Genomic DNA, 62,751 nt, shown 5'->3' on the forward strand with positions numbered 1-62,751 from the left:
GGAATCAGATTATTTTCACAAATTACCATATTAGTCAGGAAATAGGTTCTATTAGTCAGAAATTATATTGTTTCTGTCAGAAATTAGACTATATTAAATTAATTATCTGCATTTACATCATTAAATTACAGAGCATTTAATCATCAGTATACCTATTATAGCAGCATATTCATCATCTCTTTCTTCATTGATGTTGTCTTCTATAATTACATTATCTGCTGCATACATCATTAGTATTAGTATATTTGAATTTTACTCTAAAATTATCAAAAAAAAATAGATTCAAATTTAAATTAATTTTCTACGACAACTTATATAGACAATTCGAATTAAAATAGCTTTGCATGCAAATTACAAGTATAAATTAAATACGATCGAAAAATAAATTAGCCTTGATTGCAAGTTATTAGTCGAACTTAAATGCGATCGGAATATAATTAGCATTGATTTTAAATTATAAGTCGAAATTAACTACAATTTGAAATTAAATTATGCTTCATTCAAAATTAACAACGATCTGAAATTTAATAAGCATTGATTGCAAATTATAGGTCTAAATTAACTCGAATTTAAATACGATCTGATATTAAATCGAAATTTAATACGATCTGAAATTCAATTTGCCTTGCATGTAAATTATAAATCGAAATTCATATTACAAATTCACTACTACATTTAATCAAAAATGATTTGAAATTAAATACAATATGAAATTATGAATTGTATTGTACCTTTTTCAGCAGTAATTGTGCTAGAAATTGATTCTATGGGTGAATCAGATTCTCCTTCAGTCATCATTGTGTTGTTTGATTTCTCCTTTTTTTGATTTGAATTGTTTGAAATTTGAAGATTTGAATGCTCTGAAATTTGAGGAAATGAAGTCGTTGAAATTCGACGAAATGAAGGTGTTCGAAATTTTGAGTAAATGACGGCGCTCGAAATTTTAGGAAAATGATGAAAACGAAAAAATTCAGACATTTAATAAAATGGCGCGCGGGCTTTGGTCGGGTTTATCAGGCCCGCGCCTTTTTGATTTAGAGCCCGGTCTCACGCGAGTCCAGTCTCACACAAAACGCTTTGATTCTGATAACTTATACTTTAGGGTACATTATACATGTATAATGGTACATAATGATACATTATAATATACCACTAGAGAGGTCAGCTTTTTTTAGAAGTTAAAACTTATAGGATGGTAAAAAATACCACTACACTCGTAATAGTTCCCAAAAAGTACTATTCAGACAACTTATACTTTAGTAGTACATTATATATGCATAATGGTATATAATGATACATTATAATGTACTAATAGAGAGTTAACTTTTTCTAGAAGCAAAAATTGAATAAGCGAAAATTACTTCCTTATCCTCCTATTTACATAACTCGCCCATAGGCTCTATGCGCCCAGACTCATTGGTAATAGTTAGTAGACTAATCAAACAATTGACTGATTTTCCTTTAAACAAACGTTTTTTGTTTTTTTTTTGTGTTTTGGTTCCTTGATTCCAATTCACGCCATTTAAGTACTTTATCTAAGCTTTTTCAAAAAGAAAAAAAAAGTACTTTATCTAAGCCATCTGGCACACTTTTAAAAGAGGATGCCCCAGTTAATCTCTAGGATAAACAAAATTTGTTTATTACATGGCATTTTGGTAAATAAATCAACAACTTTATCCAGTCATCATTACTGTAGGACCCGCTTTTATGGAAAAAGTTGTTGATTTATTTACAAAATTGCCATGTGATAAACAAATTTTGTGAATCTCAGAGATTAACTTGTATTTACCCCTTTTAAAACTTTTTAGCAATCATTATTACTCTTGTTGGCGTTATAAATGAATTAACTACTTATTAATTTTTTTTTTGGGTAAGAAATCAAACTCTCAGTCTCTCCCACTTGGGGCCTATTCTGTTCCGTTGAAATTCAGTTCAGTTCAGTTCAGTTCAGCTCAGTTCAGTTCAGTTCAGTTCATCTCATTTCAGTTCAGCTCAGCTCTTAATTTATGTCTAAGGATATTGCTAATAATATAAAGCCAAATTTCATTCTTTTAAGCTCTTATTACAACGACAACAACAACAAAAACAATAATAATAATAATAATAATAATAATAATAATAATAATAATAATAATAATAATAATAATAATAATAATATTAACAACAACAACAACAACAACAACAACAACAACAACAACAACAACAACAACAACAACAACAACAACAACAACAACAACAACAACAACAACAACAACAACAACAACAACAACAACAACAACAACAACAACAACAACAACAACAACAACAACAACAACAACAACAACAACAACAACAACAACAACAACAACAACAACAACAACAACAACAACAACAACAACAACAACAACAACAACAACAACAACAACAACAACAACAACAACAACAACAACAACAACAACAACAACAACAATAATAATAATAATAATAATAATATTAACAACAACAACAACAATAATAATAATAATAATAATAATAATAATAATAATAACAATAATAATTGAAATAATAATACTAATAATAATAATCAATAAATAATAATAATAATCATCAATAAATAATAATAATAATAATAATAATAATAATAATAATAATAATAATAATAATAATAATCATCAATAATTAATAATAATAATAATAATAATAATAATAATAATAATAATAATAATAATAATAATAATAACAACAATAATAATATTGATACAATTCATTGTTCAAATGGTTCTATTTTTTTGATACACATTTCTCTTTATTTGGGGTTAGAGCATCTTTAATTCTTTATTTGTAAGATTTGTTATTAATTAAAGGAAAAGAGAGTGGGTTAGGGTGTTGGGCCGTAGCAAATTTTAGCTTTTCTTGTTGGTTCTTTTTTTTTTTTTTTTTTTTTTTTTATATATATATTATTTTTTTAAAAATTTGTTTAAATGGGTTAGATACATGTAAGTGTTTTGTATTCTTTTGTCCTAATACTATTTTATTTTTAAATTAAATAGTATATGTGTTTAAAATGTTTAGAGGTTTCAAGTTTTTAATATATTTTTCATACATTTTATAATATATTTTCCATACATTTTATAATTATAATTATATAGTATATTTTTCGTAAATATTTTAATATGTACATTTGTATATACACATATGTATAGTAATAAATAATCAAAGATCACTAATCCGTAGTTAAAAATCACTAATTAATAAGTTCAGTTCAGCTGAGTTCAGTCAATCGGAACAGACCCAAAATTTTGGTCTTTTGAATTGAATTTGTGTGAGATTATAGATCTGGAAACTTGCTACATAATAGATGATGAAGCGAAGAACACAAGTTTCCATATTAGATCTTCTCATCACCATAAATGGAAGAGGAGGTTGTTCTTTGCGATTCTGCTGTGTCTTTGCATTGGGAGCTTTGTTTTGCTTGAAATTTATCGATCCACCATCAATTTGCTCATGCCCTTTCCGAATTTCTTTGCCCAAAAGCCTAAGATTGCTTTCCTGTTTATTGCTCGCAATCGCCTTCCTCTTGATTTCGTCTGGGATTCCTTTTTTCGGGTAAGTTTCTTATTTCGCTGAAAGCATTGTTAATTAGTTTTGAACACAAGGTATTACTTTGAAAGCGAGGATAGCTCAGGTAGTTAGTGCTTCCCTCCGGTTTCAGGGGATTCCGTGATTGATTCTCAGTTAGTGTTTCCCTCCCGTTTCAGGGAATTCTGGGATCAATTCTCATTACCTGCCCTCGCTTGTGGAAAGGAAAAATAAAAAATAATAAAAAAAAAAAACTAAAAATTTGGGAATGTAATTTTGTGGTTACCTGTTTGCAGGGTGACAAGGATAAAAGCTTTTCAGTCTTTGTTCATTCAAGACCCGGGTTCCTGTTCAATAAGGCAACAACAAAGTCCCTGTATTTTCTAAACCGTCAAGTTAATGATAGTATACAGGTACCTTATATCTTTGTGAATCTTGAGCTGATATGTTGCAAACCTGTGAAAAAAACATGTTATTTGAATGAGTGAGAATACTGAGAAATTTAGGAGGGTACGTAATCAATTTTACAGCTTTAATGTTTATTGTTGCTTTCTTCTTTTATTAATTAGTGATTATCGACAATAATAAAATGTTGCGGCTAAACTTGATTGAAGTGACAGTCAACCTAAGGAAACTACGCAGCTCCCTTTAATTCTTTGGAATGGGCCAGTTAATCATGACTCTAATTTTTTCTAAGTCCATTGCCACGTCTTCTGAAGAAATTACGTGGCTCAAATAAGCCACTTTCCTTTTGCCAAGCTCACATTGCTTTCAATTAGCAAAGAGCTTGTGTTCCTCCAATTTTTCAAGCACTAATTTCATGTATTCCTTATGGGCTTCTTCATCTTCTCTATACACCAAAATATCATTGAAAAAGACCGATATGGATTTTTTGAAAAATGGTCAAAACACATTGTTCATCACAAATTGGAATGTGGCGGGAGCAACCTGAAGGGTTTGACTAAAAATTTATAGTGGCCTTTCACGGGTTCTAAATGCCATCTTATGGGTATCCTTAGTTTCACCAAAATTTGGTGATCTTCGGCTTTCAAATCTTCACGAAAAAATAGCAACTCCGAATAACTCATCTAGCAGCTCATCAATGACGAGTACTTATCGGGGAAAGTTCTCTTGTCAAGGGCTTGATAGTCCACACATAATCGCCATGACCCATCCTTCTTCTCTAGTAAAAGCGGACTTGTAAATGGTTTGATTATTCTGGTGTCTAGCATATCTCAATAAGCTTTTCAATTGTGTCCTGTTGGATATGCGGGAATCGAGTTTCCATTCTTGAGTGTTATAGCATGCTCGTGCCTCATATGGGCTGCAAACCAGATGGGGTGCTGGAATCGGGCAGCGTTCTCTTAAAAAACTCGCCTTCCTCCATTAGTCCATTCTACAAAGCTCCACTAGTACATCCCCATTTTTTTGTTCAGAGACCATATCATAACTTTGAGGGACTTCCAGTTATACTGGGAATTCCGGCGACCTGAAATTTATAGTGACTCACCTAACTTCTTGAGCCATTGGACCCTAGTCTTTTTTAATCTCCAATCCGCACACTCCTCTTCCTTTTGCCATCTCCTCGTTGCCTAATGAATTTCTGATGGCGAGTTTTAATTCCTCCACCCTTCCGACGGAAATGAAGTTATGCTTTGTATCCGAATCCACCATAACAACCACCCCGACCAAATTAATGGTACCGCTATTTCTGGTTATGGGGATTAAAGTCTCCACGCGGGTGGCAGAGTAGAGCTCTTCCTTCGTTGGATCTGCCTGCTCTTCCTCCTTTTGATCCACCTGCTTCTTGCACCTATTCCCAGTTCTCCAACGTTCATCACATCTAAAACACAAACCTTTTGTCTTCTTTTCCTGCAATTCTTTTTTATGGATGCCTTTTTTCTCCCCTTGGCCCTAACCCTTAGAGAATTAGATGATCTGGCTGGCCCATGTTAACCGACCCTTGGCAGGGTTCATTGAAAATCCTTATGCCACTTTTATAACTGGTGGTGTTAGGTTGCCCACAGATGAGCCCATACTCCCAGCAGTCCCTTTAGCAAGCACTATGATAGACCTAACCTTTCCTGGCCCACAACTACCTCTTCTCCAACCTGTCTCCTTTGTTAACCAACTCAATAGTTTGTTCAAGAGTATACAGATCAAGTAATCCGACCTCTGTCTTGATTTTCTCCTCATCGACCCAACAATATGCTTTCCAGCATGTCTTCGAGAGGAGAGGCCAACTCTAAGAACTTCCTCTTGCATTCGGCCACTGTCCAACTTGGATGGCTGCTAGCCTGTGGCCGGATGGTGTAGCACACAACACCTGTCTGTTATTTAAATTTCTATTTCACATAAGAGTGAAGTGGGAAACATTAATTTCGAAATTAAGGATACTTAAATTTATATGATTGGAGCCTGGAAATATGCTATTGGTGACAGTCCTTCCAGCTGTACAAGTTACAGCTCAGACAGTCACAGCAAGCAGCTTACAGCAGCAGCAGCATTAGCTGATTTCATCAAATCAGTATTTGAAGAATCTGATGCAGAATATGAGAAGCTTTAACATATGATATACGTATGATTATATCATGTCAACATCTACCAGTTTTGTTGACAGGTAAGATTCGTTTGTTCATCTTTTGAATTGCGATTAGTTTAATTTACCATTTTAACTAAAATTGTTCATGTCAATATTACCAAGTTATTCATCTAGAAATTAGATAAGTGGAATCTCTCTTTTTCGTCATGGAACTTTGTTGCAAAGTAGACTAAAACTATGAAAATTCTTGATAAGATCGAATTTTCGAAAACACTATAGAGCTTTGTTCACCATCTAGTATAGTCCAATCTAACAAATGTAATAACAAGGCAGATACTACGCATGGACTTTTGCTTTCCCTCACTTAACCCCTTTCCATTCTTTTCTCAAATTTCCATTGCTATTATTTAGTTTATCAAGGATTTGACCCACAAGCTGTCTTACTAGTTAAAGATTATCCTGAAACGTAATCCTTGTGATCCTCAGTCCGAATCATATGTAGTTCAGGCAGTAGTTCCTCAGGAAATACATTATAAAATCGTTAAGCACAGATTTCCAAGTCTTGAAAGGATCAATTGAAGGCCAAATCTAACAATACGCTTAGGTGATTTAATCTACTACGTATTATTTTCCACACTCTATTGCTTCTGGAACTCTTTGCCAGAAATCTCCACCCAGCTGCCACCAAGCTCCTCTACCACATGTGGTGGCTCTGGTCTCTCGAAGTGAATCTTATTAATCTATTTCTATTTCTGGAAATTCTCGCTGAGATTGGAACGAACTCATAGAGAGTACTAGGGTGCCGCACCTTGTCACCCAACTTAGAGTAGTGAAGGAAACTCATCGGGGGTGAGCTAAAATGCAGCCTCACTTAATCACCACTTATGGAACAGCTATTGTTACTCCCTTTCAAATATCCCAGTGCATCACTTTTAAGTCCGATGATGGCAATCATTAACCTCTCCTCCACATTTAACTAGATAAGATTGAAAAAATCCTCTAATTGAAGAATCCAATCCTTTGAATTCTTCACTGCGAAATCCTAACAATCTTGAAGAAACCATATGGCCTTGGATAGATTCTTTTGTCAAAATTAGGATTTTAGAAAAACGGTTTCACCAATCTCTGCGGGAAAAATTGACGACCTAAGATTTTGAGAAAAAAGACTTAAACTTGCTACTGTTCTTAGAGTTTTAAATAGGAGCGCATAATACAATACAAAAATAAAATAAAAGTATCAATAGGTTAAGAGCACTATTACCAAGATGATGTATTTGATTTAGAAAAAAAAAAAAAAACAAATGCGGAAAACAGTAACTTTGATTTATTCTCAAAAGGAATTACATCCAACAAAAACCAAATTAAAGAATCAATGAGTTCAAGTTGTTCAACTGATTCAATTGGCCACAACTTTATAGAATTTAATCACCAAATATTACGAGAACACACAAATTTCTGAAGCACAAACTGACATATATTTTTAAATTTACTTCACACCTAAATGTATCTGTCTAGCCCATATGACTATTTACAAGGACTAAAACTCAGATCTACTAAGATGACAAGTCTCTAACTCTTAACATCTTAAGGAAATCAACTTAGCTTGCTTAAGATTGACTAATCAGGTCTCATGCCATCTAAAGAAATCAGAAAAACTATATTCCTAATTGCTTATGACATGAATTCTATTACAATGGATAATCTTGTAAACCAATTCCAAACATAGTAGTTCTAAAATATGAAGAGTCCAAACGAGATTATTACTTAACTAATTGGGCCAGCTACCGTGCTTTACTTCCAAACTACATATTTGTTACTTTCATACAACTCACAACCTTTGTATTAAAGCCAACATAAACGCCATGCAAGGCCTCTGTCGAGCTTTAAGACTAATTCAATATTCTTACGAAAAAGACCAAGTACATCGTCGAATGCTTCTGCATTGGGTTTATGAAAAGAAAACTATTAAATTTTGTTTTGTTTGATGGTATTGATAGTTTTGCTGACACAAAGGATGGATGTTACAATCCAAAGATGCAACCTGTTATTCCTGTTACAAATTGGCGTAAAGGCTCTCAGGTGTGATTTTTATGAACTTAGTGGTTTGAATATGCTTGTAGTATTTACTTCGGTAAAGTAATGTTTATTTTATTTTATTTTTATTTTTTGTGTTATTTTTTTTATTTTTTTGTGTTCTTTATTCATTTTTTTTGGGCGGTGGGGAATAGTGGGTTATATTGAACAGGAAACATGCAGAAATTATCGTAAAAGACGAAACTGTTTTTCCTGTATAGCAGCACTGCAAGTAGATACTTCTGCCTGCATATTTGAAAAAACTTTTCAGATTTTGTTTATGAATATGGGATATATTATCATGTACATCCATCAAATATGGGATATATATATATATATATATATATATATATATATATATATATATATATAAGTGGAAACTAAAAATCCAACCTTTGCGCGGTTTGACAAAAAAAATCCAACCTTTAATTAATCTCACAAAAATCCACCTTTATACACGACCTTCTCCCACAGATCCATTACCTATTGATGACCGATTTTTGTAAGCTATGTGCCACGTGCCAGTCATTAATTGGTCAATTATTTTTTTAATCATTAAAAAACAAAAAAAAATTAAAAGAAAAAAAAAAAATCAGAAAAGCCAAAATCCCCATCCCCACCTCCTTCCCTGACCACCCCATCCCCACCGCACCTAACCACCACATCCCCTTCCCCACCGCCCCTAACCTTGAAACCTGACCACCTTAAACCACCACACCAACCCCCCTTACCCGAAACTGACCACCGCAGCCACCCATGCCCTTAAATCCTACCACCCTTTACTCGAAACTGACCACCCATACCCTTAAATCCTACCACCACTCGACCACGGACTACCCCCAAACACGACCACCCCCAAACACGACCACCCACGTCACCCCTAAACACGACCACCCACGACACCCATACCCTTAAACAAGAAGAAATAAGGGGTGAGTTTAGAGGTGGTCGGGTTTTAGGTTGGCTGTGGTGGTCGGGGTTTTAGGGTGGTTGGTATAAGGGCCGGGGTTTTGTGGGTCGAGTTTCGTGGGTGGCTGGGGTGGTCGGGTTTTAGGTTGGCTGGGGTGGTTGGGGTTTTGGGGTGGTTGGTGTTATGGCCGGGTTTTGTGGGCCGGGGTTGGCTGGGGTGGTCGGGGTTTTTGGGTGGTCGGGTTTTAGGTTGGCTGGGGTGGTCGGGTTTTTGGTGGGTTGTTGGGGTGGCGGAATTGTTGGATTGGTGGATTGTTGGAGAGAGGAGAGAGAAAGAGGAGGAGTGAGAAGGGAAATTAATATAATTAAAAAAAGAAAAAAACTTTTTAACCTGTTTAATAGGTTAAAGGTCAAATAGATCTGTGAGAGAAGGTGGGGTATAAAGGTTGGATTTTTATGAGATTAATGGAAGGTTGGATTTTTATTGTCAGACCATGCAATGGTTAGATTTTTAGTTTCCATTTTTCCATATATATATGGTACTTCAAGGTTATTTTCTTAATTCTAGTTTCCTTTTGTCACCTCCAACATTTAAGGTATAAGAGTGTTATAATAATAGCCTATGATGCTTGGACTTTTAAGAGTGCCATGCTTGGTGTAGATCCAAGAGTTAATAAAAAGATAATTCTTAACTCAGACTTGTGAGAATAGTTAGTAATTGTCAAAAAATTACAGAAACCATTAACACGGAGGAGAACTTTAAGTATTCTTGCTAAAATACTAGTCATTGTCCGTTATACCAGAATCTTTTAGTCAAACTATATGTGTTTTGATGATGTAAACTAACTTAAGCCAAAGAAAAAAAAACATGTGTTAGACCATTACTAACATGAAAATACCATCTTTTCCTTATAAGACAGTGGTGTATGATGCAAAAATGCCATATTTTCCAAGAGCAATTCTAGTTAGTAAAATAAATCACACCTAGGATATAAATGTAAGGCTCCACCCACATAACGAAGTGATACTAGAATCTCTAGGTTTCTTTGGAAAAAGTTTTGTGAGGCATTATGAAGATGGAAAAATAAGTTGAGATCAGTAGATCAAGCTATGAATGGGCATTATCACAAATTCAAATGTATTCACGCTGTATATTCCATTGAAAGTTGTATAAATACCTGACACCATTCTTATATTTAATGACATTGTTTAAAAGAGGCATTAGAGTATTGGTTTATGTAGAGTGATTACTAGGCTGAAACATATGATGCATTGCAATTTTGAAATTATTAACTCTGCTTAATTAGGTGACTTATATGGAGGGAAGTGATTTTAAGGAGCAAAAGTGAATTTTTTTAAGAAGTGGCAATTAAGCCAATGAAGTTGTGAATAATGAATGAAGTTATCTTCTTTACTCGTTGAAAGTTAAGGCTCATTATTGATTGATTTCATATTCTTAAACATTCAAACTTTGACTAGTATATGGAACTTTTTATGTAGACATAGCCATGTAAAACACTAAAACCTTGCATAGAATAGAAACAACACTAATTTTAGACAGTAACCTAACAAACTGTGTGCGAGCTTCCTAAATTACCAAGTCCACTCTAAGCTTTTAATTTGAAAATTAATTGGGCTAAACTAAGCATTTCGTAACATAGTGGATCCAAAAGACTAAAACAAAGTTATTTAGAATCGCACTATAATAGTATGGAAAAACCACTTGGGGTTTCAACATAAATAATATTTTATACGTAGCAATTCCATCAAGTGTCTTTGATCCATGCAATATATTACACAAATTCAAGCCCAACAAATGAGTCCATTCCAAATCCCATTGTGTAGGTAAATTAAATGGGTTAAAGGTGGCACAACATCAGCCATCATTCTAAGGAAAGCTTGTTAAGATTTTGTGGTTCTCTTAGGCCCTAGATTTGAACTTTGGTTCTCATCAATTTTAGGTTGTTTTGTTCCCCATTTTCATTGTGGTTTTTTAAAGGGAAATGATTTGGTATTTTGGTATATTCCAACTTATGGCTTGTGGTTCTTACAAACTTTTCCTCTTGATGCAGAGAAAGTCGTCACCAACCCTTTGTAAGAGCAATCCTAGCTTCCTCGCTTCTTTTCTCTTCTCTTCTTGTTACATTGTGTTTTTTTGTTATCTTTGTGTTTATTCTCCATCCCTCTCGGTCTCTCACCCCGCGTAGCTTTGGGTGGGTGAGTTTGTGTGTCTGCATGGTGGGTTACAGGTGTATGTTTGTGTGTACTTTTCTTTGTTTTGTAAATAGGAAGGTAAATAAATTAATGTTATACTGATGTGTTTTTGTGGGACATGAAGTTTATCTTTCAAATTTTGGTTTGATCAATCCACGGTTCAAAATAAACAACAGTCCTACTTGTTTTGTAGCCGATTTTAGTTTATCAAATTGAAGTTTTCGGTCTTTAAGGGATAACTTTAAAACTTGATGTCAACTAGTTCAATTGGTGTTGAAGTGTCTGCATATGCTTTAGCATTTAGGGTTTGATGTAAGTTGACTAATAGGTTTTTTAAATACTGTTCATGCTTTGGGTAAATCGACCCAAAGGGTTTTGGGTTTTATCTTACTCAGCCATCTATCCAAGACCACTAAAAAAATTAATTTATGATGTTCTTCTTAAACTCTTGAACTATTTCTTAGTATAAGAACTTTTATTAAATGTAATAACTTTTTTTCTCTTTTGCATTTTATTCGTAACAGTTTGACTTTTGCTGCTATTAACGTGTTTTTGTTTAACCATATTTAGTGATTAAAATGTAACGTAAAATATAGTTAAGTGAGATCTTGTTAATTTTGTGTTATTGTATAATTCATCGGAAAGTTTAACAAGAATAATCCAACCTTCGCCTCATTGTCCCAAAATAATCCAACTTTTCGATTAACCCTGAATAATCCTAAGTTTACTATATATTTTCTTCCAACAATCCCAGCACGTCACTTTACCCTTTATAACCGGTTACTATCCACGTGGCAATTCCAGATTCATCAAAATTTTATTTTTAATTTAAAAAAAAAAACTTCTATCTTCTTCCCCTTCCGGTTTGTTTCTGTCTCCTCTCCCTTCCTCCATTATCACCCACCAACACCACTCAACACACCATCCACAGGACCACCACAAACACCACCACCTATAATCACTCATTATAACATCCACGACCAACCCACAACACCTACAACACAACTGAAAACAACACCCACAACATCAATGGCGTACGGCCACCCCTAATTCAGCCCAAAATTTAATTGAAAGGGAGAACCGAGAAGGAAATGGTGGGAGTTGGGGTTTTGGGTTCTAGATAGGTAGAATTGGGGTTTCGGGTATGGGTGGGGGTGGGTTGGTGAATTCTGGTATGGGTAGTTTCGGCTATGTGGGATTAGTGGTTTTGAGTCTAGGTAGGATTGGGAGAAGGATTTCAAGTCTGGGTATGCGTTTGGGTTGGGTAAGTGGTGGTGGAGGCGGTGGCGGCTAAGTTGCGGGCTAATTGCCACGAATGCTCTTGAAAATTATCCAAATTGCAACCCTTCCCTAGCATGTAAAGTGTAATTACCATTATTCGAGAATGCCCAAACACCTCATCAGCTTGAACTCGATCAATGAGAGGAAGTGCAAGGATACACCTCACATCTCTTTTGCAAATGCTGTTCAATAAGGTCCACATCCCACTCATTCTTCTCGGCAATCATCAAATCTCTCACATAATGCAGCTCCTCGTGGTCGAAGCAAACCCGCTCTCATCATCTGCTAACCACGGATCGGACCAATTGTCAATAGAATCCCCATTTCCAACCCTCCACAACATCCCCTATTTGATAAGAGCTTTCGACCCCCATATTCCTTTCCCAGAGAAGCTGCAGTTATAGCCCAAGGAAGACTCTAAGAACGTTGATCTAGCAAAGTACTTGGCTTTCATAACTCGACTCATTAGATAGCTAGGCTCCCTAATAATACTCCACGCCTGTCGATCAAGAAGGGCGTCATTAAAGACTATTAAGTCCTTAAATCCCATTTTCCCTAAGCATTTCAACGTGCACATGGACTCCCAACTCTTCCGGTGGATCTTACGTTTCGTCCCTTTTTGTCCCTACCAAAACTTTGCCATTGCCGAGTGGATTTGATGAATAATTCCGGATGGGATTTTGTAGACTCCAATGAGGTAGGTTTTTTTTTTTTTTTTTTTTTTTGGAAAATAAAATTTTATTACCAAAGAGAGAAAGTTACAACTTACAAAAGCTAAGTTATAACTACCACCAGAACACCAAAACACCAAAAGACCTGAAAACAACAGGCCAACCCCACAACCAGTTCTAGATCCAAGCCTAGCCACCTTCTAGGAAGGACCTAGAACAACTGGACTCAGATTTCCGGCCACCTTCTAGGAAGGGTTCCGGAAACCAAGACCAGACAACAAACAACCAGAAAAACAACAAAACCAAACACCCGAAAAACATCAAAAACTACAGCCAGAAGCAGACAAGCCTGCAAACCGACTAAAGAAACCAAAAGAACAAAGATAACAACAAAACGAGTACCAAAGCAACACTAAAAATAAACTACAGCAACAAAGACAGCACCAAAACAGCCGTGCAACAACAAAAACAGCAGGCAGCAAAGCACAGCAAGCAGCAGCAACAAACACCACTCATAGTCTACAGCAGCACACAGCAGCAAAGGCAAAAGAATAGCAGCGCAGCAGAAGCAAAAAGCCAGAACAGCAGTCGGCACTGCAGACCATCAGCAACAGCAAGCAGCAGGCACAGCAACAGCAACACAGCAACACCAACAGCAGACTACAGCAGACAGCAGGCACAGCACAGCAGCATAAACCAGCAGACAGCAACAGCATACAGCAGTGCAGCAGCAACCAAACCCCAACAAAACCAGCAACCAGACTGCAGCAACAAAAGCAGTAACACACCAGCAGTGCAGCAGCACATAAAGCAGGCAGCAGTAACACAGCAGAGTACAGCAACACAAAACCAGCAGACAGCAGCTAGAAACAGCCTGCAAAAGAAAGAAACCGAAACAAAAAGAAACGACGGGAGACCCAGTATCAGAACCCAATCCAAAGAAACCAGAACATAAACACAAAGAGCCCGAGACAAGCCCTAAACAAACAAATATTTGCTTCCCGCCGGGATTCTACAAACTGAGTGAAAGACAATATCCCGAACAAGGGCATCAACTGATTTGCAACAACCAGTAAAGAGAACTGCATTCCGTTGAATCCAAATACCATAAACCGTTTCAGTAAATGCCACCTGGATCACTTTATTCTTCAATCTGGAACTTCTGCGGATTTTCTTCATCCAATCAATCTCATCACTAAACTGCTGAACAGGCTTGGAAACACGTAAGATCCCCAAAACCTTACTCCAAACCTTCCTAGAGAAATCACAATCAAAGAAAAGATGCTGAACACTTTCATTGCCATTCAGACAAAGGAAACACTTTGGATCACAAGAGATGTGCCATTGAAGCAACCTATCCTTAGTGACAAGCCTATTCCATAAAGCTAGCCACAATATGAAAACACTCTTGGGGGTTGCTAAGTTATGGCAAGTAACTCTCTTCCAAGGAACTTTAGGCACTTGAGGCCTAATAGCAGCATAAAGCTTCTTGATTTTCATCTTGTTGCCCTGAACAAAACCAGCCCATCCCCCTTGATCATTCACAACATCTCTACAACTCAAAATCTTCTTCAAGAACCAGGAGCATCTAGCAGGGGTAGGAGTGGTCCAACAATCTTTGTGCTTGAAATAGTAGATATGAACCCACTTAACCCAAAGATTATCAGCCTTGTGAGAAATATCCCAAAGTAACTTAGTCCAATGAGGTAGGTTGGTATGGCTTGGATCACCGCTTTGAGCAAAATTTCTTTCCCGGCCCTCAAAAGAAGTTTTTCCTTCCAACCTTGTAATTTCTTCCAAACACGATCTAGGAGAGCACCAAAAACCGCCTTTTTAGATCTACCAAGGGTAGTAGGATTCCCTAGGTGTTTTGGGTGTTTTTGTCCCTCGGGAGAGTTACGTCACGAAGACTGATCCGACTCGAGCTGTACCTGCAAAATAACGGAGACTCCGGGTGGTTGGAGCTCCGCCTCCGACGATCAAGTTAGTAACTTGAAAAGGAATAAAGAGTACGGAAATTTAGGTAGGTATCTGCTCTGATTTCAAGCTCAGGTGTTTTTCTGATGTAAAAGAATGCAGGTGTAATAAATGGTAAAACGTGTCCTCAAAATGAGGGACATCTCCCTATTTACAGGGTCTTTGGGAATTGTGCCCCTGATTAGGTCACTGAACCCTAATCATTGGCGGGCTGCGCCGTTTTCGGGATTTGGGCCTAAAGGCCACCTTTTTCCCTTTATTTCTGGAATGACACGTGTCAAGCAGGGATTGATCCATTTTGGACCAGTCTGAGGCTGACACGTGTCACCCTCTGATTGGACCACGTGGCAGGGTAAAATTACCCTAAACATTTGCCCCTCACAGATGTGACGTGGCACGCCACATGGCATCTGTGACACATGTCACGCTTCGGTTGGCGGTAATTTTACCGTTACAGAGTAACCGTTCTCCTTCCGGGTAAATTACGGAAATGCCCCCAAATTTACCCTCTATATATAGCCGTTTTACCCTCATAATTTTGTACGTTTACAAAAATTTCCTAGAGAGAAAAACTGAGAGAGCAGAAGTCATCCGTTTGAGTCAGACGCGAGCAAGAAAGTTTGTTCTTCAGCAACCCAGCCGGTCCCGCCTACTTTCAGATACCAAATCAAAAGATACCGTCTCTGTCTCTCTCAGCTCTTTTCTTTTTTCACCGCTTGTACATATTTCTTGCAATAAATGGATGCATCACCAACACACACGACACCGCCTAGGTTAGAGTCCAGCCGGTCACCAGGGACGGCTGAGTCTAGGACTGGGAGTGCCGGCTCGGGGTGTTGGGACCACCCTTTGCCATGGATTCCGACCAGTTATGTGTCTGTGCAGGACACCATGGCTCGGACAATGCAGACGGCCACAGACCCAAATTACAAGAGCGAAACGTCTAGTCAGGGAGACCAGACGACTCTGGAGAGATCCCCTCCGCGCGCCCCTTCAACCCCTGCTGACTCTTTCTTGGAAGAGTGTGATCAAGGCGGCGACGAGGCCGTCTCTGCCCCCCTGGATCAAAGTGAGGAGGGGACGGAGAGTGACAGCTCCGCCTCTACCTCTGAGAGCAGCGATGACTTACCCCCTCTTCCGGATAGCGAGAAGGAAGAAAGGAAAAAGTGGAGCGAGAAGGACGATCCCTTCAACATCCACGTCTCTTCCAAGGACCGGATCCAAATGGAAGAGAACTTAAAGAACTTTACGAAAATGCACCCGCTAGGAGACGGGTATAGGATCCGGGTGCCGCCTGAGAATGGCACCATCGCCTAGGAGGACGATGAACAGAACGCCAACAGCTATTTTGGCTGTTATGAGGCGGCGTTCAAAGCTTGCCTTCGCTTCCCCCTTCACCAGGCGGTGAAGGCAATTTTAAGAGGCTACGGCCTTGGGGTCTGGCAACTTACCCCGAACTCCTGGACCAACATTCTGGGGTATGTTGCCGCCTGCGAGTTCCAGGGGCTTAACCCCGGTGGCTGGAGGGCGTGGTACACTCTAACCACGCAGCCGCAATATATGATGACCTTGGACAAGGTCTCCAAGTTCGATGGCTGGAAGCATAGGTTCTACCTGATGTCAGCCCCGACCAGACGGGAAAACTATGAATTCCGTCTGTACAATACGAAGCCTGACTTGTTGGCAGGAAGTGCGCTCTTCCCCGGATCCCAGAGGAAGACTTTGACAAAATAATTGAGGCAGACTTTTTCGGCCTCACAGACGCAACTCTGTCAACCGGGGAAACAATAAAAGTTCCTAAGAATTGGATTCCCAAGAGCGCCTGGTTCAGGGATGAATGTTTCCTGGCCGCCTGCGGGCTAGGGCACATGTTTACCAAACGTATGCGCCTGAGTTTATACCGTCTGTAGTATTTTTCTATCGGAATTGATTTATGGTATTGATCAATTTCTTTCTTTGTGCAGAGGAAGCACTAAACATGTTGCAGTCGGAGAAAACTCCCAAGCGGTCTTCTGCGACCATCCGCAAAGATCTTGCGAAGAAAGCTGCGGCCGAGCTCAAGGCCAAGGTATTGAGCGCCTGACCCTTTCTTAAGTTTATTTTAAAAACTATCTTGCCCGGATACTAACTTTGACTTGTTTATTTTCGCAGGGGGGAGAAGTTGGGAAATCGTTTGAGAAGAATCTCAAACGGGCTAGGGAGGAGGCCCCGGCCGTTCTCAATAAAATAAAAAAGTCCGCCTCTGCGTCAACTCCTGGCGCCTCAGCCGGGGCTAAGACGATACGGATATCGGGGCGACTCGAGAAGGTAGGCGGCAACGTGTGCCTTGATCTTGTCAACCCCTTATCAGCAGCTGCGGGGTTCACCACGCCTGCAAGCGGTTCCCGCTTGGCCGGCTCTGAAGGTAAGAACCCTTTTGAATCCCCGCTTGAGCTGGGGTGGCCTTTACGGGTGAAATCCCACTCCCAACAGACGTCATCCTCAGACGATCGGCAACAAATAGGTGCTGCCTTAGTTTCGCACTCATCACGTATTGATTGTGGTGCAGATCAATCTCCCCGCTGACTAGATGTCCAGAAGCATGCCAAGGCCATGCTGGAAGCCGTCCGGAAGAGGGATAAGGACAATATCCCTGGGATAGAGACATTCAATCTTGAACGCATTCTATCCCTTCTGGCTGAGGTAAGAAACTTGTTAATTCAATCGTATTTTTTCAAGTGTCTTATCCCGCCTGCCATACTTATGCCGCCTGACTTTTTGCAGGCCATGCTGCGGGTGGACGGGCTCAAACGTCCTTATTCCCGCAAACGGGAAGAGGTAAAAAGGGCCAAGAAGTCCGCCATAGACGCTGATAATATTGCTTTACACTCGACTATCGTAAATGAACTTGAAACTAAAGCAATAATTATGACACAGGTGTCTAGTATCCAGTAGCTGGAGGCGGATCTAGAGACGGCCAAACAGCAGGCGTCGGATGCTGAGACGGTTAAGAAGGTCGCGGAGGAGGCCCAGAAGAAGGCGGATGAGAGCGCCAAGAAGGCTGATGAAGCGCTCAAGAAGGCCCAGACGGACCTTGGCACACTTAAAGGTGTTTCCGAAGAGAACACCAAACCGAAGGCCAAGGTTCAAAAGCTGGAGAAGGAGGCTGCTCAGGCTCTGAAGAACTTTGCAGTAACCCTGGAGGCGGAACAAAACCGCCTTGTTGCTGAGAGTGACGCTGACAATGACGCCCGTATGAAGATTGCCTGGGCTGCCTTGTACCCAGACGCGGATTATAGCATCTGGGCACTGGCGCACAGCTATGCCGAGTACGTGGTGTATTTGAGAGAACAAGGCGAGCCAGAGCCTGCCTCTTTCGAAGCCTGGGTCAACTCCAACAATGAGCCGTCCGTGCTTGATCTTCCTGGTCCCGGTGAAGCGCAAGAAATTCCCTCAGATGATGAGGAGAAGGGAGAGGACCAGGAGGCACCGTCTGCAGGCCAAAAGTGACCCCTCAGCGGCAGTATGCCAATCTTTGCTTTTTTAATTCTTTTTATTCAGCGGCTGTATGCCAAAACTTGCTTTTTTCGGCCTGCGTGCCGAGTACATGTGTATTTACCGGCTGTGGAGCCGGGTTAATTAACATTTTCTTTCTCCCGGACGGGGTCCGGTTAACATTTGATCCATTACAACCGTTTGGTTGGATGGACTTTTATGAAGTGCACCGACTGAGTCGGTTTTGATCATTTTGCATTCGAATTTTTATTTTTTGCAAATTTTAATTTTTGCCTATCTTATCAAAAGCATGCGGCGATTTCTTGCCTAACTAGTCAATAGTCTGGCTGTCCTTGCCCCTGGACGGCTGTGTGATTGGTTTCAAGTGGAGTTGGTTGATTGACTTGAAAACGTCTGATGCTGCAAAGAGCATGATATGTTTGTAAGTCAATCAATCACAGTAGTGATTGCCCCAAACCAAGTGCACAGTCGTACACCAACAGGCGTTTCGGTCACTACACAGACGGCGTACACCAATTGGGGTGAGAGGTGCAATTTTTGGAATAAATAACCTAAGTGAGAACCACCGGCTGATGGGCATCCGGTATCTGGGAACTTATTCGTTCTTCGTAGGTTATTTTGGTCAGACGGCTATGAGTTGACCAATTTGGTCGTTCAATTTTTGCCGTTTGCATGGATACGTAGAACCGACAAATAGTCTGTTCTCTGCGACGATTGCACCCGGAGGGGTGTCGCCGGACGCCTTTGTCCATGTTGGGACAGGCGATTTTATAAAATGAGCAACCATCCGGCCATTTTAGCCTCTGGTCTTGTTTGAGACCGGTTGCGTAGCCACTAAACGTTTTTGTGCTTAGTTTCTAGTCAGTATTGAATTTACTCTAAGTATCGAACTTAGTTTTTTTAGACAAACGGGTCAGTCTGGGTATTACCCATGCGGATAATCAGGCGGTTGAATAAACAAAGTATCAAACCTAAATAAACAAGGGATCCGAGTATTACCCAGGCGGTCCAACAAATGTAACTTTCACTAAGTATCAAACCTAGTTGGGTAAAGGAGAACCCGCCTGGGTATTACCCGGATGGAGAATAAAAAATTAACACAATTTGCAAACAAAGTCTGATTTCATTGATTAGTTCATTTGTTTACAAAAATTTACATTCTCAGAGTAGTACTTTTTCAGATTGTCTACATTCCAAGTTCTAGGCAGGCGCCTGCCGTCTGGGTTTCCAGGCGGTAGGTGCCGTCCCTTACATCTTCATAGATCCGGTAGGGGCCTTCCCAATTTGGTGTTAGCTTTCCCAACTCATTGGCCCTACCGGTTGCCTCCATTTTTCGTAACACTAAGTCGTCAACTTTCAAAGGACGCTTGTGTACTTTTTTGTTGTAGGCTCTAGTCATTCTCAGACGGTAAATCTCATGACGCAAGGCGACATTGCCCCTGCGTTCTGGGAGTGAATCCAATGTCAGGCGCATTGCTTCCTAGTTTGCCTCTTCATCATACAACATGACTCTGAGAGTCGGCTCGTAACGTTCGATGGGCAAGACGGCTTCAGCACCGTAAACCATGAGAAATGAGGTTTCACCGGTTGCCCCTTTTTCCGTTGTCCGGATGGCCCATAGGACATGGATTAGCTCTTCTGCCCACAAGCCACCGACTCTTTCTATTTTCTTCTTAATTCCGCCTGAGATGAGTTTGTTGAAGGCTTCAACTTGGCCGTTTGCTTGGGGCCGGCCAACAGATGCAAAACAGCTTGAGATCCCCTGATCTCCCAACCAAGTTTTTAGCTGAGGCATCTCAAACTGAGGACCATTATCAAACACCATAGACATAGGTACCCCGTACCGGGTGATAACATTCTTCCAGATGAAAGAAATTACGTCTGAGGTCTTGATGTTTTTAACCGCCTCAGCCTCAACCCACTTGGTGAAATAATCCACAGCCACTAAGATGTAGCGCTTTCCGCCTGGAGCAGGCGTGTAAGGACCTAGAATGTCCATGCCCCATTTTGCAAACGGGATTGGGCTGTGGATGGCCGTCAGATCAGTAGCCGGACGATGAATAAGTTTGCCAAACTTCTGGCACTTGTCACATTTCTTCACCAACTCTTTGGCGTCTGCCTCAAGAGTGGGCCAAAAATAATGTCGTCTGGCTCTGACGGCTAGGGACCTGCCGCCTATGTGAGAGGCGCAGAATCCCGAGTGCAAGTCTTCGAGAACTTCCCTCCCCTTTTCTGGGGTGACACACTTCAACAGGGGTTTTAGAAACCCCGCCTTGAAGAGTTCTCCATTTCTCAACTCAAAGCTCGCAGCTCGCTTCTTCAGGACGGCTGCCTCCTGTGGCGAATCAGGAAGGGTGCCGTCTGAAAGATAAGCCCGGATGCCATCCATCCAGGTAGAGCTCCGGTCCAGAACTCCAATGGGATCTTCATAGATGCTTCTCTTTTCCAGAACTTCCCAAAAGACAGACCGAGGCGTGTCATGGCAGGCGGAAGATGCCAGTTTTGACAATGCATCCGCCTGATTGTTTTTAGACCTAGGCACTTGATTCAGCCGGAATTCCTCAGGTGCCCCGGCCTCTTTTTTGACTGCCTGAAGATATTTGATCATAGCCGGATGGGTAGCCTCATAACTTCCCTCATACTGGCTAACAACCAATTGAGAATTAGAGTGGGCGTCAATTTTCATGGCCCCTGCCGCCTTACACATGCGTATGCCGGCTAGCAGGGCTTCATATTCCGCCTCATTGTTAGAGGCCTGAAACTTGAAGCGTAGTGCATATTCAAATCTGTCTCCTTCAGGAGACTCATAAATTACGCCTGCACCACAGCCGTTCTTTGTAGAGCTCCCGTCTACGTACACTTTCCAAACCTGATCAAGATTATCCGGAGCCACCGGACGAGTCATTTCAACAATGAAGTCGGCAAACGCCTGACCTTTCACTGCCTTTCTTGGTTCGTAAGTGATTTCAAGGCTCTGCATTTCAATAGCCCATTTCAACATTCTCCCGGATGAGTCCAAGGTAGACATTGGCCGCTTGAGTGGCTGGTCCGTGTAGATCACCACCGGATGTGCCAAAAAGTAAGGCTTCAATTTTTTGAATGCCATATACAAAGCAAGGCCAAATTTTTCAACCATGGGGTACCGGAGTTCAGCATTTTTAAGAACATGGCTAATGAAGTAAATCGGGAGCTGCACGCCGTCTTGCTCAGCAAGGAGAACGACACTGAGGGCATGGTCTGAGACGGCTAAATACATGTACAACGTCTCCCTAGGCAAAGGACTGACCAACCTAGACAGAGAATGTAAATGCTCTTTCAACCTCTGGAACGCCGCCTCAGCATCATCCCCCCATTTAAATCTGGTCTTCTTCCTGATTGCTTAGAAGAAGTAGAGGCATTTGTCACCTGACCGGCCGAGGAACCTCCCCAGGGCGGCCAGACAACCGGTGAGTCTCTGAACTTCCTTGACAGAACGGGGTGACTTCATGTCAATCACCGCCTGTATCTTTTCGGGGTTAGCCTCTATCCCCCTTTGATCAATCAGGAATCCGAGAAACTTCCCAGACTCAACACCAAAGACGCATTTCTTAGGATTTAACATGACCTTATGCCGCCTGAGTGTGGTAAAGGTTTCTCGGAGATCAGCAAGGTGATCCGCCTGCTGCTTGGATTTGACTATCATGTCATCAATGTACGCCTCCACATTCCTCCCAATCTGATTAATGAATACCGTATTAATCATCCGTTGGAAAGTGGCAGGCGCATTTTTCAAGCCAAACGGCATCACAGTATAACAGAATAGCCCCTGATCAGTGACGAAGGCCGTCTTCTCTTAATCTTTCTTCCACAGGCATCCATAAAGCTCATCAAGGCGTGACCGGCTGTAGAATCGACCAGACTGTCGATCTTTGGAAGCGGGTAACTATCCTTTGGACACGCCTTGTTGAGGTCTGTGTAATCAACACACATGCGCCAGGTCCCATTCGGTTTCTTATCAAGGACCACATTGGCCACCTAATCGGGAAAATTACAAGGCCGAATGAACCTGGCGTCTAGCAGCTTTTTGACTTCGGCAGCTGCCGCCTGACTTCTTTCCTCGCCGTGATTTCTTTTCTTTTGCCGGATGGGCTTCTTTTTGGGGTCCACGGCGAGTTTGTGGACAGCGAGATCCGGGCTGACGCCTGGCATCTCTTCCACTTCAAAGGCAAAAATGTCTTTGAATTCTTTGAGCAGAAGGTGCAAGCTTGCACCCAAGGTAGCATGAGCAACCGTCCAAACTTAACAGTACGTTCTGGACGGCTGCCGTCCAGAACGAGATCAATGCTTTCACCAGCCAGTTGGGGACGGAGCTCATCTGACCGTTCATTGGTCAGTGATTGCTATTTTTTCTCTTTCTTCACCTCCACCAGCAGAGGTGCCTTTCTTTTCTTTTCGGCTGCTGGTGGGGCAGGAGCTGGGTCGGCATCCTTGACATTGTCAAGGTCTATTGGTTCCTGACCGCCTGGGGCCACGGTATCTCGGACGGCTGAAAGATAGCACTCTCGGGCCGTCTTCTGATCCCCATTCAAGGAACCAACAGAGCCGTCATCCCTCTCATACTTGATGAGCATGAGGGACGGGATGATTACTGCCTTGGCTACGTTGAGGGGTGGCCTGCCAAGAATGATGTTGTAGGCGGTCAACTCCTCAACGACCAAGAATCTGCCAAGAATATGTCGTCCCTGGCCTTTCTCTCCCAGCCGAATGGGTAAGTCAATTCTCCCGGCTGGGTAGACCATCCCACTCCAAAACCAACCAAGGGGTGGGTGACCGGATGCATGCTGCTGACGTTGTATTTCAGCTTTTGCAGGCACCGGAGGCTGATGATGTCTGATGAGCTGCCGGTGTCTATAAGGATCCGTCCAACCAGCTGATTGGCAACCTTACATTCAATGACCACCGGGTCATCATGCGGGCGGCGGACGCTGCCCCTATCTTTCTCAGTGATCAAGACGTCTGGGAAGGAGGCGCTGGCTTCCGCCTGCTCTTCATCATCTTTGTCCATCTTTCGAAGATGACTCTAGGTGCCCCGGATGGTAGGGCCACCACATGAGAACCCGCCTGCTATAGTGTAGACCGGCTCCTTGTCGGTATCCGAACTACTAGCAGGCTGGGGGGTAGACTTGGAGGACCGACCCTTGTTTTTCTTCTTTGCCCCGGCTGGGGACTTAGAAATGTAGGACTTCAGCAGCCCTTTGTTAGCTAGACGGTCCAACGCCCGCTGAAGACTAAAGCAGTCGTTGGTGTCATGGCCAACCTCCTCATGGAACTGACAAAATTTATTTTTGTTTCGTGACTGGACAGAACTCTTCATAGGATTCGGCTTCTCAATGGACAGCTGGTCTTTTACCTCCATGAGGATGGAGTTGCAGTCTTTATTAAACTCGTACTTGGGAACGTACGGTTTAAATTCTTTCTTTTTCTTCTGGGACGGCTGGTCAGAGTCAGTAACCGCCCAGACTTCTTTTCTTTTCTTGCTCTCTTCTTTGTTTTTGGCCGGCTGAGCTGACTGGCTGTCTTTCTGTTTGTCGGACTTCTTGGAGTCCGACTGGCTACCAGGCGAGCAGAGGTCGGTAGCCTGAATGTAGCTTTCCGCCTCCCTCAGGGCCGCCTGTAAGGTGAAAGCCCCTTTTCTGACTAAGTCGAACTTAAAAGTCGACCCGTCTCTCAGACCCTTGAAAAAGTCTGTAAAAGTTACCTCGTCAGACAGTCCTTGAATCAGAATTCTAATCAGATTGAACCGCCTGACATATGAGCGCAGCCCTTCTCTCTCTCCCTGCTTAACAGTGCTCAAATCAAGGCTTGTTTTCTTAGCAGGGATGTTCATTGAGAAGTTGGAAGCAAACAGGAAGACGAGCTTCCTGAAGCTATCGATGGACCCGGCTGAGAGATTGTCAAACCATTGTTCGGCAATGCCCTTCAATGTAGCCGGGAAGCACCGACACCAAGTGACATCATCCAACCCCTTCAGATACATGAGGTTGGTGTAAGCCATAAGGTGGTCTTCCGGGTTGGTGGTACCATCATAGGTACCAACCAACACATTCTTAACCTTGGCTGGCTGGCCCGCCTCGGTTATCTCCCGGGTGAACGCAGAAGGCTGTTCACCCAGGCGCAACAGACGAAGCTGCCAGTCCAATGGCTGGACATTTGGGTATGCCGCCTGACCTCCAAAGAAGGCCGACTGCATGAAATGAGGGGGATACTGTCCGTAAGCCTGAGTAGGCACATACGGTACAACTCCAATCATGTGAGGGCTAGAGTGGACGGTATTACCGCCTGTGTGGCTCTCATGCAAGGAGGGTGCACTCCCTTCGGAAATGTTGTTGAAGCTGTCTGGAAAGTTTGACGTAGAAGCCGACTCAGACAGCGATTGGTTTCTCCTCCGGTTTATGATTTCCCGGGCATCAGGCGTTGATTTTTTACTTCTCACCGGCTGCTGGGTCCGGCGAGTGTTATTGGTGTTCCTTCCAGGAAGGAGAATTTTTGACCAATCAATGGTCCCGGCTGCCTTCTCCTTTGGATGGGGAGTGGGCTGCCGGTTTCTGACTGACTTCCCCTTCTCTGGAGGAGTCTTCTTCGCCGACTGACCTTTACTTGGGCCAGCCCGGCTTTTGGTGATCAACTCTTTAATTTCACCCTTGAAACTTGTCATGAACCTCATGAGTTCGTCTCGGGTGACAGGGGCTGATCCAGCTGCTGTTTGGGTTTCCTCTTCCGGCTGCCCAGTGGGTCTGCTCGGACCCGCCTGGGAGGCACCCCGCTCCAGAGTCTCTCTGGGCCGGATGCGTTTGGTTCTGAGAGAGCCGTCTTCGGCTGTAAAGGTTTCGACCTGAGGATCTTCATCCTCATGGTCTGTAAAGACTTCTGGGTCTTCGCCCAGACGGTTAGGGGGTACAGACTCTTGAACCATCTTCGAGGTACTATCCCCACAGACGGCGCCAAATGTTTTGGGTGTTTTTGTCCCTCGGGAGAGTTACGTCACGAAAACTGATCCGACTCGAGCTGTACCTGCAAAATAACGGAGACTCCGGGTGGTTGGAGCTCCGCCTCCGACGATCAAGTTAGTAACTTGAAAAGGAATAAAGAGTACGGAAATTTAGGTAGGTGTCTGCTCGGATTCCAAGCTCTGGTGTTTTTCTGATGTAAGAGAATGCAGGTGTAATAAATGGTAAAACGTATCCTCAAAATGAGGGACATCTTCCTATTTATAGGGTCTTTGGGAATTGTGCCCCTGATTAGGTCACTGAATCCTAATCATTGGTGGGCTGCGCCGTTTTCCGGCGTTCTCGGGATTTGGGCCTAAAGGCCACCTTTTTCCCTTTATTTCTGGAATGACACGTGTCAAGCAGGGATTGGTCCATTTTGGACCAGTCTGAGGCTGACACGTGTCACCGTCTGATTGGACCACGTGGCAGGGTAAAATTACCCTAAACACTAGGTATTTCTCATGTCTGTCGACACTTTTCATGTTAAGAATTGCTAATAGCTCCTCTTTGTGCGAACTAAATGTTCACTCCTCTACTAAAAGAGACCTCCGATTTATCATTATTAATTTTCTGCCCGGATGCTGCCTCGTACTTGACAAGGTAAAGTCGTATCCCCTAATAAAAAAATAATTACCTAAATCCTCTAACTAAGGTAGATAGGGAAGTAGGGTCGAACTCCACAGGGAAACAAGTCTTTTTACTCCTAATTAATTAATATAATCTAAATTATCTAAGTAACCAATATTATTATGAATAAAATCTAAACTACGGAGAATAGGGTCGAAGGAAATAAAGTAGGGAGAAAATAAAATATTAAAAGGCCTAGGGCATAGGTTCATTAATAAACAATATTCCAGGGTAAAATCATAGTAAGCAATCATCAAGCATTGGTTAATCAGGTTATAAAGGGCTTTCGTTACGTATTATAATCACAGAGTCAATTTACCGGTATTAAATCTCATCTGTCGAATCTCGACTTAACCATTTATAAATTAATCCGCCTATTGAAACTAAGCCTAAACATCAATTCTTATCTGTCGAATCTTGAATTAATATTGCTAAACTCATACAATTAAATCTGGCCAAACTTAATTGCATAGCATTTAATCAATCAATAGGAAATCAACCAAGCATTGATAATTAACAAACACAAAATTACCCCTTCATATCATTTATTAGATCCCCATAAACCCTAGAAATTAAACTACTCACAAATCATCATGACTAAACTAATCAAGCAATTAAATAAAAGCATAATCAAGAAAACAAATAAAATAGCTGAAATTAAAAGAGAAGAAATTGTTACCAGAAGAATTAAAGGAAGAATTAAGAACCAAAGTTGAGAGAGAATTTAAGAGAGAGAAAAATACTAAGTAGAGAGAAAAAGTCTAAGAAAGAAGGTAATCTAATAATACCGTACAAAAACGTATTTAAACGTTTCCTAAAACAAGAATTAAAACTAAACTTAATCAGGCCTTCCAGAAACACGCGCCCGATCGGGCGCGCCTTTTTATTCGCGTTCCTACCCAGCAGCATCGCCCGATCGTGCTAGATGCTCGCACGATCGGGCGCGCCTCAGCACGCTCAGCCTACTAATCTCGCCGCGCCCGATCGTGCTAGGGGTAGCTCGATCGGGCGGTTGCTTCTCCTTGAGGCTTGGACTTCGATTGGGCTAGATTTCTCGGCCCAATCCGGATTTCCTCTCGGGTCTCGAATACTTGGTCCAAATGCCTCGGGATCCCAATTACCGAGCCCTTAATCACCGGCTCTCACCGATCCTGGGCTCCAAAAGTGGTCGTGTCCTTCTAACTTCCGTAGTTGATCCATAAAGCCCGGGAAAATGCTCCAAGATTCCTGTAAAATACAACTAAAACTACGAAAACACTAGAACACACAAATTAGTAATAAAAGTGGCCCGAAAGAGCCAAAAACACTACTAATAACGACCAAGGGACGGGGGTAAAACACTATATAAAATGGACATATCAAACTCCCCCAAGCCAAACCTTTGCTTGTCCCTAAGCAAAGAGCTCATCAATGAACATATAAAACATACTTCACCCCAATCATCAAATCAAAAACCAACGATTCAAGGCAAATCTAATGAACATGCTTCAACATCAATCAATCTTATTCATCTAATCACCCTTCCTCCCCAACAATTGTCAAGTAGAGCAAACCACAAGAGCATATAGAATTCAAGACTAGTGCTCACACACTCAACTCTCATTTATGTGGCGAGTAAAGGATGTACTTGATCGCTCTCCAACCCAACCCCTTTAATGTGAACAATGCCCTCCCAACTCACACTCTCGTGTGTATAAAAACATTGAACGCTCATCCTACTAGTCGAATCGAAATATGCCAAGTCATAACTTGCATTGATAAACAACACTTTCACATTTACATAACTTCTATGCACAAGGTCGGAAGGTCTTTTAAGCTTGTAATGTAAGGCTAGGGTAAAGGTAGGATAAATTTGGGATTATGTGAGAGAAAAGCTATGCATTAAGGGAGCCATATCCTAATAAACCCATGATCAAAATAATGATGATCATACATCTCCATCAACATAACCAACTCCAACAAAAACCACCAAATACAACTCTAATCATCATAAACAAACCCAACACTCACAATAATCACTCATAAAAATATGATAATATAGAACTTGAGTGAAATACAAACTTTGAACTCATTTTTTTTTCTTTTTCAACTTGAATTTTATTTTTTTTTCTTTTTCTTTGAACAACCTTCCAATAGAACATTTGAGCATTAAAAAAAACTTTTTCTTTTGCTCTTTTTTTTTTTTTTTTCCCTTTTTAACTCATATTGGAAGTTTCAACTTTGAAACACAACATATCAATATTTTCCAATCAAAAATCAAAGAACAAACACTCTTCTTTTATTCCCACATTGTGCAAATAATGTGCACACCACAACTCCCTCACCTCACCAACTAATAGCTCCCCCAAGCCAAGCTTGGGACTAGTAACCAATGGGGCTCATATAGGCTTGTAATGCGGCTAAATAAACAATAAAAGGACACAAGCAACAACATGGGTAACAAGAAGGGAACAAATGTATCTAAATACTCTGAAGGCTACCTAAAAGAATGAACGCCTTCGTCCTCCTCATGTGCATAATAATAAGTCATGAAACACTACTCATAGTTGCAAATCAATACTCAAATTCATTGACATACCAGGAATTATGGAACTATCACACATTTCCTAACCAAATCAACTAGTCAAGCACTATATTCACAAGTAGTTGGGCAAGATTGACACATGTTTAGGAATCCAAGCAATTAAACTTCAAATCATGACCAACAAATCCACAATGCTCATTATCAATAACCAAGAATTAAAACAAAATCTTTTTCTTAAGTATGGGCACCGGGAAGCATAATTTATAATTCATTGGAACGTATTTTTGGATTTTTTTATTTTTCAATTTTTTTGTATTTTTCATAAATAAGAAAGCAATAAAAACTAACCTAGAAAGCAAGAAATCTATCCTAATAAAACACACCAAAAATAAAAGAAAAGAGGAAAAGAAAAATACCAAACAAAAATCTCCCCCAAGCCAGAATCAGACAATGTCCTCATTGGCTCGGAAACTAGCCCAGCATAGCTAGTTCTCATCATCATCCATCCTCTCATGTCCTCCTCCATGACTCGAACCGGCACCACCTTGGCTTGGTGCAGCACCACCATAACCCGAACCACCTGCAAAGTAGTTAGGGTCCACATTCCCACCCATACCCCCAAAAGGAGCATCACCCCCATATCCGTGGACCGAAGAGTAGTCCACATAAGTACCATACGCAACGGGGTGAGAATACCCTCCTTGGGGGTATTGGAACCAGTCTGGAGTAAGTGAATCGGGAGGAATAGCCCCCCGACGGGCATAATCATCATACATGGTATAAAGGCCCCTCCCGAGGTTCCTCTCTATGTAACCAACCCGCCCATCTAAGGTGCTTAACCTAGAATCTAAGTTTTGCATCATACTCTCAACTCTCCCTTGCCGCGTCTCGATGCGGTCTAATTGGCTCCTAAAAGCCGAAAAGTCATAAGGAGCATTGGGGTCGACGTTGTAGTCGACCGAGGAAGTGGGTATGCCATAGGTGAAGGGTGGAGGTGGTTGGTAGTGTGGTGAATGGTGAGTGGGGGAATGGTCTAGGGGGGATTGATGGGGTTGTGGTGAAGGGTGAGGTGGTTGAACCTCACCTTGACCATTAATCTCGAAAGTATAAGAAGGCTTCCCCTTCTCAAATTTGGTCAAAGCGGGGTTGGGTAAGGTAAAGGCTTGGTCCCTCCTACCCGATTGTCGGTAGACTATCCATCAAGTATCACTCCCCACAGGTTGCACCCAGTTCAAACTCCCTAAATAGGGTAGGTCCATGAGGTTTGATCCTACAACTTTCCTATGCCCATCCGGGTTCCAACCTAGGTGTTTCCTAGCAATGTGGGTCACTAACCCCCCAAAATAAATAGGTGCCCTAGACCTACTAGCCTCGGCCGCATTGGCCGCCCTTTGGAAGTGATTGGCTATCCTATGGGGTATGTTCAATTTTTCAGCGGTAGGAATTACATAGGATGCCAAAAGTTCCAATTCATCTCTCCTAACATTTGCCGGTTCATGCCTCCCAAAAATAGTGAGGCCGGCAAATCTTTGCCAAAGTTTTGGGACGGGATGTTGAATCCACGTCCCTTTCGCATGTTGGAGGTTTATTAAATCCTCCCCAGTTAGCCTCTTATAGACCACGGCGGTGTGGTCTTGAGAGGGTTCAATCGGTTTATCCGATTTTAAATCAAACAACTTTCCAAATTCTTTAAGAGTTAGTCTCACATCGTTGTTTAATAATCGGAATTGTACATGAGTAATTAGTGCATTCATTTTAATAACATTAAAACTTGAAATAAATTCCAATGTTAAGTAGTGATACGTATCATGGCACATTTGAAAGAAACCACTCATGCCTATACCTTTGAACAATTTTTCCAAATATTTATCTAGGCCTAACCTAACTAGTGTGGGATGATGAATAAAACGGGTAGAGATTACTTGGCGATCGATGAGGTTTAGCATCCTAACCCGTTGCTCCTCTGAGGTAATGACAACCTCCTCCCATCCCGGAATTTGAAGATCCGGGTTGACCGTTGGTTGCGGTGCCCTCGAACTCTCACCCCTTTGGGTCCTTGAACGTTTTGAGGCCATTATATGAGGAAAAAGTTGATGCTTGGAGCTTTCTCTCTCTAGGGGTTTGAAGGAAGTATGAGAGAAAGTGGGAGAAAATAGGTGGGAAATGTGGAGGAAGATGTGAGGATTAATAATATGTAAAAAAAAATTTTAGGTTTAGATGGATGAATTTGAGGAGATCTTGAAAAAGAAGTGAGTTTGAAGATGTAAAAATGGAGGTTTTAGAGAGAGAAAGTAATGGAGAAGAAGATGAAGTAAGAAGAAAATGAGGAAAGAAAGAAGAAGAAAATTATAAGGGACGGCCAAAAATAGGCGCGCCTGATCGGGCGGATAAATTTGAATTCCAGAATTGGAGTTGCGCGCCCGAACGGGCGAGCTCCGCCCGATCTAGCGCGAACACGAACGAAAAATTCGCCCTATGGTTCGCCCGATCGGGCGAGCTTCGCCCGACATATCTTTTCCTTCACTCGATTTACGCCCGATCGGGCAACCTCGCCCGATCGGGCGAAAGTTGCTCGAGTTTGTGACTGAATTTGCGCGCCCAAAGGCTCGATTCCAGCTCTCTTCTCGCACCCGATCAGGCAGCCACGCCCGATCGGGCAAGAGAAGGCATGTATTCTAACCTCCCTTGCGCGCCCGATCGGGCGAGCTTCGCCCGATCGGGCCCGTGTCCAGTCGTTTCCTTTGCTTTTCTTCGTCTTCAAATTCTTCTAACTCTTTTGACCTCTTAAACCTATACCTGTACAAAAACACTTATAAACGGTAAAATTTCACTCTCCTCGCCTCTCTAAAGTAAAAAAAAAATAAAATAAAAATAAAACTAGTCTAGAAAGCAAGAAATACGGGTTGCCTCCCGCAAAGCGCTGGTTTATCTAGGTCCCGCACGACCCTCTTACCACGGTGAAACTCAGTGTGAATCGGAACTACTTAGGTGAAGTATATCAACCGCACCGATTGTAGCTCCCTCATGATATTGCTTGAGTCTTTGGCCATTAACCTTGAACTCGTTACCATGTTCGTCGAAAACTTCCACAGAACCGAATTTGTTGGCCCTTTTTACGATAAAAGGACCCGACCACCTTGACCTTAACTTTCTTGGGAAAAGTTTAAGTCGTGAGTTGAATAGTAACTCTTTGAATTCTCTCGGAAGGATCATCTTATCGTGCCACTTCTTCGTCTTCTCTTTGTAAACTCGAGCACTATCATAGGCCGTCAACCTAAACTCATCGAGTTGATTAAGTTGAAGTAACCTCTTTTCCCCCGCTAGTTTGGCATCTAGATTGAGCTCCTTAATAGCCCAATATGCCTTATATTCCAATTCAACCGGGAGATGACATGCTTTTCCATACACGAGTCTATACAGAGTAGTACCTATAGGGGTCTTGAATGCAGTTCTGTATGCCCAAAGAGTGTCGTCCAACTTGTCACTCCAATCTTTCCTTGATTTTGACACCACCTTCTCAAGAATGGCCTTAATCTCGCGGTTGGAAACCTCGACTTGGCCACTAGTTTGGGGGTGGTAGGCTAAACCTGTCCTATGGTAGACACCATACTTTTTGAGGAGGGTGTCCAACTTCCGTTCATGAAAGTGAGATCCTCCGTCACTTATTATAGCTCTAGGTACGCCAAATCTTGGAAAGATGGTCTTCTTAAAAAGTTTGTGGACGACCTTGGCATCATTGGTAGGAGTGGCGATGGCCTCAACCCACTTGGATACATAATCTACGGCGACAAGAATATAACGGTTCCCTTTTGAAGAAGGGAACGGTCCCATGTAATCAACACCCCAAACGTCAAAAATCTCAACTTCTAAAATTCCTGTTTGGGGCATCTCATGCCTCCGCGAGATGTTGCCAGTCCTCTGGCAAGTCACAAGCCTGCACAAACATGTTAGCATCTTTATACATTGTAGGCCAATAAAAACCTGACTCATTAATCTTGGCCACCGTTTTAGTGGGGCCATGATGTTCTCTATATGGTGAGGTGTGGCAACTGGTAAGCACACCGTGGACTTCCCATACGGGAACACACCTGCGAAATAATCCATCTGCACACTCACGAAACAAAAAAGGATCATTCCAAAAATAATGCTTAACATCAGAAAGGAATTTCTTTCTTTGTTGGTAGGACAAGTCAAGGGGTAGAGTACCACCCACTAAATAATTAGCAAAGTCTGCATACCATGGGTGTTGCTCTACAACTGCATATAGATTGTCATCAGGGAAGGAATCATCTATAGGTAGAGAATCCTTACCCTCATCATACCTGATACGTGACAAGTGGTCTGCCACTACGTTCTCTGCTCCCTTTTTATCTTTGATTTCTATGTTGAAATCTTGGAGCAAGAGAACCCACCGGAGTAGCCTTGGCTTTGATTCCGCCTTAGCTATCAAATATTTCAATGCTGCATGATCAGTAAAAACAATAACTTTAGAACCAACAAGATATGATCTAAATTTTTCTAAAGCATAAATAACAGCAAGAAACTCCTTTTCCGTAGTGGCATAGTTGACTTGGGCTTCATCCAAAGTTTTGCTAGCATAATAAATAGCATGCAAAACCTTGTCCTTCCTCTGTCCGAGCACGGCTCCTAGTGCAAAGTCACTTGCATCACACATGATTTTGAAAGGAAGGTTCCAATCGGGAGCACATATGATGGGTGCCGATATCAAAGCCTGCTTGATCCTGTTGAAAGCCTCAAGACACTCGTCAGTAAAAATAAATGGGGCATCCTTAAGAGCTGTGTCAGTGGTTTAGCAATTTTAGAAAAATCTTTGATAAAGCGGCGATAAAACCCCGCATGACCCAAGAAACTTCTAACTCCCTTAACATTTACTGGGGGAGGTAATTGCTCAATCACTTATATTTTAGCCTTGTCTACTTGTATGCCCTTATCAGATACAATATGACCTAGGACTACTCTCTCTGTCACCATAAAGTGACATTTTTCCCAATTAAGGACTAAGTTGCACTCTTCACATCTTTTCAAAACTTTAGCGAGATTAATTAAACATGAGTCAAATGAAGAACCATAAACGCTAAAATCATCCATAAAGACCTCCATAATAGACTCTATGAATTTAGAAAAAATGCTCATCATACAACGTTGAAAGGTAGCGGTTGCATTACATAAACCAAAGGGCATTCTACGATATGCAAAAGTGCCATAAGGGCATGTAAAAGTAGTCTTTTCCTGATCTTCAGGGTGAATCGGAATTTGGAAAAATCCCGAATACCCATCCAAATAGCAAAAGAATTTGTGATTGGCTAACCTCTCAAGCATTTGTTCAATAAAGGGAAGGGGGAAGTGATCCTTTTTAGTGGCGATATTTAATCTACGATAGTCTATGCACATACGCCACCTTGTTACAGTTCTAGTGGGGATTAATTCATTTTTTCCATTTGTTATCACAGTCATCCCACCCTTCTTTGGCACTACCTGCACGGGACTTACCCACTTGGAGTCAGAAATAGGATAGATAATACCTGCATCAAGTAATTTCATAACCTCTTTCTTGACTACTTCCTGCATGTTAGGATTTAATCTTCTTTGGGGTTGAATGCAGGGCTTATAGGTATCCTGTAGATGTATCCTGTGCATACAAAAGTCAGGGCTAATACCCTTGAGATCATCAATGCTGTACCCTATAGCCTTCTTGTGGGTTTTGAGAACCCCTAGAAGTTGGGAAGATTGTAGGTCAGTGAGTGCAGTACTGATGATCACGGGGTGTAGTTCCTGTTCATCTAGAAAAACATATTTTAAATGAGAAGGGAGAGGTTTTAGCTCAGGTTTCTTAACCTCTGCAGGTTTTGATTCCTGAACCAAATTTACTACCTTCATTATTTCCTTGGGGCTTAACTCTTTTAAGGAAAGAGCCTTTTCAATATCTTGTACCTCATTACCCCAAATGCTTGCATTGTCGCTAGATAAAGTCCCGCAGAGAACTTCCTCTAAGGGATCCTTCGCAAGAACCTGTGGCAAGCTATCATCACAAATATCGTCCATTACATCAATTATATCAATGTAACAACAATTTTCCTCTAGCATAGGCCCTTTCAAAACCTTCCATAAATTGAAAGTAACATTATCGTCACCTACAGAAAGGGTTAGTTTACCATTTTTTACATCAATAATCGCTCCTGCAGTATGGAGGAAAGACCTACCTAATATAATGGGTATTTGTGTGTCCTCTGCCATGTCTAAAACAACAAAATCAACGGGAATAAAAAATTTACCAACGCTAACAGGTACGTCCTCTAAAATACCTAAGGGGTATTTAGTAACTTTTAATTCTCCCATATTTAATTTAGCGCAGACAGACGATGGCATGACACTGACACTAGCACCCAAATCACACAAAGCTTTGTCAATAAAAACATTCCCAATGTGACAAGGGATAGAAAAACTACCGGGATCCTTTAATTTAGGAGGGGATTTGTTTTGCAATAGAGCGCTACACTCCTCTGTGAAAGCTACAGTTTCTACTTCATTAAAGGCCCTTTTCCTAGTCAGAATGTCTTTCATAAATTTAGCATAAGCAGACACTTGAGTGATTAAATCAGTGAAAGGAACTGTTACCTGCAGGTTTTTCACAACCTTTAGAAACTTACCGAATTGTTTATCAAGCTTATTCTTCGGTTGTCTATTAGGGAATGGAAGCTTGATAACTGGGCTCTGCACATCTCCTCCTTTATCCTGCGATTTACCCTGCACAGAAACATTAGTAGGGTTAGTATCTATTTGTAGCCCTACAGGGCTAGCAGGATTAGCGTTTGGTATAGAGGAATCTAGATCAGGAACTGGTCTATCTTCCTTTGGCATAGGAGGTCCATCATAATGTGAACCACTCCGTAGAGTGATTGCGTTGGCATGATCTGTAGGATGGATAGGTTGTGCTGGTAGAGCTCCCTGCTGACGGGATTGTAGGGTAGATGAAAGTTGTGCAATTTGATTGTCCATGATTTTATTATGGGCTAGGAGAGAATCAATTTGCGCATCCCTACTCTCCATGTGCTTTTGCATATTGGCAAGTATTGCTCTAATTTCTGTCATGGCAGGGTCGGAAGATGATGAGGGTGATGCTTGGCTTTTCTGGCCGGAATTAGGATGATAATATTTTTGCTGTGGTGGGGTTTGCTGTTGTGGTTTTTGTGGAGGTGAAGGATTTTGTACATTGGTGCTCCGGTACGAAAGATAAGGATGATTTTTATAACCGGCATTGTAGGAATTGGAATAAGGGTTATTCTGCCTATAGGTTTGAAAGGCATTAACTTGTTCCATAGAGCTCCTACAATCTTGCTCCCAATGACCAACAATTCCACAATTTTCACAAAAAGCTTCATGGTTAGCAACAGCAGAAACATTAGCTACAGAGTTAGGAGCAGCAGTAAGATTATCTAATTTTTGAAAAATAGATGTTAATTGAGCTTGCAAAAAGGATACAGAATCAACATTATGTTTTCCTTTATTTGCAAACCCTCTCGGATTCCCATATTGGGAATTGTGTATTTCCATGTCTTCGATAACCTGTCCTGCATCATCCACATTTAAATTCATAAACCTCCCACTAGCTGCCGAATCTAACACTGATCTAGAAGAATTTCCAAGTCCATCATAAAATGCTTGGATCAATTGCCATTGTGCTAGATTGTGGTGGGGGCACTCTCTCTGTAGATCCTTGAACCTCTCCCAAGCCTCATATAATGTTTCGTCGGCCTCTTGAGCGAAGTTCTGAATAGCACTCCTTAGCACCGCTGTTCTCTTCGGGATAATATTTATTATTGAAATTCAAAGCAAGAGTTTCCCAGTCAGTAATACCAAGTGCAGTTCTATTCAAACCATTAAACCATAATTTTGCTTTGCCACATAATGAAAAGGGAAAAATAATCTCCCTGATTTGGTCTTGCGTGACCCCGGCTTGTCTAATGGTGTTACAATATTGGCAGAAATCTGCGATGTGAAGATTAGGATCTTCACCCTTAGCTCCGCTGAACTGCTTCCTCTCTATCATAGTGATAAATTGGGGCTTGATCTCAAATTGAACCCCATCTAGAGCCGGAGTGGGAGTAAGGTGCGGGAAATCTGTGAGCTTCTGTTGCGAGTAGTCACTGAGTTTCTTCTGGGCCGTCATCTCTGATCCTGAATCTGAAGAAATATCTGTGTCACTAGAATCAGAGGGAGGATCGCGGTGATTATTGTTATTATCACCAGAATCCGCCAGGATTTGCTTGTAGAGATTTTTCTGTCTATGGAAGGAACGTTCGATCTCAGGATCGAATGGAATGTAACCTGATGTGGAACACCCGGGCATAAACAAAAACTAGAAGCAAATACGAGAATTGCCTCAAAGAACTAACGTTCTCTGAGGCAAAAAAGGGATAATCTAGACTATAAAAATATAATCAGAAAACAAAAATAAAACCGTTTCCCCGGCAACGGCGCCAAATTTTGACAAGGTAAAGTCGTATTCCCTAATAAAAAATAATTACCTAAATCCTCTAACTAAGGTAGATAGGGAAGTAGGGTCGAACTCCACAGGGATACAGGTCTTTTTACTCCTAATTAATTAATATAATCTAAATTATCTAAGTAACCAATATTATTATGAATAAAATCTAAACTACGGAGAATAGGGTCGAAGGAAATAAAGTAGGGAGAAAATCAAATATTAAAAGGCCTAGGGCATAGGTTCACTAATAAACAATATTCCAGGGCAAAATCATAGTAAGCAATCATCTTGGTTAATCAGATTATAAAGGGCTTTCGCTACGTATTATAATCACAGAGTCCATTTACCGGTATTAAATCTCATCTGTCGAATCTCGACTTAACTATTTATAAATTAATCCGCCTATTGAAACTAAGCCTAAACATCAATTCTCATCTGTCGAATCTCGAATTAATATTGCTAAACTCATCAATTAAATCTGGCCAAACTTAATTGCATAGCATTTAATCAATCAATAGGAAATCAACCAAGCATTGATAATTAACAAACACAAAATTACCCCTTCATATCATTTATTAGATCCCCATAAACCCTAGAAATTAAACTACTCACAAATCATCATGACTAAACTAATCAAGCAATTAAACAAAAGCGTAATCAAGAAAACAAATAAAATAGCTGAAATTAAAAGAGAAGAAATTGTTACCAAAAAATAAATCTGGAATTAAAGGAAGAATTAATAACAAAAGTTGAGAGAGAATTTAAGAGAGAGAAAAATACTAAGTAGAGAGAGAAAGTCTAAGAAAGAAGGTAATCTAATAATACCGTACAAAAACGTATTTAAACGTTTCCTAAAACAAGAATTAAAACTAAACTTAATCAGGCCTTCCAGAAACACGCGCCCGATCGGGCGAAGGGCCGCCCGATCGGGCGCGCCTTTTTCTTCGCGTTCCTACCCAGCAGCATCGCCCGATCGTGCTAGATGCTCGCACGATCGGGCGCGCCTCAGCACGCTCAGCCTACTAATCTCGCCGCGCCCGATCGTGCTAGGGGTAGCTCGATCGGGCGGTTGCTTCTCCTTGAGGCTTGGACTTCGATTAGGCTAGATTTCTCGGCCCAATCCGGATTTCCTCTCGGGTCTCGAATACTTGGTCCAAATGCCTCGGGATCCCAATTACCGAGCCCTTAATCATCGGCTCTCACCGATCCTGGGCTCCAAAAGTGGTCGTGTCCTTCTAACTTCCGCAGTTGATCCATAGAGCCCGGGAAAATGCTCCAAGAGTGCAATTTCCTGTAAAATACAACTAAAACTACGAAAACACTAGAACACACAAATTAGTAATAAAAGTGGCCCGAAAGAGCCAAAAACACTACTAATAACGACCAAGGGACGGGGGTAAAACACTGTATAAAATGGACATATCAGTAGTGGTTGAGAATATTACAATAATTGTGCATTTCTGTCGAGTGGCCCTAGTGAAAAGAAGACTATCATCTGCAAAAAGGAGGTGAGAAACCTCCGGACCATTGTGGCTAGCACGAGCCCCATGAAGGCTCTTACTCTACTCAGTGTTCATCATTCTAGAGAATGCATCCGCAATGAGAATAAAAAGGTACGGTGACAAGGGATCCCCTTGCCGGAGCCCTCTAGATGGTGAAACCGACCCACAAACCTTTCAATTAATCACAAAAGAGTACTTGACCGTAGATATACAGTCCAAAATTAAGTTCACCCACCTTCCATCAAAACCCATCGTTAGTAGCAATTTTTTCGGGAAGCCCCACTCTACTCTATCATAAGCCTTGCTCATATCAAGTTTCATGGCAACCAAGCCTTTCCTACCCCTGTTTCTCTTCATAGAATGAAAAATCTCCAAAGCAATTAAGGCATTATCAGTAATCAAACGCCCCGGAACAAATGCACTTTGATTCTTCATTACAATTCCAGGGAGAATATTTTTTAGTTCGATAACAAGAGCTTTGGTAACAATCTTATAAATCACATTGCAAAGAGCTATGGGTCGGAATTCAGTCATATATTTTGGGGACTTAATTTTGAGAATCAATACAATGTTAGTATTATTCACATCACATATAGAGGAAATGCCATGTAAAATGTTACTAACAAAATTTACGACATCATTACCCAATATATGCCAAAAATGCTAATAGAAGATTGCATGCATCCCATCCGGTCCGGGTGCCTTGTAGGGTTGCATCTGATTAAGGGCCCAGTGAATACAACTTGACAATCCTTTCCGAGTGGCCCTTTCTTCGCCATCTATACGCAAATTCGAGCATTTTTCAATCATCTTCTCCTTAATGTCTGGTCGTAGCAGGAAGGGTGATAGAGAAAAGGAGCCCTTTCTTTCAAGGGAGTAATCAATTTTATACTTTCTTTAAACATAAACATAAACATAAACATAAACATAAAACATTAACATAAATATATGCAATAACATTAACATAAACATTAATAAACATATATATAAACATAAATATAAACTATACATAAATATTAGGAAATATTGAAACTAATAATCCCTCATTTTTCGCATCTTTTCTAAACAATCCCACCTTTGCATATTCTGCACATAATCTCACCTTAATGCCCCATATTCTCAAAACAAGCCTTTTACCGAGTTGAGAAATTAGCAACAAGTTTTAGGAGATAACTTCCACATGTCACCTTCTGATTATTTTTTTTAATAATATTTATTTTTTTAAAATAATAAAGGAATAAAAAAACCTTTCTCCTTCCTTCTCCTATCGCTCCTCTGTGATGGACCAGCGAGGCCTCCCCCGGACCCACCTCTTCTTCGTTTCCCTCCGGACATGGTAGCCACCTTCCCTCTTTCCCTCTTCCCCTATTCCTTCTCTTTCCCCCTTCTCTCTTTCCCTTCTTCCTACCCACCTTCCCCACCGAACAACAACCCCCACCCCTTACCTTGCCGAACAGAAAACCCCTCCCCTTTCCTAAGTTATTAATCCCATTAAGATCAGTAGTGGGGTGAGCGTGAGATTGTTTCCGACTGGTTTGGGGTAAGCGTGAGGGTATAGGTGGGGGGTAGAGTTTTGGGGATTTGGTAGCAATGGAGTTCATTCAAGGGTGGAGTCGTGGGTGGTGGGGTGGAGTCAGTTTGGTTATTTAGTGGGGGTGGTGGTTATGGAGGTGTGCTGGTTGTGATAGCTTGGTGGAGAGTGGTAAGGATGGAAGAGAGATGAAAAGAAAAATAAAAAAAAATTTAGTAAAAAGGATCGTTTTGAGAAGATGGGGGTATAAGGTGGGATTGTTCTGTAAAGATGAGGCAAAGGTGATATTATTAATGTAAGTATTTCCTAAACATTAATATAAAACTATGGGAAAATTGACAAAAATAATCACAACTTTGCCTCATTCACCTAAAATAATCTATACTTTTGATTTTTTTTTTAATAATCCGAACTTTTATACGAATTTGCTTCCAATGGTCCCATCCGGTCATCTAACGTGTTATATCAAGTTATCTAACATGTGTCGCCTTGTAACTAATTGGTTAAAAAAATAAAAATAAAATAAAAAAAATTTAAACAAAATTTACGAAAATAATTAATTAAATAACTAAAAATCAACCACCTACTTCTCTACTAGCCAAACCATCTTCTCGGGTCGGCCATCCATCCACCCCTGCCCCTTCCGCCGCACCCAAACCCATGCGCTGGCCTCTAAACCACCATTACCCCATCCCGAAACCCCCTTCCCTCCACCGAAAAAGCCCTAAGAAACTCCTCCCACACCGCAAAAAAACTCCTGCGATTGAGAGCCTATCTTAGCTTTGACGCGGGCGGCACTACTGGTGGAGAATGGAGATGGCGGAAATTGGGATTGGTGGGGAGAGAATGCAGATCTCACCATTGTTGGGTATGGTGGATTAGGTGGCGACGCAGGGGTAGGGTGAGGCAGCGCCGGTGCGGGGGAAAGGGGAGACTGGGCGCGGTGGGGGAAGGGGAGACTGGGCGCGGCGGCAGAGGGTAGGACGTGGTCTGGGAGCGTGGTTGTGGGTTTTATTTTTAGTTTTATTTTATTTATTTTTTTTTAATTTTTTTAAGGCAAAGTTTATTTAGCTAGTTAAGTGTTGATTTCAAAAAAAAAAAAAAGGTTAGTTAAGTGTTAATTAATAATTAACAATTTTTATAAGTGTTAATTAAAGTCACTTGGGACTATTGAGAGTAAATTCGTATCAAAGTTCGGATTATTAAAAAATAATCGAAAGTAGTGATTATTTTGTGAATGAGGCAAAGTTGAGATTATTCTTGTCAATTTTTCCTAAAACTATATGTATTTATACATTAACATAAATTTATACAATCTCTCTCTCTCTCTCTCTCTCTCTCTCTCTCTTTTTGTTCCTTCCGAATCAATGCAGCTATGCGGTTTAAAAAATACTTCTAAAAAAAAGTGTGCCAAGAAAAAAGTTTGAAAAAAGGTGGGTGTAAGATAGGGTGAGAGAGAGAGAGAGAGAGAATTTACAAAAGGTGGGTGTGTATAAGATAATCTAAGCAAGGGAGTGTAGAAAGATGTAATAAATGTTGGTTAAGAGTGGTATGATGTTTTATTTGGAAAATATAACTTAGTAGACTATTAATTACATTATATATAAGTAAATCATTAAAAAAACACCTAAAGAAAAAACTTCTAAACCAAGTTCTTACCTCAATCCATGTGATGTGATCTGCAATGAACGATTCGTATCCATTCCTACGGCACTAAATGTTGTCCAGATCTGTATCTAAACTATGGATGAATCTCTACAATCAATTATATGATTGTCTTTATTTAACTTTTATTACAACCTTGAAATGTGGATTAGAGTGACTGTTATCGAGAATAATTGATAAAGAACCTGATTTTGGAGTCGGATTACTATCGTGGACTTTTGCATGAGATTAAGCTGGTGCATGTCTTGCGAACACATTATTGTCTCTTGGTGTACAAATTTGTACCAATCAGGTGACAGATTCTTGGATTTTACCTGATATTCTATAATTTTGCATTGCAGCCAGTAGATACATCTAAGGAACACAACTGCATACCAGATGAACATTATGTTCAAACATTGCTTGCTGTAAGTATCCCAATTTCAGGATTGTCTTGCAAGTTTATTATCTTTGGAAAAATTTCTGGCATTGCTTTAAATTTGATTTTCTAAATTTAGAATTATGATTATCTATTGCTTTTTGGTTTTAATTTTGTTCTACATCCGTTTCTTTTTATTGGCTAACAGTTAGACATTTTTCACTCACACTTTATTTGTTGCAAATAAAAAGTAACAGAGGTAGTATTTATGTTGGACTATGCTAAAATTAGGTAATTATTATTGTCTAATTTTGCGGGTAATCTATATGAAAGTTCTGTACGTTTTCGGTTTTAAACCATTATTGAAAGTTCTATACTCTTAATACTTTATTCTAATTTTAAAAACATTTTTCCACTCGTTATCTTGTTATCAAAATGGTGAGCGAGTATGAGGAGAAGTAAAAAGCAAGTCAACTTGTTATAAAATGATGAGTGGGTGTAAGGAAAGTAAAATGCAAGTGGGTGCAAGTTAAGTAGGAGAGTCAGTGTAAAAATGTCGGTGTGTGTAAGATCAATGTGATTAAAATCGCAATTCGGATCGTAGAATTGTACGATTCTACGATTCTAATCCACCTAAACAATGTAAATGGTCGGTAGAATCAATATATTGTAGAATCGCGCTCATAGAATCGCTAGAATCGGTTAAAATCGGTGGAATCGGTTAAAATCGGTGGAATCGGTTAAAATCGGTGGAATCGGTACCGATTCTACGATTCTATACCGATTCTAACGATTCTACTCCTGCAAAAAGTCTGATTTTCCGTAACCCATAACTTTTGATTGTGAAGTCGAAATTGAGCTTATAATATATCGTTAGAAAGCTCTTGAGGTCTGCTTTTTAATAAATTGGTCTTGTACCCATATCAATAACTTATATATTATTCAATATAAATCATAATAAAACTAATGAAACATTAATTTAAATAACTTTTAAAATTCTATCTAACCATTTAAATTTTGTGGGCATAAGAATGTATTCATGAGTCTTATGCATTTCACTTTTGGAATATAAAAAACACTTTTATAACATGAGTTTATTGTAATTGTCATTCTTTAAATATCTCGTTAAAATAAACTAATTTGACACTTATTTTTCTATTATCATTGGATTTTTTTATTAGGTGAAACAATTTTACGAGTCAATAATGTTATTATTATTATTTTTTTTTTTTTCATAATTTAACAATATTTGTCTCATACTCTTGTGGTTAAGAATGTATACCAATAATTTGACTTTATAGTTTATAGTGTACTATTTGAGTTATGCGCGTGCGAAATTACTTCTAAAACTACTTTATGCTTGTATTATTGATATTATGTTATCTACAATATATATTATTATCATTCTTATTGCTTGAAAATTATGTATGTATTTATTAGTTACATTTTGAAGCCTAATTTTACAATTTTGTAGAATCGTACATTCGTACAATTCTACAATTCGATTCTACTCCACTGACCGATTCAAGGTAGAATATCGATTCTGATAACTATGTGTAAGATACAGTAAGAGAGTGTGAAGGTGTAAATATTTTTGGGTAAGTGGTGTATGATGGTAAAGATAATCTACAGATGAGTAAAGTGAGTAGAATAAAAAATCATTAGTAAGAAGCTAGTAGGGAAAAATAAGACACAGGTACTATGCTATGTTTGGTTATATATACTACTTCCTCTGTTCTTTTATTATTGCACCACTGGCCTTTTAAGGAAATTTTACAAATATTGCACCATTTCCATTTAAAGAAACAAAATATGTGTGTTCACACTATAAATATCCAATATACCCTTACTTTTAACACTTGATTCTTTACTTTATGTTTACATCACATGGATTTTTTTGTACTTTTACCCTTCTCTCTCTTCATTTTTCCCACTACCAAAAAATGTGTGCCCAACATGAATGGTGCAATGATAAAAAACTGAGGAAGTATAATGTTCGTAAATAGATGTATATTACCTCTTAAACAATTTTTCTTTTGCTTTTTATATTATGTACTATAAATGGTTGCAATTTTTTTTTTCCTTTTCTTTTTTAAGTTGCATTTCTCTCTATCTTTTTCCTCATCACATTCATCTATAATTCTTTATTTTTCTTTCTCCATTTAACACTAACAAACAAATTTTATCTAGAAGTCCATGTCAAGACATTTGATGTGTATAATATAAAATGGAGATAGTAATTACTCTGATTGCATTTAAAAAAAAAAAAAAAAACAACAATAAATGTATTTCCTCAATTCTCAATATATTTTGCAATATGTAGGGGAAAGTAAATTGTGTGAGGTACCACAAAATCTTTTACAGTACCAGCAAACCATGTTAATAAGAAAATAAATTTATAATAAGGGTATATTGGGTATTTATTTGTGTGAAATGAAATGTTGGATTGCCTTATTTGGAAATGATGTTATATCTGTGAAACGTCTTCAAAAGGTAATTGTTGCAAAAAACGGGGGAATGGAATCATAATGTTATTATGTATGATGTCATTGGACTAGTGAGTTTTTTTTTTTCTTTTTTGACAATGAGAACTTCATAAATAAAGGGCAAATTACAACCTAAGAGAAATAAAACAAGTAACTAAAAACAACCAAATCCACCTAGCTAAACACGCAAAAACAAAAAGATAAACCTTGTGTATTGTTGGAGAACCCACATGCCTAAACAAACCCATAGAGTGGGTTTGCCACTTACCAGTAGAGGGAAAACGAAGTAAACGAAGTGACTTACCATACCCTTAGAGCAACATACCAATTACCTCGGAGCCCGGATCACCATAAGGTTCTTACCAAAACCTCTTCTTGGACCAATAGTTGCCAAACGAACCAAAACTTTGGAGATGGACCGAGAATGCAAGCTAACACTAGAGAAGGGTATCGAAACTTGCAATGACACCTATGCAAATTCACGATGGAAGTAGTGAAGAGACCATACACCCGGAAGTCGAAAGAAGCACCCTTTTGCCGAAAAGAACCCATAAAACGGCTCCACTCCTAGGGATCTAAAAGCATAGCCACCTCCTAAGAGGCCAGGAGCCAACCCAAGAGAGTCGTATTTTTTCACGACTCTTCTATGAGGAACCTTACACCAAAATGCAGGTTCCTTTCCTGCAATTCTACCTATATAGAACGCAAGAAAATAGAGGACTTTGCTTACCGCCACCATTAAAGATAGGGAGCCTCCTTCAAAATTTAAATTTTTAATGATGACCGTCTTTGTCATCATGAACACTGACACTGGGATGATAGTTACTGAATGAACACCTAAGTTATCCCGCAACCAAGAAGCAACATGAAATGCAAACAAATCTCTCCCCTCAACATTAACTTCTCCATGCAAACTCCAAATGCAAGGAAAACTACCTACTTGCACAAATAACTCCAGCCTCTGAAAATTTTATATATGATAACAACTCCTTGCACAAATTTTCAGAGGCACAAATAACTCCAGCCTCTGAAAACCAAAGAGGGAAGCCACACATTCAAAGTGATAACAAATAACTCCATGCACAAAATGTGTGCCTCTGAAAATTTTGCACTTAGGCCGCCTACAAGCTTGAAGGTCAAATTTTATATATGATCAAAGCAGTCTAAATGGCGTTCTTGTGGTTTGGTCAATAAATTCTACTTGTACCATTTTTGAACAATTCAGCCAATTAATGTAGGGCTTTGAATTTTAATTACTGGAATAATTAACACATTTCAACTTTTTCTGTTTGCTGTGGGCTGATATCCTCCCATTATTTATTAGGAAGTTCATAATATGGAAGTGTTTAAATGGTTATTAACTATGTTACATGGACTCGGGTACGTGTGTCGGACACGGATACGTGTCCGATTCGTCAATTTCCAAAATTTTAGGACACGGGGACTCTGTCCTATATTTGGACACGGGTGCGGGGACACGGCACTTTCATATTTTACAAAAAAAAATATATAGTACAATACAAATTATTTAAATATTTCATTAATTTTCTTTGTTTAATACCTTGGAAATTAAAATATAATATTATTTTAAAATAATTTCAAATGGAGTAATTTAAATAATACAGTAGCATGACAAATAATATAGATTAAAAAATACTTGTAGTAAAAGTAAGTATGTAGTAATAAGTGTACTGGTATAAAAGAGAGAGAATGAGTGGTCAAAAGTCAAAGGACAAATAAAGTAACTAAATTCAAAATCTACCACACAGCTGTCCCACTTTTCCACCCTTATTAATTAAGGGCTGTCCCACTTTTCCATCTTTTCCTCACTCATATCAGAGTAAATACCAAAATTTTCATTTTCTCTTGCTAATATCGACCAACTCATGCCGGAAACAATGGAGTCTGCGAAAAATTTATACTAAGTCACGATTTCAAGTTGGCAAAAATGGAGTTTCAGCCTCTCTCTGAAGTGTCCGAGTGCTCACTGCCGAATCTGACACGAATTCCGTGTCCGTGTCCGCGTCGTGTCGTGTCGACACGGACACTTCGGGATTTTGGCCGAGTCCGGTGAACATAGGTTATTAAGTGAATTTTTTTGTTATTGTTACTAGTAGTATTATTATAATAATAGTAAATAATACTCATATTGATGTAATTCAGCAAGAAGGCCTTGAAGGAGAGATAACAAGAAGATCTTTGATACATACGGCTTGGGATCTTCCAGCTTCTAAAGACCATGAAAGACGTGGATGGCATCCTGTAACATATAAATTTTCAGACGCAACCCCTGAATTGATTCTCTCCATTAAGGTATGCTTCTTCCTATTTTATGGCAGCATACTGTTTTGTTTAAAACCAACACCCATTCTACTATTCCCTCCTTTTCCTTCCATGTATTTTTATAATGGACTCATGCTTTATTTATTTATTTTTGTGTGTTTGTCAAACTGTTAGAGCTAGCCTACCCTAGTGAGGAGGACTATATTGGACACTAATGATTCACTCATATTGATTTTTGTTATCATAAGAAGGATACACTTATATGGTTGTAGCTGATAATTTCATTGAATCTAGGAGACAGCAATCAGGCCAATCACCATATTATAGACTAGTAATATGATGTATATGCATGGTTATGGGAGACCTGGCATAGTGGCAGCTGCTGCAACATTAATCTTATCTAGTGTTTATTTTATTTTATTTTATTTTATTTTTATAATTATTTATATATTTATTTTATTTTATTTTATTTTATTTTTTACCGAGTCTTAGGGCATGCTTGGAATCGGGGTATTTTTATTATGGGGGTGATAAAAGTAAGTAAAGAAAATGTAGATGAATTTAGGTGATGAGGGAAAATGAGGTTGTGATGGTGTAATTGCAAGGAAAATCCAAGCATAATTAATACTTGTTTATATTACTATCAATCAAAGCATGTCCTTGATGAGAATGCCTAGGGTTATCTTCACATTGCGATTAATATAATAACTAGTTTTAGGCCCGGGCGATGCCCCGGGTCATTTTTTGTATATAAAAAATTTATAATCAATTAAAGTGAAATTTATTGGTGGTTTTATAGTTTTTATAAAATAATTTTTTTTTTTTGGTAAATATTATTAAACATTATCAAAATTCATTAAGAAAAATGCAGTAACCTAACTTTTATACTTCATATTAGTTTATTTTATTTGTTAAATGAATTTTTATCTATCATTAAAAATTTCTTAAGGTAAACACATGTTATGGTTTTGAAATTGCTATGTATTTTTGTGTTACATATTTTAAATACATATAACCTATATGAATTATGGATGGGTAAATGAAAGAATGAGATTATATTGAAATATATATATAAGTTCAATTAAAAATTTAGAATTTATAAACATAAAATTTTTGTGGGGAAACATTGATGATCGTTTTTAGCATATTATTTATCAAGTCATGACGACACGTGGCAAGAATAACCACGTGGCATGATTACAATTCTTACCTTGAGTTTTAATATATATATATAGATAGATAGATATAGATATGTAGAAAACTTAACTGCAAGTTCATCCCTTGCATCACAATTAAACATTGTACTACCAAATATTGGTTATGTTGGAAAGTGTTGATTAAAATTCTTGGAAACACTGCAGGAAATAGATAACATCTACTATGAGACTGAAAATCGAAGAGAATGGTGCAGTAACAAGGGTAAACCCTCCCTTGCTTCCTCTTTGCAAGAAAGTTTACTCGGCCTGCAGCCCTTCGTCTGCTTAATTTGGTAGGCAAAAACAATCGCTCAATATTAAAACTGATGGATTTGATGCATAGTTCTTGAAATTTTATCTTCATTTCTTATTGTCATTGCCTGCTGTTAATTGTCTAACTTTCCCCGTGTTGTCGAACAGTCTCTGCTTGGTTCATAGAGGAGGATTTTTGATGCATGCACGTAAAATATTGGGAACTTATCATATAGTGGAGCAATAAGTAGATAATGAAAGGCAATGTATCCAAACACCTCAGGCACAAAGTACGGAAAAAAAAAAGAGCTAAGAGAGTAACTAGTATATATCATGTATTATAGGAATTTATTATATAAAATCCCAGTTGATTTTATTTTTATTTTTATTAATATCTCACATGTTTCCTCACTATCGTTTTTTGTTTTTGTTTATCTTTTTTTTTTTAAAAAAAAAGAAAAAAAAAAAGTTTCTAGTGTTATAAAATAAGAGGAATAGAAGAGAAATTGTGAGAGAGTTGATTAGTCTATTACTCCCTCCATTTTTAAATACTTGCTCCATTTCTATTTTTTGCACTATTCATTTGTCTTACTTTGACTAATATTTATGATTTATACATAAGAAAAAATACTATCTCCGTGTTTTTTTAAGTGTTATACTTTGATCGGCACATAGTTTTAGGCAATATAATTTACTTAAATAAAATAATAGGTAAGTGGGGTAGTTGGATTATTAAAAAATTGTAAAAGAAATATAGTGGGATTAATAGTTTATTGAAAAGTAATGAATGTGAGAGGAAAGATATAATAAAAAATTAGCGGTGGGTTTGGGTGGGGATCATGAGAGGAGAGATATATATTGTAATGTAGCTTTAAAAAAATACGGCCGAAAATGGGAAGTGTAACACTTAAAAAAATACGGAGGGAGTATAGTCTTGTAGGTACTTGTTGGAATCATCTCAATAAATAGATTATTAATTTTCAATTGTTAGAATTTATAATTATTGATAATTAAAGATATTAGTAATTAAAGTTTAGCGTTGACATGCGTGTCCAAGAGAAATGGAGCAAGTATTTAAAAAATGGGGGGGGGGAGTATTACATTAAATAGGGGATATATATTATGTATACATATACAATAGGTAGGTTTTTCTTAGAAAACATTTAACCCTAAACCGAGAATGTTCCAGAGCGTATAGGAATATAATGGGCATCCACACAATATTTTGTAACACTCTCCCTTGGATGTCCATTATCGAAGATTGTGCCTCATTAAAACCTTACTACGAAAAATCATGTGAGACAAAACCATGGTTAAGGGAAAACATTGTGCCTCATTAAAAACATTGTGAAGGAAAAAGAGTACATTATTCTTCATAATATGTTTGCAATGCTACCTCATTAAAAACCTTTATCAGGAAAATCTAATGTGGGACAAAAACATGGTTAAGGGAAAAAGCTTGCAGCGCGTATTTTCTCCCCCTAATTATATATCGTGAAATCTTTTAGTGCAATAAATCTGACGCGATATGATTAGGTAACTTCTCCGATGTACAAGAACACCATTTCTTATTGATCTTTTCAAATTGAGCTTGAATCTTCAAATAATCTTCACGCAAACGAGTGAGCCTTTTTTAATATTACCGTAATACATGTGTTGGTCCACATCTCATTCGAAATCCTAGTTTAAAGTTGCCTACATCATTACACTTATGACTTCTTGTGGAGGTTGATTGACTTATTTAATAGAAATTGATGATGAATTACAGATCATAATTTATGACAATACATGATATAGTTGTCCAATTTTAAAAGATTTAGTGATAACTACCCACGTACATCACTCATGATTCTTCTGGACTATAAGAAATTATTCTCGTCGAAAAATATGTCAAAGCTTTTCTTTGGAAATTTTACACTTAATATGAGAGTTCGCCAATGAATACAAAGACCGATTGAATCTCAATGATGTAGTCATATTGATTTTTTTTTTAAGAGTTTGATAATAATTGCAATATTTAAGACGTAAAATTTGAGTTGTGTCTAATTAATTTCCCAGATAAACAAATTTAGTTTATCTGGGGGTATAATCGTCTTTTCAAGTACCAATGGAGTGGTACATGCGTCTTTTCATGTACTAGTTGAAGGCTACATGTGTAATTCTCTCACCAAACAGTAAATGCAAGTTGTAAACAGTAATTGGACAGCTCACCAAAAGTATTGAATAAATGACCACGCTTTTTTAATATATTTACAAAAATGGCACTAGACTAACAAAAATTCGTTTATCTCGCAGATAAACTTGTATTTGCCGATAAAAAAATATGCAGGGATACGTATTTAAATACGTCGTATATAAGTTATGCAGAACTCTTCTTACATGATTCATAACATGCTATCGGTGTCATTAATAATTTTATTACAACTATAAGCCCATTGGAATATAAAAATGTCTTACTATACCTTGAACAAACTTTCCCATATACCACAATTATGGTATGGAAACTAATTATGCATGCAATTTGAGATAAAGAAATGATAATAAGATATAAAAAAGTATATAATGCGTCTAACAACTTCCTACACATGCAATAAGTAATCCATTATACTATGACTCACACATCCACATGAACATAAGGCTCAAAATAATGCAAGATATTATACAGAGTGGATTTAAAAATTTATATTTCATTGGACTTTGGGTCCATGATAATCTTATGATCATTATCATTATGTCGACATCAAAATATACATATATTTTAGATCCCTTATTGACTAGTCCATTCCATTATGGATATGCATACTACATAGGTTCCACTGTGTATCGCATGCTATTTCACTATGATATTTAAATACATTTTTTTTATTGGTACCATCATAAATTTTCTTATATCATAGGCCATCTATTGTAATAATTCAGATTTCTATACCACTTTTGGGGTATTTCATACACTATGGTATTTATATACTATTACACTATTAAAAGTGTAACACCCCTAAATTTTGAGTAATTTTAAAACAATAAGAGTAACCTTTAACTTTCAAAAATCCAACCATCGAACTCTTGGAGTGTTACTGCTACACTTATTTTCTGTAGAAAATAAATGTAAAGCAAATTGAAATAATATTTAAATAAACTAAGTGGTCTAATTAGTGGCAAAATAAAATAGTCATTACATCAAAATTGTAATTATTTTGAAACCAATAGATGAAAGAAAATAATTAAATTCGGAAATAAACTAAAATGTCTTAGCTACGTGATTATTCTAACGTCTCCTCACACGTAACCGAGTACTCTCTTACCAACCTGCAAAATAAATCAGTAACAAGAAAAGAGAGAAAACTCCTAAAAATCAGATAAATTGAGTAATTCCAACTCCATCCCGTAAAATAAATAATTTTAGTTCAAAACATTTTATACAAAATTTTAGTCTCATAGACAATATAATACTCAACCAAAATCAACTTGTCACATAACATTTTATTACTTTAGTTAAGAGAAGGAAAGAGAACGCCAGTAAGCCGGGACTAGTCCATGTCACCACCTACTTTACAGAGGGTGGCGTGTAACCCCAAATGTCCATGAAATAAAGCAGAATGTCATGTGCACACCCCTCACTAATACCCAGTGATTAGGAGGAAAACTAACAGCAATATACAATAATTTAAACCAACTAGTAGCAACCCTAACTACTAGTGGGAAACGTGTTCTTCACCCTTTCGGGTTTCATTTCCGTTCTTAGATTAAAATAACACGGTACATTTTATTAGATTAAATCATCCAATTACACTGTACACAAGTATTCCAAGTAACAATACTTCAATTTCAGTATTATAAGACCATAGTCATCCTACATGACATATAGACCATCAATCACATATAATCAATCATCAAATTCCCAAGATCTTATTTATTTTAAAAAAAACTCATACGATATCAAATAATCAAATTTTTCGAAAATACATATACTAGTACACAAAATAGAAAACTAGTATATAATATGATTCCATAATATCATACGATAGCATACTCATCACATATAAATACATAAGCACGTAGTTGGCACACAATATTTCAAAACAATTTCCTAACGGGATTCTAAAGATGATGGACATTGAAAATTACCTTGATCGTGTGTGATATCTCAAGGTAAATAACCTCCGAAACGTTCACCTAGTAGCCTCCGTCTACAAATAAGATGATAGAACTAAGTTAGTCCGACTCGTATTGTTAATAGTCTAAAACGAAGTTAGTAATAGTAAGAGGGAAAATAAACAAATTCTTATAAGTTTATGTTTGGTGAGAAAATTAGAGGTCAAGAGTAATAAGTAATAGTGGTCCACGATCAACATCTTCCTCCTACTCGGCAACTCCCACGCACGCACCCACTCCAAACTTTCTTAAAAAGAAAATCAACGGTGTCTGCTTTTGGCAGAAAGAAAACCACCTCTACTCTTGATGAAAGTTAACTACATAACGTTAACAAAAAAAATTGTGTGGGTAAGACTTGAAATCATGAAAAAGGCTTAATGAATAGTGTATCAAATTAAGGAACCATCGCTTACCGACTAGGGATTGGTCGGGAATGACGACTGGGTAATTGTATTGTATTAGCTTTAGGATTTTGGTATATATATATATATATATATATATATATATATATATATATATATATATATATATATATATATATATATATATATATATATATATATTAGAAAGCTTAGGTTGAATTTCTCTAGAATATTCAGAAGATAAGACTCAGTCAAATTGAATTTGGTGCAAATTCCTATTGAAAATATAAGCTTCAAATTTATTATTTTATCAGTTTTCAAATCAGTTTAGAAAATATCCAAAATCAATATTTTTTTAAAATCCAAAAATAGAAAATAATTAATATATATTTGAAAATAATGATATATTTAAAAGTTTATACTGACAAAATAGTTGACTAAATATGCTTAAAAAAATTTGGGGTATTACAAAAAGTGTTAACTGCACTATTTTGCCATATATCATATCTATTTGGCATATCTTTATTTTGGATCCGATCATACAACCTACACTTGAGGTGTAGTGATTCAAGTATTGTTGGCAAGATTTTATCTCAATGTATACACATAATTAATATGACCAAAATATATTTTCAACGCTATGCAATATGAATCATAACTGAATACAAATCAAATCATAAAATGTGCAACTTATCTTGATAATATATAGACAAAAGTTGGCAGATAACTTTTCAAACTACCATTATAGGGATCATAATTAATATTTATTTATTTATTTAATTTTTTTCTAACTTTTGCTAATTCATTCTTCTCCCCCTAAGTTTGTAAAATATCTCATTTATATGGTGATGAGCGTCATTTATGGCGCTCAAAAGAATAAGATTTAGGTTCATTTTCTATAATTTATTTCATTATTTTCATATAATTTTCTTAGTTTTACTTGGTTTTCCATTTTAATAATTCATTTTAGTTTATTTTTTATGAGTTTTTCATATTTTTAGATGATAATCCGTAGTTTTAGTTTAGTTTTTATTTTATTTTGTTTTCTCCCTTAGTTTTATTTGTGTTTTGTAGGTGAATAATCAAGTCAAGTTGTACATTTAGAAGGATGCCCGCCTCGCGGGCATTATCTCGAGTGCACCGATGATAGGGATGCTCGGGAGCGCAGACGAGCTGCAACAACCTCCGAGTCTCACTCAGGCACAACTCCTTTTCTTCCCCAATTCACGAGCAACAACAACAACCACCACCTTTCTCACCCCCAAAACAGCCACCAATCACACCATCATCACGCAGCAATTACAACCCCAAGCAGCCCTGCCTCACTCTAACCACCACCGCAATCAAATCCACCCTTCGCACCTGTAGGGAATATTTCAAGCCATCCCACACTTGAGCCCCATTGTGATTATATACTTAAGCATGGTGGCGTCCAAAGGGAAGGAATCTAGAGCAAAAGAGTCGCCAACAAGTTTTAGGAACTTGTAAATCGTTCATAAGGTGAAGGTTACACCCCTTAAAGATCTAGGAGATCGTTAACTCCAATAGATCTGGAACCAAGATTGGAAGTTCGGGGATGAAGGTACAAATCCAACCTAAAAGAGACTGAACCTGCCCTAATAATAGGCCTCTACTTTATTCTTCTTGTATTCATGTGCGCTTTCTAACTAACATGCAATCAATAGATTAACCCTAAACCGGTTTATCTATGTTGGTTGAATATTAATGCACAAATAAAACTATTATTAGCGATCACTTGAATTATAATCATATTAGCCTAAAAAAGATTATTAATTATCTTATTAAGCGTGATTACAAGTACAAATTCCTTTTAAACATGCATAAAAGGCGTGATCAAGCAAGAACAACAAATAAACATCAAGCAACATCATAATCATAACAACGATAATAATAATCATGTTAAAGCATAATATTAATAGCAAGATCCTAGGCATGATACTAACAAGATTAATAACAAACCCTATCATGTCACTAAACATTAAAGATCAAATCTTTAGCCCTAACATGATACTAACATGATATTAGGAAAGAAATAGGAAGCATCACAATAATCATACTTGATATTAGAAATATAATTATTACCCTAAACATGATACTAGGAAGCAATAAAACATCCTAACATGATACTAGGAATCAACAAAATAATCTAAGCAGGATTTCTATAACAAAAGATCAATAAAACAACTAAAGTACTTACTTCGATGACTCGTACCTCTTTCTTTCACGTCTAGGGCGAAGGCAACTTCGAACTTGGCTAGGTGTTTCTAAAGCTAATGTATGAGAAATTTTGAGAGAGGGAAGGTTTAGAAAAAGAATAGAGAGAGAAGGAAAGCTTCTAGCTTTTTAGAGAGAGAAGATTGTAAATCTAGATGATTTGAAAACAGGGAGAAACGACCCTTATTTATAAAAAAAATAGCACGGGATCGAAAAAAATCATATTCGGAATAAAACTCCTCCTATCGCAAACGAAAGGAGCCAACGCCAAACGACGAGCTGGTCGCCAGGCAACGAGGGTCGTCGCTAGGCGACGAAGGTTAGCACCTGGCGACGTTTGTCGTCTCGTGCTGGTTCGAAAGTTAACGCGCTTTTCCATGCGTAATTACCTTTAACACCGGTTGCAGGTAATTAAGCGTCCGAGCAGTTTTCGAAATCAGATTTAATATATTATATTCTAAATAAAACATTCTTTTAAAATAATAGGCCCTCCTCTAGATTATCGGGCCACCTTTAAAAATCATTGGGCCTAATCTAATTTAATCCATAACTTCCTCACAAGTCATCGGAATTGGGCCTATAATATATCATTGGAAAGCTGTTTTCGAGCCCAATCCAACTGTTGGGGTTTGGTGAGTCCGACTCACCGCGGAAACAAACCCAAAACCAAGACCGCACTAGCAATAAATAAAACCATAAACATAAATAAATTAATCACAAGATTAAGACATGATAATTACCTTTGGAGCGTGCTTCGCCCTAACGAAAGGGGCTCTTATTTCGAAAGCTAGCCTCAAAAATACGACGGCCTCCAACGATAGTCCACCCACAACTCGACCACCGAAAACGGTCCAATGCCTTGGAGTTAGCAAGGCCCGACCAAAACCCGAGTGATTAGTGAGTTCAAAAGTTTTCACAATGGTGATGCCTTTTTCAACTCTCACTCAAGTGATTTTCCCAATACCCCAACTTGGGTATTTATAGGAAAAATAAGAGAGTGAAAAGCTCTCCTATCAATGTGGGAGAATTTGATTTTTCCATTTTATTTTAAAGCTAAAATAAAATTAACAATCAAACTAATAATAAATTAACAAGTGGCAAGCTTATGTGAAAGGTTAGGTGAGGACCATTTGGAGGAGGGGGGGCCAAACTTGCTCCCCACTCACTCCATCACCTTGCGCCACTTTGCAACTCCCACTTGGGAACCAAGGCACCCAAGTCGGCTTCCAATTTTGCTGCTTCCCTTCTCTCGGCCCAGCCATCCCCGCAACCCTAATGCGGGCTGCTGCTCGCATTCTCTCGGCCAGCACTCATGCACTTGCGTGCGGGCTGCTGCTGCTGCAGCATGCTAGCATGCCACGCACTAGGTGCGGGCTGCTATCTCGGCTATACCCCCTAGCACTCGGTGTTCCGATGCTAGGGGTATTTTGGTCTTTGTTGATTTATTATTATTTTCATGTCTCGTATTTTACCATTTTTCGACTCGACTTTCGACGTTCGGTTTTGACGCTCTAAGCTCGAATTCCCGATGTCTAAATATTAATTACTCGGTTGACTTATTAATTAATTCATAATTAATTCGTCGCTTCGGTTCGTTAGTTGCTTGGGTGTGACCCGAAGGGTTCAGTCAAGATTAAGCTGTAATGTTAATTATGCATTAATATTACTGATCGGAAGCGGCCTCCACCCAGGCATTCCGATCACTTGATCTTACTAAATATATTAGCTTTTTAATAATTCTGAACCCACTAACGGAATAGTACACTTGTTCGAAGGACACCATTCCTTTCAATCTACCACTAGTCCTTCCGGACAAGTGCGCATTTAGTGTACAGCCTTTTTCCTATGTCGCTTAATGTCTCTTCATGAACTATAAGGTAAGATTATTTCGTCATCCTTATTACGTCCAGAAGTTTTTCTCGATTCCGAATCCGACTGTCAATAAACAGTTGATTTCTAAAATCCATCCGAGCACGACCATGCATTTTTACAGTCTCGCTCTACGAGAGGCCTTGTATACAACAAAGACATCTTCCCTATTTTAGTAGAGGGACATTCCCAATCTTGTAATGTAGCTCCTCTTACTGAGAGGACCTAGCCGCCCGAGTGTTGCCGTTATAATCCCCTATTACGGCAGACGTTTGACAACATCAAAGTGGACTAGTACTCAAACAAGAGAACTCACAATACTCATGGTCGAGGAAATAGGTTCCGATAGCCATAATGAGAAGTATACTTAAGACGATTTTTAATCTCTTGAAGTATTCTCATAGGTCGATCCAGTATGGTTCTAAACCAATACCTGTGCAAATCATTTATGACAGTCATGTCCTCGTAGCACAAGAAACGGTGCTATAAATCAGACTACACACTAATCTCAATTGGTCATTAATCGTCCATTGTTTAAATGACCTTGATTAGGGATAATTTTCGATTATAATATTCAATGTTCACTTAATAGGTGTTTCCTTACCAAGACTGGTCTTGATACCCTATTTTGAATATTCCAAGAATTGAATGGACTCATTATTTAACCCTAAACCACAATTTAATAGCAAACGGAGTGATAAAATATTGCATGAAATTTATATTACTCCAAAACTTGAATGGTTTTTCTTAGTGTCTTACATTCAATGTTCAAAATTTAACTAAAACACTAAAAAAGGAAATTAAAGCCAGTCTGCTACATGCTTGATTCCCATTGCCTTAACGTTCTTGTTGTGCTTCACTTGAGGAAAAGGTTTAGTAAGTGGATCGGCTACATTGTCATCCGTTCCAACTTTGCAAATTCTGATTTCACCTTCTGATTTCCATTCTCAAATCATGTGAAATCGCCGTTTGACATGTTTGACTTTCTGATGTTCCCTTGGCTTTCTGGACTGAGAAATAGCTCCATTGTTGTCACAATAGAGGGCTATTGGACCCTTTATGGAGGGTACAACATCAAGTTCACCAATGAACTTACGAATCCAAACAGCCTCCTTAGCTGCTTCAGCAGCTGCTAAGTACTCGACTTCAGTTGTAGAATCCGCAGTTGTACTCTGCTTGACACTCTTCCAACTAAACGCCCCTCCATTTAGACAGAATACATATCCAGATTGTGATTTAAAATTGTCTATGTCTAGATGGAAGCTTGCGTCGGTATAACCTTCCACAACTAATTCCTCTGAACCACCATACACCAAGAATTTATCCTTGGTCCTTTTCAGGCATTTTAGGATATTCTTGGCCGTAGTCCAATGGGCCTCTCCTGGATCTGATTGGTAACGGCTCGTAGCACTCAAGGCATACGATACATCTGGCCTTGTACATATCATGGCATACATGATCGATCCAATAAGCGAAGCATATGGAATCAGATTCATTCTTTCCCGCTCATCAGGTGTCTGTGGACACTGCTTCTTGCTTAGGGTTGTGCCATGTGACATTGGCAGGTGACCTCTCTTGGCCTCCTCCATGCCAAATCGAGCAAGTACCTTATTAATATAAGTACTTTGACTCAATCCAATCATCCTTTTTGATCTATCCCTATAGATCTTGATGCCTAGTATGTACTGAGCCTCTCCTAAGTCTTTCATTGAGATGCATTTTCCAAGCCAGGCCTTTATAGACTCTAACAACAGAATGCTGTTTCCAATGAGCAATATGTCATCGACATATAAGACTAGGAAGGCGATGTCACTCCCACTGACCTTCTTGTAAACACAAGATTCATCTGGATTCTTGATAAAACCAAACTTACCGATGGCTTCATCGAATCGCAGATTCCAACTTCTACTTGCTTGCTTTAGTCCATAAATGGACTACTTAATCTTACAAACCTTCCCAGCATTGTTTTGATTGACAGAACCTTCAGGCTGTATCATATACACAGTTTCTTCCAAAATATCATTAAGGAAAGCGGTTTTGACGTCAATCTTCCATACTTCATAATTGTAATATGCATCAATCGCTAGGAGGATCCGAACGAATTTCAGCATTGCGACTGGTGAAAAGATTTCATCGTAATCAATACCATGAACTTGTCTGTAACCTTTTGCCTCCAATCTAGCTTTGTAAATGAATACATTTCCATCTTTGTCTGTTTTCATCTTGAAAATCCACTTACATCCGATAAGTGTATATCCTTCGGGTAAGTCAACCAAGTCCCAAACTTGATTTTCAAACATGTAATCCATTTTAGATCTCATGGCCTCATGTCATTTAGCAGAGTCGGTGCTTGCCATCACTTGCTTGTAGGTTGCCAGTTCATCTCCATCCATAATCAGGATGTCCTCTAAGATCTCGGTTAATACTAAACCAAGATATCTATCAGGTTGAGATCTCGGCCTCGGAGACCTACGTAGGGTAATGGATTGAGCATTTGCATTGTCGGTTTGACTTTGCACATTTTGATCATTTTGACTTACGTCAACAGATGTTGTTTGAGCACTTTGACTGTCATTATGATTTTGTTGCTCATCCTCACGAACTTCGTTGAGTTCGATTTTCCTCCCACTTGTCATTTTGGAAAGGTGTTCCTTCTCCAAAAAGACACCATCGCGAGCAACAAACACTTTGTTCTCCGATTTGTTGTAGAAGTAATACCCTTTGGTTTCTTTTGGGTAGCCCACAAAGTAAACCTAGTCAGATTTGGGATGAAGTTTGTCAGAAATCAATTTCTTGACATATGCTTCGCATCCCCATATCTTTAGAAAAGACAACCTAGGAGGTTTCTTCGTCCATAATTCATATGGAGTCTTTTCTACAGCTTTTGATGGTCCACGGTTCAGTGTTAGTGCTGCAATTAGAAGTGCGTGTCCCCAGAAAGAGATAAGAAGATCACTAAGACCCATTGTTGATCGTACCATGTCTAACAAGGTCCGATTTCTCCTTTCGGATACTCCGTTCCACTGTGGAGTTCCTGGAGGTGTCAATTTTGAAAGTATACCCTTTTCTTTCAGATGGTCATCGAATTCTTGGCTCAAGTATTCACCACCTCGATTCGATCGAAGGGCTTTGATTTTCTTGCCAAGCTGATTTTTTACTTCACTCTGAAATTCTTTGAACTTTTCAAACGATTCAGATTTATGCGACATTAGGTAGACATAACCATATCTACTATAGTCATCCGTGAAGGTGATAAAATATCGGTGTCCATTTCGTGTGGTGGAGCTCATTGGTCAACATACATCAGTGTGTATTAGACCTAGTAAGTCTCCTGCCCTTTCTCCCAGCTTGGAGAATGGCTTCTTAATAATCTTGCCTAATAAACATCCCTCGCAATTCTCAAACGATTCTAAATCGAAAGAGTCAAGAACACCTTCCTGTAGAAGTCTCTTGGTGCGTTTGGTGTTAATGTGGCCAAGACGACAATGCCACAAGTAAGTTTGGTTTGACTCCATGGTCTTAGCTCTTTTGTTAGTATCATAAACAATTTTGTCTAAACACAAAAGGTGTAATTTCCATAAATATAAACAAGACATTTTTAACAAAAGCTCTTGTGATCAAGGTTAAAATTACGTCTAACGTCGCAAGATCAAAGTATGGTGGATAAAACTTAACAAGCTTTAGAATTTAGACAAAATACATGAGATTACAAGCTTTCTTTGGATAGATTTTCTTCATCTTCCACTTGTGTTCTCATGACCACTTAAAAAAAACTGCTCATTTCGTTCCTGAAATAAGAGCATAAAATGAGTTAATTTTCCGATATCTAATACCTTATAAATTGCTTATTTTCAAGTGTCTAGATGATACCTGAGATTGAGGCTTTCTTTCTTCTTGCCTCATCTTCCAGATTCTCGCTACATTCTCTTCTGTAGTGGCCTTGCTTACTACAATAGAAGCATCGCATCTTTTCCTTGTTTTTGAACTCCTTTTTCTTGAGCCTTAGAGCAAACTTAACCGCCTTGCAAGAATAGGTTTTCTGGAGCTCTTGGACAACTTCCTTGTAGGACAGTTTGTTCCGATTGTTGGTAAGTTACATCTTAATTGCAACGTATCCCGAGTGGAGTGATCTTACAAGCATATGAGCCGCTTGCTCATCCTCCACCGGTTTACCAATCAGTTCCAGATGGTTAAATAACCTTGTCATCTTTTGTACATGGGCTTGAAGTGGCATCTCGGGTCTAAGTCTTGCATTATAGACCCTAGCCCATACTTCTTGCCTTTCTTTGCTAAGACACCCATCTTGCGGTGGCTTGATCCTCATGTTAGACAATGACCTAGTCACTTCTTCCACGAGTCCATCATAGTTGCCCTTATCGCTCTTTGTTACCCTCAAATTGACCACATCTTCTAGAGCCTTAAGAAGTACATCCGGAAGGTAGTTGGAGAATTTCTTCTTCCACTGTTCTGGAATGGAGTTTGCCATGAGTCGAGAGACTCTCTTGCAATCATAACTCCACTCCTCATGAGCCATATCGCTCATAATCCCTTTTGAGTAGAAACTCGGGATGGGCGTGTCCAAGATATGCTCTAGGTAGCAATTGCGGACGGTCAAACGGAGTTCCTCTTCCCATTCCTTGAAGTTTACCAAATTCAAGCTAAATGATAACTTCTCGGGAAGTTCTGGGAACATAAGATTGTTGTCGATAGTTGAAGAAATGATTCTACATTTGAAAGAATTTTGAAATGAAAAACCATTCATAATACTTAAATAAGATTGAATTCATGCATTTTAATCAAACTTATTAAAAACGTCTTATTCACACATTTAAAAGTTGTCCCCATTTTGGTGAGAATAAGTCGATTCCAAGATCCGAAGAAACAAAGAGTGGTTAAGCATGCTTTGGCTTGTCTTAACACTCAATCTCCTAAGGTAAGCAACACTTTGCTAATGGCTACAAGCCACTCTTGGTTGAATAAATCATCGCATCTAATGCTCTCTCAACAATTTATTCACTTTGCCACGACAAGTTAGGACTCCATCACTCATATCATTGAGTACAACCAAAACCAACTTGCATACCAGGCATGCCTTACGTTCCTTGGAGAGGTAGTGATGCCTCGCTTTGGCGTAGCCCACCACTACCCTCGTTCGGTTGGTAAGTGTTGTTTTGGAATGGCAAGATTTACTCAATATTTAGGGACCTAGGGTTCCTATGTTGGTTGATTTAAGTGAACTTAATTAATCATCACAACATTCGAAATCCTAAACGTGCATCTAACATATAATTCATATACATAAACATATATATTTATCGAAAAACATAAATATAGATGCATTTGGCAACTAGCATGACCCCTTGAGATCTTTAAATCTTCAAAAGGTCTTCATTTGCAACTTCATGGCTACGTCTTCCAAGAACCTCCATCTTCAAGACTTGACCATAATTAAATG

At 39.0% G+C, this 62,751-nt stretch overlaps 1 protein-coding gene across 3 annotated transcripts; it reads left to right on the forward strand.

Annotated features, from left to right (window-relative positions):
• Window positions 1-3,445: 3,445 nt before the first annotated feature.
• Window positions 3,446-49,089, forward strand: LOC145629128 (glycosyltransferase BC10-like). Of its 3 annotated transcripts, none has more exons than XM_081681641.1 (7): window positions 3,446-3,585; window positions 3,855-3,971; window positions 8,098-8,179; window positions 42,445-42,510; window positions 47,111-47,260; window positions 48,592-48,719; window positions 48,847-49,089. In XM_081681641.1, the coding sequence occupies exons 2-7, from the start codon at window positions 3,958-3,960 to the stop codon at window positions 48,923-48,925; spliced, it is 519 nt and encodes a 172-aa protein (XP_081537767.1). In that variant the 5' UTR covers window positions 3,446-3,585; window positions 3,855-3,957; the 3' UTR covers window positions 48,926-49,089. The 3 variants fall into 3 exon arrangements, with proteins under 3 accessions (XP_081537767.1, XP_081537768.1, XP_081537769.1); XM_081681642.1 differs by lacking the exon at window positions 3,446-3,585 and adding an exon at window positions 11,155-11,176 and having other exon boundaries at window positions 3,849-3,971; XM_081681643.1 differs by lacking the exons at window positions 3,446-3,585; window positions 3,855-3,971; window positions 8,098-8,179 and adding exons at window positions 6,110-6,178; window positions 11,155-11,176.
• The last annotated feature ends 13,662 nt before the right edge of the window (window positions 49,090-62,751 follow it).

The sequence above is a fragment of the Chenopodium album genome, chromosome 4 (assembly GCF_948465745.1).
Source record: "Chenopodium album chromosome 4, dcCheAlbu1.1, whole genome shotgun sequence".
Classification (NCBI taxonomy): domain Eukaryota; kingdom Viridiplantae; phylum Streptophyta; class Magnoliopsida; order Caryophyllales; family Amaranthaceae; genus Chenopodium; species Chenopodium album.

Coding starts and splice junctions, on each gene's coding strand:
- LOC145629128 (XM_081681641.1), top strand. Junction 47,261..48,591: donor AATTGATTCTCTCCATTAAG/GTATGCTTCTTC, acceptor GAAACACTGCAG/GAAATAGATAACATCTACTA. Junction 48,720..48,846: donor CCCTTCGTCTGCTTAATTTG/GTAGGCAAAAAC, acceptor GTTGTCGAACAG/TCTCTGCTTGGTTCATAGAG.